This window comes from Aegilops tauschii, chromosome 7 (genome assembly GCF_002575655.3).
Source record: "Aegilops tauschii subsp. strangulata cultivar AL8/78 chromosome 7, Aet v6.0, whole genome shotgun sequence".
In the NCBI taxonomy this organism is placed as follows: Eukaryota; Viridiplantae; Streptophyta; class Magnoliopsida; order Poales; family Poaceae; genus Aegilops; species Aegilops tauschii.
In genome coordinates, this window is record NC_053041.3 from 144,056,975 (window position 1) to 144,128,735 (window position 71,761).

General features: G+C 46.5%; 3 protein-coding genes and 1 pseudogene across 6 annotated transcripts; 3 read left to right on the forward strand and 1 right to left on the reverse strand.

The window, feature by feature from the left end:
- Positions 1 to 951: 951 nt before the first annotated feature.
- LOC109745792 (oxidation resistance protein 1) lies at positions 952 to 5,371 on the reverse strand. Of its 4 annotated transcripts, none has more exons than XR_002228640.4 (8): positions 4,944 to 5,366; positions 3,542 to 4,038; positions 3,381 to 3,453; positions 2,251 to 2,331; positions 2,097 to 2,160; positions 1,678 to 1,755; positions 1,389 to 1,473; positions 952 to 1,295 (listed from the first exon to the last, which is right to left on the reverse strand). XR_002228640.4 is itself a non-coding variant. In XM_020304912.4 (8 exons), exons 1-8 carry the CDS (start codon positions 5,055 to 5,057, stop codon positions 1,212 to 1,214), a joined length of 1,086 nt encoding a protein of 361 aa, XP_020160501.1. In that variant the 5' UTR covers positions 5,058 to 5,371; the 3' UTR covers positions 952 to 1,211. The 4 variants fall into 4 exon arrangements, 2 of the variants coding, with proteins under 2 accessions (XP_020160501.1, XP_020160494.1); XM_020304912.4 differs by having other exon boundaries at positions 1,668 to 1,755; positions 4,944 to 5,371; XR_002228639.4 differs by having other exon boundaries at positions 2,097 to 2,331.
- LOC109745737 (protein FAR1-RELATED SEQUENCE 5-like) lies at positions 5,126 to 23,091 on the forward strand. The gene is made up of 6 exons (XM_073503823.1): positions 5,126 to 5,236; positions 20,014 to 20,671; positions 21,006 to 22,583; positions 22,653 to 22,666; positions 22,766 to 22,888; positions 23,050 to 23,091. The coding sequence occupies exons 1-6, from the start codon at positions 5,126 to 5,128 to the stop codon at positions 23,089 to 23,091; spliced, it is 2,526 nt and encodes an 841-aa protein (XP_073359924.1).
- A 10,107-nt stretch (positions 23,092 to 33,198) lies between these two features.
- On the forward strand, positions 33,199 to 36,184 carry LOC109745812 (annexin Gh1). The gene is made up of 5 exons (XM_020304922.3): positions 33,199 to 33,377; positions 33,479 to 33,624; positions 33,741 to 33,959; positions 34,471 to 34,683; positions 35,663 to 36,184. Exons 1-5 carry the CDS (start codon positions 33,302 to 33,304, stop codon positions 35,951 to 35,953), a joined length of 945 nt encoding a protein of 314 aa, XP_020160511.1. The 5' UTR covers positions 33,199 to 33,301; the 3' UTR covers positions 35,954 to 36,184.
- A 1,093-nt stretch (positions 36,185 to 37,277) lies between these two features.
- Positions 37,278 to 39,682, forward strand: LOC109745745 (uncharacterized; annotated as a pseudogene).
- Positions 39,683 to 71,761: the final 32,079 nt, after the last annotated feature.

The window sequence follows — 71,761 nt, forward strand, 5'->3', positions numbered from 1 at the left end:
GAGGCTTGAGAAAGTTGGGCCAGTTAGATGGGCTCCGTGTTTTGAGCCCAGTATCAAAACTACCCTGAAAGGCTGAAAAAGATGTGTCCCCTAAAGAAAATGATGTGTGGAAAATCATCTGTTCTGCAACTCGCCTGTCAAAATATAGTGAGGCTATAAACATAGCATTTCCCGTTCACAATATTAAAACATACAAGAATGGATGTCATATTATGGATTTGTACTAGATCAAAAAAGTGTAGAATTTTGACGAGTGTTGCTTTTGAATGTTTTGTGAGAAAATAACACAAAAATCATGGAGGAACTCGGGAGAAAACACTAGATATATTGCACTGGACTTCTCAAAAACAAAATAAACTTTTGAGACCATATTGAACTTTCTATGAAACTAGGGAACACTTCTTAGGAATTCGGGAACTCTAATCCTTTGACCAAATGGTTCATGGAGGAACTTCCTAAATTGAATCACCCAAAGTTATTATAAAAAACCTAATTACCAAGCAACTCTATTCTTCCCATGGTCTTTTTCCTTCTAAAAAACAAACAGAACATGGGTGCTAGACACTGTTTTGAACAGGGCCAATATCAGCTTGCCATGTGCTCTCATGGAGGTCACTTCCCCTGAGGACACATTGAGTTTCTCGTTGTCGTCTTCCTCCTTCTTCCCTCCCGTGAGGCCACATCAAGCAAACAAAGTGTCGATTTTCTAGATGTCATCTTCTTCCTCCTCCTTTTTCCCAAGCACAGGTGGAAGTTCTTTTCCCCAAGCACAGGTGGAAGTGTTCAGAGCAACATAACTTAAACTGCAAAAACATCTTACATTTGTTTACAGAGGGAGTACTATAAGTATTTCTTATTATTGTTCTCAGAAGGATTGCACCAGGTGTGCACTCTCATATGATATCAGCGCTTCGAGTGTATCATTGGTAAGATAAGCGGAACATGGGGATGTATACTGGTACATATCTAAATGCTTAGAATTCGAGTACACTACAATTTACAAGCACGATCAGGAAGTTGCTCCAGTCAAGTTCCAAGTTGCGCTCTTGTTTCACCTCCTTAGATCGACAAGCGAACTAGTTTTCCTACATACCTTTTACTTTACCACTTCCAGTCAGACTCTAACGAGGCCTATATACTTACTAAACTGTACAAGCCATCAGAACAACACCTAGCATCAAGTCTCAACGGTTCCGAAAAGTTGTGAACATTCACAAATTCCAAATTCCAGGTTTCTCGGTGCGGCAGACGGTGAGCATCTCATCATACTTGGAAGCATTGACGAAGCCCCACAACTGCGTCGGAAAACGTTGTTACTCTCAAGTTTCATCATGAGGAAACAGGGATGCTGAGAATTGACCCATATGCATAGTAATCTGATCATGTACCTCAACATGTTTGACTTCAAAGTCCTGGGAAAGTGACAGGCATGGGTTGTTAAACGTTTCTGAGGTAGAACTTGAACCATTCAGGCTGCACAGATCAAACAGCAAAAGTGAGCATGTGACTCACTTGATCAACAAGATGTTAAGCTGATGTCACTTGCAAAGAAGGGTGTAAAAACACATGCTTGTGGCTAAAGTTGGCACACGGACAAATTAACATGAAAACGAAATAAAATTTATGTGTGACAATGTGGAAAGATGGGTCAGAGATTAGTAGATTACAGGTCTTCACCAAGATAAAGTGCAAAGTGACCACCACCTCCCATTGCCAAATACTCGGGGGAACAAAACGTGAAATAGTTATTAGCACCTGCAATTGGAAAATTTTAACCGTAATCCTAAGGAAGCAAGAAAATTAGGAGCACAAAACTGATATTTACTTCTAGAAATACGAGGGGTCCCCACAATAAGGCAATAAAGTTATCACAACATTTTCTCTGAAGAAACATCAATTACTATAGGATCTACAACAACATATAAAAATGTATTAATCTTCTGATCTTCTGTAAAGGCACATCTCATGGTTTGTACCAGGGAGTCACCTTATTAGTGCTAATAGCACATCAGGTTGTTATAAAGGTGGAAACTAATGCAGAAAAGAGTGTATTTCTCTTATGCAATGCAGATCCTGTAAAAGTAAAAGAGAAGTACCTGTTTGACGATATACAACAGGGCGGCCAGCTACATTGGTGAACACGAAGCAATTCTTGGTCCCCTGAAAGATGGCGTAAACACAATCAGTGTAACCCTGTAAGGTAGAATACACATCGAAGAAACACCATAAGAATATGTGTGGAAGTGAAACCTGATATTTCCTTTGCATGATCGGCCGCAAAGGGGCCTCTACCAAACCACCAAAAACTGCTCCCTTTTTATCCCCAATTATCTGTCAAAGCACAAATTAGGAGATGGAAGTGAGCAACTAAATTATACAAAAATCAAGAGAAGCATTGTATACAGTAATTTCTATAGCTGTGTTAAAAAAAAGTAATTTCTATAGCTGAAACCCCCAGGATTGCAGTGTCTAAGGACGAAATCAAACGAAACAAAAGAGTTGAATTGTTTGCTTAAAGTCAGAAGCTAAAATTTATATGTAAACATATCATCTTTTCTTCTGGTGATGCATGCAGCAACTTAACTTACTGACCTCAATAGTGTTCACAAACAAATTGGAACTAGCCGTCAGAAGCTAAAAATATATATGTAAACATATCATCTTTTCTTCTGGTGATCCATGCAGCAACTTAACCTACTGACCTCAATACTGCTCATAAATAAATTGGAACTAGACAATGAGCTTCCCTTGTGTTCACGGCTGCATGATGTTTAGTTTCCAAACAACCTGTTCCTTCACTCCAGGGAATTACGTAGACAGAAATTTGGAAATTGTATAACAACAATGTAATATCACCAAAGTCAGCGAAATTTTAAGATGCATGTATGCTGTGGCGGAGCCAAAAAAATGGGTCAAGGGGGCCGAGAGCTGTTAAAATATGTTGGAGAGGGCCAAACAGGAGGAAAATCTGCTTTTAACAGCAAATAATGACTGATTTTACACTGTTTATCATCAAAGTAGCAAATCCCTGCTGGTACCCCCATGTTTATGCCACTGCATGTATGACCCAGGTTCGTATAGAAGATGGTGGAAGGTGCTGGACGCAACCAAAGCAAGTTTGGTGCTCAGAGCCTAGGACCAAAGACATATTGTCGGGAAAATTTCATATGCACCAGTAAAATGAGGTCATTAGCACGTCCTCAAACTTCTAATAGAATAGCTTAGGAATGCGAAATTAATTGGGTGAATGAAGAAGGTTATATAAACTTGCCAGTGCTACTTGACAAGCATGTATCTTTCGATACTATATTCAGATGACATTATATTGCACATGAGGGCATGAAAATGGAAGATATACAAAAGCACGGTATGCAGCATACCAGAAGTGAATCACCAGAGCAAAGCATGCTCCTTCTGTACAGAGTAGATAGAGATACCCCGTGCCTCCAGGTACTGCACAATTTATGAACATAGACATCAGATAATCAATTGCATTGGCAAAATGATAATAATCACTACATATTTGGATTCAAAAGATAACCTGTAAACCAGCATCCAGTTCTTTCCTTGAACAAGAACAGGAAGAGATGGATAAAGAACATTTCGCATCATTTCTGATAAAAGCATCGATGGTTCAGACATAGGCGGCAACTTATGATTTGAAGCAGACCCCTTTGATACCTTGAGAGCGAAACCGGACGACATTGACTCTATTTGATTTGCTATTTCGTTATCAACGATGTGGCCGGATTTTTGTCTGAAACCACCAAGTCTACCTGCCTTGTTAATAATCTTTCCAATGGAATGCTTGCCTCTACTAAGCAACCCCTTCCTTTCCTTGATTCCCCTCCCAACAGGTGTTAAAGTTGGGTATTCCATATCCAGATCCTGCTCAGGTATGATCTCCATCGAATCATTGCTAGAGCTTGACGCAGACATAAATGACATCAGAAATGCTCGAAACGAAGATGTGTCGGGGCCATTAGGAATTTCAGATTCTTCATCACCATAAAGATTTTCCTGCCCTTCAGTGGCCTCCTACAAGATAGATATGAACTTTAAGCTTCTAGCCCAAGCATGATCAATAAAATGATCAGTACATGCCGTTGTAGTTGCCAATTGCTCCTAAACAAGTTATCGTGAATGTCAGGTTCAGTTTCTTTTCTTTTACAAACTACCATACAAACAGGAACTCAATGAATTATGGCTAGTGAATGTGCACTAGCGTGAGGTCCTGACCGGGTCTCCACCCAGGCACTCACGCGGTAGGTGAAACCATCGACTCTCCAATCACAAAAAATAAAGGTTTGCAGCAGCAGCGATGGGCAACAATGATATTTTCCATCTGAAACTTTGCCTTTGGCACTTGACAAATTGCCATTAGCGAGTCATGCATCTCAACAGAAAGGGGAAATAATTGTAAACCCCGCAAACCAAACATCATATCACCCCAAATTAGATATTAAACTAAGTAACCTTTCTTGTCAGGGTTCTCCAAAGCCCAAACACACACATGAGAGACTGGAATAGGCACCAATTCATTAGTCGAAACTACCTATTGGTTGGTCAATCGCACAATACCCCTCTAGTTTGCTTGTACAGCTCTACTCCAAAGTCCAAACTGATCTCCATGCTCCCGCTCCCACAGTTTATATTTGACCGATGGCCGCCTTAAAACATTCAGATATCAACAATCATCATCCTAGTACAGGGCCAGCCATCTCAATTAGCAGCACAACAGCAAAAGGATGCCATAAACCGCTAGGATTGCGCACCGCGTAGTCCGGAGACATACAGACATGATCTCCAGCCGCAAGCCATGCATCCTAGGAGTTGGCCGATCGAGCGGATTGCGAAGTACAGGCGCTGAAATGGAGACGAGCACTCGGGCCGGGTGTACGCCAAGGCGAAACGTAGAGAGGGAAAGGGAGGGGGGTGCTCACGGGGAGGTGGGAGGAGCGCTCCCGCTCGTGGCCGGAGACGGGGTTGAGGATGACGGTGGCGAGGTCGGAGACGAGGTGCGCCGCCTTGCCGCCCAGCGACGGCAGGTACCCCATCCCTCCGCGACACGCGCGCGTCCTTGTGGCGCTGTCTAAGAGCCTAGGGGCCGAGCGAGGAGGTCAGCATGGGCGGGCTCGTCCTCGCCCTCTTCCGGGCGCTGGTCGCTGGGATCGAGAGCGAGTGGTTCTGCGGAGGTCGAGGCGGCGTCGGAGGCGGGGGCGAGACCGCGAGGGGAGTGAGGCAGGCAGGAGGAGGGGGGAGCGGCGCGTGGCGGAGAGCGGAGTGGATTTGGGGGCGAGGAGGACACGTGAGGCGAGGTGCCCCGTCTCGTTTGCTCTCTCGGCTCGGCTGCGCTGCCGCGGTTGCCAGTGCCACGCGGCATGGCGGGCGGGGACGGGGAGGCCACTGCGCGGTTGCGGGCTTGCGGCGCCGTGCGGGGCCGGGAAGTGGAAGAAGACTCGGTCGGCTCGGCCTTGCTTGCGGCGACGGCCCAGAACTCCAGAAGGCGAGCCCACGACGTTCACGGGTTGCTGGTCTTGCCACTTTGTTTTGAACGCACCGTGCTCGGTACCAGCGACCCTTTCCGGAGCTCCATACGGCGAGAGCAACTTTTTTTTTTATTACAACTTACGGCGAGAGCACCTAGTGCTCCTTTGGAAGCCCCGCAAGAATCATTTGGTGTGGATTGGGAGTGCATCACTTGGTGCGCTCTCAGCCGCCGTCACGTGTCGAGTTTTGGGTGCTTCCTCCGATATTTATTATTTTATTTTTCTGTACATGTTTTCGGCTTTTAGATGACTTATTTTTGGCTTTTCGGTCTTTGCTCGGTTTTGGATACAAAAATATGTTCTTTTTCCTTTCACGAGAGACACAGATTTACTTTTCGTGGAGGCACAAATTTGTTTCCGCGAGAAGCACGGTTGTGCCTCTCGGAAAGAAAAAAAACGTGTTTTCATTTTTTATTCTGTGAGAGGCATAGATTTAATTTCCGTGTAGGCACGGCTTTATTTTCGCGAGAGGAACGGAATAAGTAAAAAACGCGTACCATTTCAAAAAGGGGGAAAAACATGCTTCCCGTTCAGTTTTTTTGTTTGGTTTTTCGTGAAAAAGAAAGTTCGCCGAAACCTATCACACAAGGGATCTACTTTGAAGATCTCGGCGCGAGGAATCCAACAGTGAAAACTGTTTGACATTTGAACACCTAGTCTAAGAGACGAAATATTTGAATAAACGAATCTATGAAAAAAAGAAAACTCTCGGATTGCAACAAATGACCCACACACCACTTGTTACAACCTAACAAGATAGAACTAATTTTTGCAAAGAGTACTCCTTAATTACTGATTTTGACGCTTCAAGCGCCAGTTGAGCGTCTTGGCGCCCACACTCACCGCTTGTGGACCGTCCCAAGAAAAAGGCCAACACTTGCCAGGTTTCCTGGTCGCTTGATGGCGTTCATCAGTCACGGTTGACCTGTTGACCAATGGCCAACCATTGACTTAAAAAAAATAAAAAATAGGGAAAATTCATGAGAAATTCAAAAATACTGACGGATTTAAAAAAGTTCATGAATTTTACAAAAAAGTTATAAGCTTAGAAAAAAGTTCATCATTTAAAAAAAACATCGAATTTGAAAAAAGTTCATCCATTTTTAAGAAAAGTTCGCCAAAATTGAAAAAAATCTCATTGATTTTAAAAAAAAAATTGATTTGAAAAAAGTTCACACATTTGTAAGAAAATAAAAAAAGAAACAGGAAAAGAGAAAAGGGAAAAAAGAAAACATTGAGGCATTCCCTGTGCGTGTAATGAAAGAAAGGAAGATAATACGCACCGGTTACAAGAGTTTTTTTTTAGAAACACTTCTAACTTTATTCACACTCATAAAAATTACAGGTACATCGATTTGGACCTAAAATTTAAGAAAATACAAAGTAACTCCTATGACTAAGAATTACAATGAAATCTCTTGAAAAGATCTTCTTCGCGGTATCAATCTCTGCTCGAAGAAATACTCTAAAGACTTTAGTAAAAAGGCTGCAATAGCATTGAAGTAACGATGTTGTCACCCTTTCACCCGCACGAACATTACCAATAATGATTTTTAAAAGCGCGTTGAGTCGCCCATCCAAAAAGATGGGAAGCCTTGATCGACGAATGTACTTGGGCCGAGGATGATCCCCTAAAAGTGCAAACCGTCGAATCACTATATCTTCACCAATGACAAGTTAGCCTAGTGGTTGGTGCAGTTCCCTTTGCAACAATGAGATCTCAAGTTTGAGCCCTTCGCACACGTAAGCCTTCAAAAAGGGACCTAAAAAGCCCATTTTCATGAGACAATACTAAAATCCTTCAAAACTGGATTTTCTTCAAAACAACATATAAAAATGCCATCACGTAAACAAAATGCCATCATGATCAAAATTGATCATATACAGTACTTTACTAAAATGCCGTCATATAAACTCGTATATGGTAAAGTTTTGAGAAAATGTATAAATGGAAAATGGCATGATCAAGATAATAGAAATGCCATGACATTGAAAAATAAAAATTCCACAATACAAAAATTAAAATTGCCATGTCCTATATTTTCTTTATTGGAAACAAAGAAATCACACAAAAAAGAAACATTACATGATTTAGAAAAACTAAAAATACCATGCCATTTTTTACCATGCTATAGATTAAAAGGATCGTGCTCTTAATAAAGAAAAGGCCATGCTCTTAATGATAAGAATGCCATATTCTTACTAAAAAAATGCCATGCTCTTCAAAAATAAAAACAACCATGCTCTATAGAAAACATGTCATTCTCTTTATAATAAAAGTGTCATGCTCTTTATAATGAAAATGCCATGCTCTTAGTAAAATAAAAGGCCATGCTCTTATAAAAAAAATGACATGCTCTTTATAATGAAAATGCCATGCTCTTTAAAATAAAAGTGTCATGCTTGTACACAAAAAATGTCATGGTCTTTATAATAAAAGAAAAGGCCATGCTCTTAACGATATAAAAAAGTGACATGCTCTTTAAAATAAAAATGACATGCTTGTACAAAAAACATGACATGCTCTTTATAATAAAAAATGCTATGCTCTTTATAATAAAAGTACCATGCTTGGAAAAAACAAAACACTACAGGAATCAGCTACTTTGCCGTCTGCCACGGCAGACGGCAAAGGCAAGGATGGCGGACGGCAAAGGCCTTTGCCGTCTGCCGTGGACGGCAAAAGGCTCCGGCAAAGTAGGCTACGGCAAAGAGCTTTTTTGCCGTCTGCTTTCTGAAGCGGACGGCAAAGGGGCCTTTGCCATCAGCGGCGGACGGCAAAGAAAGCCGATGGCAATAAATGTGATGTTAGTCCGTTAGGCGGCTAACGGCAGCCTTTGCCGTCCGCCGCTGACGGCAAAGAGCATCCGGCCTTTGCCGTCCGCCGAATGACGTCAGCTGGACGTCACTGCGGGACAAGTCTTTGCCGTCTGCCACTGTAGGCAAAGCCTTTGCCGTCCGCCGCTGTAGGCAAACTGACCAAATGGGTCAGCTCTCAGGGAGCACAGGTGGCCGCCGCGTGGCTTCTTTGCCGTCCGCGGCGGATGGCAAAGGCGCCTTTGCCATCAGCGGCTGACGGCAAAGGTGCCTCTTTTTTCTGTTTTTTTAATCCAGCAATTTTCACAGCAAATATATGACATATACATACATATATATTTCATAGGGCTATTTAACAGCAAACATATGACATATCCAGCACATAAGTTTCATCGTGCATACATATATAGTTCCATCCATTCATACATAGCAAATTGCACATATACATTGTTCCATCCATACATATTACAATGCAAAGTTTCATCAAGATAGCAAGTTTCATAATAGCAAGCTAGAAGAATACTAGAGGAGAATGAAAGAAAAAACAAGCACTCCATCATAGCAAGCTAGCTTCCGTGAAGTGAATAAAAAGGCAAATAAGAAAGTTAGAAAAAGGTGACTAGAAGAAGAAGTATATGCCATTTATGAGCTAACTTAGGTGAAATGGATCATTTGTGAGCTAACTTAGTTGAAATGGATCGTTTATGAGCTAACCTAGGTGAAATAGATCGTTTATGAGCTAACTTAGGTATAATGCATCATTTTAGAGCTAACCTAGGTAAGATGGGTCATTTTGGAGCTAACCTAGGTGAAATGGATCGTTTTTGAGCTAAGTTAGGTGAAATGGATCGTTTATGAGCTAACCTAGGTGAAATAGATCGTTTATGAGCTAACTTTGGTAAAATGCATCATTTTAGAGCTAACCTAGGTGTGATGGGTCATTTTGGAGCTAAACTAGGTAAAATGTATCGTTTGTGAGCTAACCTAGGTGAAATGGATCGTTTATGAGCTAATCTAGATAAAATGGGTCATTTTAGAGCTAACTTGGATAAAATGCATCATTTTGGAGCTAACCTAGGTAAGATGGGTCATTTTGGAGCTAACCTAGGTAAAATGGGTCATTTTAGAGCTAAAACTGGTAAAATGGATCATTTTGGAGTTAGTCTAGGTAAAATGGGTCATTTTAGAGCTAACTTGGGTAAAATGGATCATTTATGAGCTAACTAAGGTATAATGGGTCATTTTAGAGCTAACTTAGGTAAAATGGATTGTTTATGAGCTAACTAAGCTAATTATGCCATTTTTGACATAAGTAAGCTAAGTACATGTCATTATTGAGCAAACCTAGTTAACTAAGCATACTAGAGCTAACTTAGGTCATTTTGGAGGAAACAAAGCTAAGTATAGATCGTTTTAGAGCTAACTTAGGTAAAATGGATGGTTTTGGAGGTCAGTAAGCTTATTAAGTCATTTTGGAGGAAAAGAAGCTAACTCTAGGTCATTGTGGTAAGCATATGGGAGGAAATAAGGCTAAGTCTAGGTCTTTATGCATTTGTTAAGCAAAACACTAGAAAAAACTTACTAGCGCCCACCATCTTTCAACACCTGCCATGACAAAGAGTAAACGAAATTAGTACAACATAAAAAAATACCGACATGAATAATAATATGTATATCACTTAAGTGTATCATCATCAAGTACAACATAAAAAATTTATATACCTGACACTACTAATAATCTCAATCACTATCATCAATAAATGCATAATCATCATCATCACTATAATCAATGACAGGCTCATAGGGTTCAGTGGCATCAACATGTGGAAGGCCACCTTGACGTAATCGGTCAAGCATTGACAGGTCATCCGCAACAGTAACCTCTTCTTGTTCCGGCTCTTCTTGTTCCTCCTCTGGGTTGATGTCGGATTCACTGTCGCTATCTACTTCAATATTTTGGGGTGAAGTATAGCGGTTCTTGAAACACTTTTTGGAAAGACGTGTCTCTTGCAAGAATTCTCCTTCAGATGTGTCTGGGTTAATGTGAGGTTCATAATCCTCTTCCTTTGGGGGAGATAGTCTAGCACGTGGCGGCACTTCATAAACGACATCCCAACCTTTCAGATTTGGATTAGTTTGGCAGGCCCACGATAGATAGAATACTTGGGTCGCCTGTTGAGCCATAATATAGACATCAGGAACATCTAAATGGGTGCTTTGTTTGATTTCAACTAGCCCTATATGTTCATGAGTCCTTCTAGTCTCTTTCGGCTGAAACCAATAACATTTGAAGAGTACGACATTCGGTGGGTTGTCACCATAGAATATAAGTTCATAAATTGCTTCAACTCTCCCATAATACTCGGTACCTCCTTCGCCGATAGCAGATACACAACAATTTGTAGACTTTCGGTCGGCCATAGATAGCTCTTTGCCATAGGTACGAAAGCGATACCCGTTGATGTCGTATTTGTCAAATGAACGGACCTTATAGTCAAAACCATTAGCGACTTGTCTCAATTCAGCGTCCATAGACTCTGAATTAGCCTACAAGTTTAATATGAAAGGATTGTTGCATTAGGCAGAAATTAGCGAATGTAATGAAATGGTCTAATAGAAATTATCGTTTGTTTGAACCAAGAGATGAAACCGGGATAGCCGCCTCCTTGCTTTGCGAGAAGCTCATACTCTTCGACGGAATCCTTTTGGATTACCGCTCCATACGAGAATATGGCGACGTATCGACTGTATGAAATATCTAGGAATAAGAGCAGTTCAAAGGAAATAGAAGTTGCGAAACAATGTACCGAGAACTTACTCGATGTACGGCCGCACTTCTGTCAGGTTGTTGAAGATATACAACGTAATGGTCCGCCATTTTTCGTTATCCAAAGATACTGGTTTTGAACCACTGGCTGGTGCGAGATTCCCTTTGAGTAGGCTGAGGTTGGATCCACCCTTTTGAGGTTCGTCAGCATTGTACCGAGGCTTTGGATTATGCAAATGACGATTTTTGGCTTTGTAGTGTGCTGTCACGAAGTTTGCCGCCTCCTCAGTGATGAATGCCTCAGCCATCGATGCTTCAATTCTACGTTTATTTTTACATTTTTGTCGAAGTGTCTTCTGCATCCTCTCAGTTGGGTAGCACCAACGATTTTGCACGCCGCCCCCAATCTTGCCTCGGTCGGGAGATGCAAAATCAAATGCTGCATTGGATTAAAGAAGCCCGGTGGAAAGATCTTCTCTAACTTGCAGATCAACTCCGGCGCCAACTCTTCCATTTCTTCTAGCATGCCAGGCGATAGTTCTTTCGCATAAAGAACACGGAAGAAATAGCTGAGTTCTGCCAATACTAGCCATTCATCCTCAGGGATGAAGCCACGCAACATCACCGGCATTACCCGCTCAATCCATATGTGCCAATCATGACTCTTGAGACCAAATATCTTCAATTTATCAAGACTCGCTCCCCTCTTTAGATTCGCTGCATACCCATCGGGGAACATCAACTACATTTTCACCCACAAGATAATTTCCCTCATAGCTGGCCTTCCAAGATTGAACCATGCCTTTGGCTTCGTCCAGTTCTGCTTTCCTTTCGGTTCTTTCATGTTTTGTAATGGCCTATCACATAGCGCCTCCAGATCGACTCTAGCCTTAGTATTATCCTTTGACTTCCCATCTATGCCGAACAATGTACCAAAAAGTGCCTCAGCGATATTCTTCTCAGTGTGCATCACGTCGATGTTGTGTGGGCAAAGGAGGTCTTTGAAGTAAGACAGATCCCATAAGCATGTCTTGTGAGTCCAGGCGTGCTTAGAATTATACCCCTTGAAGTACCCTAGACGCTCTGGATCTGGCTCGAGAGCGTTTAACTGATCCAGGGTCTGTTGGTCTGTCAACGCAGGTGGTGCAGAGTTTTTGACAACTCTACCTCTGATGAAGTTCTTCTTGTCTTTCCTGAACTTATGGCGAGGATCCAGGAACTGTCTATGCATGTCGAAGCAAGAAAACTTGCGACCGGCCTGAAGCCAACGAAACTCAAGAGCTCCCTTGCATGTGGGGCACGGGAACCTTCCATGCACACACCAGCCAACGAATAGCGCATACGCCGGCAAGTCATGCGTCGAGTACATGTACCAGACACGCATTATGAAGTTCCGTTTGCTATAGGCGTCGTATGTCTTGAACCCATTATCCCAGGCTTCTTGCAATTCGTCCTTAAGCGGCTGCATGTACACATTCATATTTTTCCCCGGATAGTTGGGCCCTGGAATTATCAACGCCAGGAAAATGTTCTTTCTTTGCATAATCTGTCCGGGGGGGAGATTGAGTGGAAAGACAAATACGGGCCAACAACTGTATTGGCCTGCCGTCATACCAAACACACTGAACCCATCCGTGCTGATGCCGACTCGAGGATGCCTCGGATCTGCCGCTTTGTCAGCATGTAATTCATCAAACTTTTTCCACAAAACACCATCCGATGTGTGTACCATCATCAGATTCCCATATGCATCTAGTTCAGTTCTTTTGCCTGTTTTGTGCCATGTCATCTGTCTGGCCGTCTCTTCGACCATGAAAAGACGTTGAATTCTTGGTACGATTGGCATATACCGAAGAACACTAACAGGGATTTTGGTCTGTGTCTTCTCACCCATACCGTTGCCTACCACAACATACCTGGAAGACTTGCAAATGGGACAATAGTTCAAGTCCGCATAGTTAAGCCTAAATAAGGCACATCCTTTCTCACAGGCATGTATCTTCTCATAGGGCATCTTCAGTGCACGGAGGATTTTGTCCGACTGGTACAGGTTTGCAGGCATTACATGGCCTTTGGGTAGAAAGCGTCCAAATACTGTCATTATTGCGTCGTAGCATTCTCTGCCCAAGTTGAACTGAGCCTTCAGAGTCATTACTTGTGAGATGGCATCCAACTGACAAAGCTCAGTGTGCTCGTGGAGCGGACGTTTTGAAGACTCCAACATTTCATTCAAGGCCTTTGCAGATTCCTCCATCTCCTCGTCTGAATCCCGAGCATCATCATAGTCTTGCACCATGTTTTCCATCCCGGTACCATGCTCGTCGGTGCGACGACGATCCACCTCAGCTCTGTCACGTTGGGCAGACTCACCATGATATGTCTACACCGTATAATCGGGCGTAAAACCACTCTTCTGCAGGTGTTTGCCCATTTCATCCTCTGTCCTCTTTTCCCAATTGCCGCACCGGAAACAGGGGCACCAGGTTTTCCTCTGGCCATTTGCAAATGCGGCTTGCACAAACCCCTTGGTTTTTGTGAACCTTCAACGCTCCATTTGTTCTGACCAGTGTGACCGGTATACATCCACGCACAATCACTCATCTTGACTTTCAGAGCTACTGGACACACAACAAATATATATATATATATATATAATTCACCATGTATATATTCATCAGTTGATCTACTTTGTCAATTTTATTACGTCCATGCAACCTACACTCTAATAGGTAATGATAGGTCCTAATCCCACCCGAGTATGTGTAGATTGGGTTCATTTTCCCATGCTATGCTCCAGATCCGACGCAAAATTTTGGCAGCACCTCCCCGCTGTTCTCCTGATACACGTCTCTGCAATAAACAGAGAGGATGTGTACCCGGAGAACAACAGGGGAGGCACTGACGAAATTTATGCGTCGGATCCGGAGCAAAGCATATGGGAAAACGAACCAAATCTACACATACTCGGGCTGTCCATGGATAGCGTTGGACAATTCGAAAGAATCAAGGTTATAAATATGCAAATGCATGCATATTTATAACTATAACGCTTTCGAACGGGAGACACATATTGGTTACGCATACTGATGATTCAAGACACATATATAGCTAGCTATCAAGTTTCATCGGCACGAACACCGGAACAGAGCAAATGATTAATGGGGGAGGAGGACATGTCATTTGTGCTCACCCACAAACGAAGGGGCAGAGCTCGTCAAACGCACGGCAAGGTCGTCGAACACCAAACCTCGCAGCGATGAAACAACTGCACATTTAAATCTACCTGATCAACACAATTATATATGATGTTTTTCATAACAAAATCGAAAAATATATGGCCTAACTCATAATTCACAAATATATGACCCCGTCGGCCTCTGGACGGCCAAAGAGCACCTTTTCGGGAGGTGTCGGGGGTCGGGGTGTCCTGTCGGTGTCGGGGTGCCGTGTCGGGGTTGGGGTGCTGTTTCGGGGTCGGGGTGTCGTGTCGGGGTCGGGGTCTGGTGTCGGGGTCGGGGTGTCGGGGTCAGGGGGTCGGGGTGTCGTGTCGGGGTCGGGGTGTCGGGGTGTGGTGTCGGTGTCGGGGTGTCGGGGTCAGGGGGTCGGGGTGTCGTGTCGGGGTGTCGGGGTGTCGTGTCGGGGTCGGGGTGTCGGGGTTAGGGGGTCAGGGGGTCGGGGTGTCGGGGTCAGGGGGCTCAGGGGGTCGGGGTGTTTCCTTCTATCCTTCTTCTTCTTTCTTTCTCTTCTTCTTCTTCTTTCCTTTCTTCTTCTTCTTCTTTCATCTTTTTTCTACTTCTTTTACTTCTTTTCGTTTCTTCTTTTCTTCTTCTTCTACTTCTTCTACTTCTTTTCTTCTACTTCTTTTTTCATCTTTTTTCTACTTCTTTTCTTTTCTTCCTTTCTTCTTCTTCTACTTCTTTTCTTCTTCTTCTTTTTTCATCTTTTTTCTACTTCTTTTCTTTTCTTCTTTTCTTCTTCTTCTACTTCTTCTACTTCTTTTCTTCTTCTTCTTCTTCTTCTTCTTCTTCTTCTTCTTCTTTTCTTCTACATATTCTTTTTTCTTCTACTTCTTTTCTTCTAACACTAACACTATATAACACATATCTAGCACTAAATCTATCACTAACAATTAAACAACAAAAAATGAAAAAAGAGAAAAAAATAACTCACTGGAGCAATGGGACGGTCGGGGCAGTGGGGCGGGTGGACCGGCGACGTGGTGGCGCGCCGGGGCAATGGGACGGTCGGGGCAGTGGGGTGGGTGGGCCGGCGACGTGGTGGCGCGCCGGGGCGCCGGGATGGTGGAGCGACGGGGCGTTGGCGGGTGGGGTGGGGGCGGCGGGGTGGTGGGGCGACGGGGCAAGCGGGGGCGGTGGCGGGGGCGGCGGTGGGTGGATCTGGTGGCGTGGCGTCGGGGAGGAGAGAGGGAGAGAAACAGAGAGGAGTAACGGCCGGGGGGGGCTCGATCGGCCGTTAGTTAGGTTAGGTTAGTTAGCCTTTGCCGTCGGCCAAGCCTTTGCCGTCCGCTTTTTTTTATCTTTGTCGTCTGCTAGCAGACGGCAAAGAGGGGGCGGTTAAGTTTTTTCTAATCGGCTCGTTAGTGGGGGCCACCTCTCTCTTTGCCGTCAGCCAGCAGACGGCAAAGAATTGACAGATGGCAAAGACCTTTTTGCCGTCTGCCAGTTGTTTGTCGTCTACTTTTTGGTAGCTGATGGCAAAGACCTTCTTTGCCGTCTGCTAGCGGACGGTAAAGAACTGGCAGATGGCAAAATCCCTGATTCCAGTAGTGAAATGCCATGCTCTTTACAAATAAAAATGGCATGCTCGTTATAACAAACATGACATGCTCTTGATAACAGAAAATTCCATGCTCATTAAAATAAAAATGCCATGCTCTTGAAAGAATGTCATGGTATACACACTGCAAATGCCATGACACTCGCACGAAAATGCCATGCGATCAATACAAAATGCTATAAAGAAAGCCATGTTTGACTAAACAAAAACTGCCATGTGTTGAGTTTTCCATATGAGTTTTCAAATATTTGCCATGCCACGTTGCACAAAAATGCCATCTATTTTAGAATCATATTAATAGGGCCAATGGATTTATATCATTTTTGCCATTGTTTGGTAGCACTGGAAGTACTCCCTCCGTTTTTATTTACACTGCATATTAGCTTTGACTAAAGTCAAACTTTATAAAGTTTGACCAAGTTTGTAGAAAATAATATGAAATTTACAGCATCAAATTTATATGATGTGAAAATATATGCAATGATGAATCCAATGATATATATTTGGTGGTATATATGTCAATATATTTGTCTACAAACTTGTTGAAGGTACTTTAGACAAAAAAAACTTCAGACAAGTATCAAAATGAACATGCATGTCAAAAAATCATGACTGAACTACAACAGTATGACAACTACATGAAAACGCACACAAGGCAAACTCAGATCGTGGCACTTTTAACATTGAATTGCCCATGGCAATTTATATCCGTTGTTTTAATTCTACACGACAATTTCTTCATTGTTCCCTGCATTTTATATGCAAAATCATGGAAATTCCCCCCTCCTCGGGCTTACTTCATAGCACTACACGGATAATGGAAAAAAAATGAACAACAGAAAAATTAGGGAGAACGGTGTAGGTGCGGGGAGAAGAAGAGGAGGGTCAACCTTCGTGAGCTCCAATGGCTTCGGCCCGGTCGCCGGTCTCCCCCTCAACTCGACAGCATTGCAAAAAATGAAACATCCGCAAACCCCAATGCCCTCACCCCCGCCACTGCCTGCTCCAGGCCAGCACCAGCCTCCTCCTCTGTAGAGGCCAGCCGCAACGCGAGTCGTAAGCAAATCGGGGAGCACCAGCCTCCGACACTTGGTGAGATGCATCTCGCAGGGAGGCGTGCGTCGTCGGTTATGACCTTCACCCGAGAGTGGAGAAGGTGCCTCGACCCCCACCATCGTCGGCTCGTCGTCCGCTGCCGCCACCATCCACAGGCACCATTGTCGCCACCTCACGAGATCGAGATGCATCGGTGATTAGCGCCTAGCTAGCGCGTTATCCAGCGGATCCTGCAGCGGTCCCCGTCAAGGACATCGTCGAGAGGTCACTGTCGAGGACGTCAGGCGAGATCGTCGTCGAGGCTGCTAGACCCCCCCCTCTATCTCTCTGCTCTGGTCTGCACCCTGGTCTACTCTCTCTCTCTCTGCGCTCTGGTCTACTCTCTCTCTCTCTCTCTCTCTCTCACTCTATGCGTGAAATGGGGGGGAGTGGATGCGAAGAGGGGCATGGTGTTGACCAGGGCGTGGACGCGTTCGCTGCGGTCAGCTTCCCAGCGAACGGGCTGGTCCTTCCGACATGGCAACTTGAGATGCTTTAAGATCTGCGTTTTTCATCCAACAGTTAAAAGGGCGTTCACTGGGAAATCCCTCCCAGCAAACGCTCGTCAAATAACATTTCCCTTGTTTTCTAAATCAGTTTATCTAATTCACATCAAGATATTTTTTAAGGATGTCGCATCTAAGCTCCCACAAATATATAATGCAGCAAAAAAACTAGAAAAAAATAAACCACAAACAAAGTGGACATCAACTTAGATGTGACATAACTATGTCACATCTAGATATGTCCTAAATAGACCATTTCTAAATCACTGCCACTTGCCACTCGGAGTAGCCTTTAGGGCCTGTTTGCTTCCAATAAGTCACCTGACTTATAAGTCAGGTGACTTAAAACCAGTGACTTATAAGTCACGCCTGTTTGGTTGTCACCTGACTTATAAGTCACCTGACCACACCTTCCCATCTTGTTTTCTTATGTAAAGGTGGTGGGACCCATGCAAAAGGGGGTGACTTATAAATTTTAGGACGCGTCTAGTGGGCGGCCGACTGCCCACTAGTGCGATGGAGCGGCCGGCCTGAAAAGGTAAGTACCTGTCCCCCCCGCGGTCCCGCGCTCCAGAAAAGGAAACCGAGCACCAACCCGCGCGATCGAGCGGCTACTCGCGATACGCGCAAATAGAACGAGAAGAAAAGTCCTCCCCCACGTGGCCAGCTGTACCTACCCAGCCCTCCCACGCCCGCTCGCCCCCACGCCACCACGGTTCCTTCTTCCTCTCCACGAAAGAAGGGATCCAAGGCCCTTCTTCCTCCTCCTACATAGCAGCCATTGCAGCCCGAAAGTAGAAGAAGAACTTGCTTCAGAAAAGATCTAAGGGCAGGGTGGTCAGATCCATACCAGGCAGCAACATCAGGGCAGGTAATTTCCCTCCCTCTGCCCCTCTTCATTTCCCCCCTTCTTCTACTGCATATGTCAACCCCTGGAGAAGCTGCTTCCCCCCTTCCTCCATGGATCTAGCAGAAATCCATGGAGAAGCTGAGGTGGACCTGACAAATAACCCCTCCAATAACACCACCCTCCCCCCCATGAGTGTCATATCTGCAACTGAAAAGAAGTACCACGAATTGCTGTGCAACTAATCATGGATAGAGGCCTACGGTTTCCTGGTTTGTGCAACTAAACACAAGTCATTAGGTTTAGTTGCACACCAAACATGGTTTGAGACCAACTTTACTGAACATTTTTCTAACATGCATGCCAGCCAAGTTTCCCCCACCTAGATGTGTTAAAGAAGCCAACTAAAGCAAGTTCAGTGGCCAACTGAAACATGGTTCTGGCCAAAAACCTAAACATGCATTGTAGCCAACGGAAAATGCATAAGTGTGCAACTGAACATGCATCCCAACCAACTGAACCTGTATTCTGTCAACTCAGCATGCATGCTAGGCAAAACTGAACATGTATCCTGAACATGTATTTTGAGTGAACACTATAGAAAACCTGGAGTATATGTGCAATAAAAACATATATCCTGGCCTACTAAACATGCATGCTGGCCAACTGAATATGCATCCTCGCCAAATAGAAAATCTATTATAGCCAACTGAACATGCATGCTGGCCAACTGAAAAATGCATCCTGGCCAACTGAGACATCTATTCTAGCCAAAACCAAAAATTTGTAGTACGACAGCAAAAACACAAGAAACTTTTGTGCATAGCAAATGAAACCACAAACCAAATATTAAAGTAGTCACGCATATAATCTTGTCCCACACATATATTCTGGTGCCAAACCTACTGCAAAGCAATAGTGTAAAAATATGTTCAATATACTAGAAGTAGAAACAGAAACAGCGATGAAAAACATATATCTATAATCTGTCATCCAATTCTTCTTTCTTCTTTCACCTGAATTTCACCGTCTCAATTATGGCATCAAATTATGTCCAAATTATGTGCAGAAAAATCTAGATCAGCTGCTTGCCAACAGAAAACCTGCAGATCATTGGAACAAACAGAGGGAAAAGTCAGAGAAACTCTGTACTAAAAAAAGTCATGTTCTTGCCAACTATTTACTGCAAACTGTGCAACTAACATAACAAGGCTGTGCAAACAAAAAATGCATACCTGTTATAAATAAAAGATTCTGCTATAGAGATGTTGCTTTTTGAACTAAGATTGTCATAAAATGGTGTGCAACTACCTATTTACCAAGTTTTTAGGTTGTTTCAAACACTCTTTGATGATTAAAACTTGACATCACTTCCTTGTTTTGTATATGCAGTGCATGTGTGGCAGCAGCCTGAAAAAGGAAAAAAATGCTTGATCTCAATGAGTTGCCTCCTGATCTCAATGAGCTTCCTCGTGATATGGATCAGTAACAACCCAGCATACCGCAAGGGAATTTGACAGAAAATGGGCGCTCTGTTTACTACACGCAGACAAGTCGTGGGCCTAACCCTATGGGCCATGACAATGTGGCAGGGCAGTCACAACCCGTGGTGTCCCTGTAGTGGTGTGTTTGCAGTCAGAGAGTCATACTCTTGATGACACGGGCACCGCGGCAAATGTTCCTGGTCCAACCAGGACTGAGCTCGGTGCTGGCGCTGTTGACGGTGCTGTGCAAGGAGAAGAAGGAGAAGATGAGGCTGGTTCTCAGCCAATGGAACCCTATGTTGGCATGAGGTTTGACACCCTTCAAATTGCTAAGGATCACTACAACAGCTACGCCTTACGGATGGGTTTCTCTATCAAAATGAACACCTCTAGGCGGACAGGCAATGTATTGGTAAAACAGCAGTTTTGCCGCAAAAAGTATAAGAAGCCAAAAGCTGATGATGGTGGAGCTGAGGCTCCTCCTATCCTGGACCCTATACCAGATCCAAGACCTGTTGACACTGATGAGGAAATGGAAGATGAACCTCCAATCTTTGCTGAAGAGGAGGCTGGTGCTAGTAAGAAAAAGAAGAAACGAAAATGCGAGACAATAAAGCAGACTCAATGCAAAGCGAAAATGTTGTTGAAGCTAATGGATGGGCGATGGGAGGTGACGTATTTTGTTCGTGACCACAATCATCCGCTGGTGAACAAACCTTCATTGTCCAAATACTTGAGATCCCACCAAGGCATCTCTCCTGATGAAAAGGAATTTTTGCGCATCTTGTATAACTGCAACTTGACTACAGGTGTGTTTCTATATCCCTTACAGAATTAAGTTTCCCTCTAGGTAGTCCAGTGTGCAACTGTTATGTTACTGGTGTGCAACTAAAATGCCTTAAGTGTGAAACTAGATTACCTTCACCGTGCAACTATATAATGTTCCTGTGCAGCTAGATCACCTTCACGGTGCGCCTACATAATGTCCTGTGTGCAAAATGAAAGTGTTTTTTAAAAGGGGCAGCTGGTTGTCAATTTCCTGCAACTATCTTCTGTGCCAACTCATATCGTATTATTGTGCAGCTGGATATGTGCATTCATACGACTAATAAAATGTATATTGTTTCTTTTTGTATTATGCAGTACGTATGATGCATGTAATGGCAGAGTTCTATGGATCTGAGATGATGGTGCCATTCGGACCAAAGGCAATAACAAATTTGTGTACAAGTTTCCATAGAGATGATACAAAGGAGGGTGATCTGATTGAGACAATTGCGCACTTCAAGGATATACAAAAAACCGATCCAGACTTCTTCTATAAGGTGAAATATGATGAAGAGGACAGAGTTGTCAACATATTTTGGGTGGATGGCTTAGCTCGAAAAGCTTATGCGGAGGCGTACCACGATTGCATATCGTTTGACACCACCTACATGACCAACATGTACAATATGCCGTTCGCGCCCTTCATAGGAATAAACCGACATGGCCAATCTTTCATGCTGGGTTGCGCGTTTGTGAGGCAGGAGTTGGAATCGAGCTTTGACTGGGTCTTTGGAGCATTCCTAGATGCTATGGATGGCAAACCTCCTGACAACTTCATCACCGATCAGGATGGTGCAATGAGGCAGTCAATACAGAGCATCTTTCCAACCACCGTGCACCGCTGTTGTCGATGGCACATCATGAAAAAGGCTCAGGAAAAAGTTGGTTGGCTGCTGTGCCGGAATCCAGGAGTCTCTGATGATTTCAACAAGTGTGTCGACTTCAACATCACTATAGACGAGTTTGAGCACAATTGGGCTGGGTTAATGATGAAGTACGAGGCTATGACACACACACACTTTGAGAAGTTGTACGAATACAGGTCAACTTGGGTGCCGTGCTACTTCAAACACAGGTTCTTCCCCTTCCTACAGTCTACACAGCGTAGTGAGGGGTTCAACGCCGTCCTAAAAAGATATGTGAACCCACACAACTCAATGCTGAACTTCGTCAAGCAATATGAAAAAATCCAGAACCACATCCTTGCCAAGGAAGGCTGCAATGATTACATGACAGAACACCTTGAGATTGAGCTGTGGTCCAACTTCCCAATAGAGAAGCAAGCTTACAAAACCTATACTAGGGACCTTTACCGCAAGTTCAGAGAAGAGTTTGAGCTGATTGGACGTTATAATGCATTCCAAGTTGGTGCTGATATATTTGAGCTCAGACCGAACCAGGAATTTGTTGCCAAATATGGTTCTCGAAACTACTTGGTGCAGGCAAGGGTGGAGGAGGGTTCCTATTTGTGTGAGTGCTATAAAATGGACAAGGACGGCATCCTCTGTTGCCACATCCTCAAGGTGTTCACCCATATTGGAGTTGATGTCATACCGGAAAGGTACCTCCTAAGACGGTGGACACCTACTGCTGTACCTAGTGCGCCAGGGACTGGTTATGAGCAACCGGATGAAATGCCTCCTCAATCAAAGAAGCAGATAAGGGAGAGGAACGTGATATACGATTTTTGGAAACTAGCAAAGTTTGCGAGTGGTTCTTATCCAGCACAAGCTATTATATACAAGCATATGCGCGCAGCATGTACCGAGATCGGCCACCTGAACAAGTCCAAGAAAAAGAAAAAACCGACTCCTGCCACGGGGCCATCAGATGATGGCAACCCTCGAGGACCTCCTCCACCTCCAGGCAGCAATCAGGGGGCTCATCATCCAGGTAATTACCTGCCCCAACTCCTGATCTAACTAGGTGTGTAACTTCAGTTGCACACATCATTTTGCCCAGTTGCACACATCATGGTGCCCAGTTGCACAGAATAGGCTGCCTAGTTGCGCACGCTGTGTTAGTTCGAGCATCAAGATAACACAACTAACTTGTTTTTCCTGTTCTGGATATAGGTAATGTCAACCCTCAAGGACCTCCTCCACATCCTGGCTGTACACGGCATCCTCCGCCACCTCCTCCCCCACGTGCTCCTCCCAGTGGCCCTACAGGCAGCACTTAGGGGGCTCATCGTCCAGGTAATTACCTGCCCCAACTCCCCATCAAACTAGGTCTGTAACTCCAGTTGCACACATCATGGTGCCCAGTTGCACAGAACAGGCTACCTAGTTGCGCACGATGTGTTAGTTCGAGCATCAAAGATAACACAACTAACTTGTTTGTCCTGTTCTGGCTATAGGTGATGCCAACCCTCAAAGACCTCCTCGCCTGGCCCAACTAGCAGTGCCCTGCGTGCTACTCCCAATGGACCTACAGGCAGGACTCAGGGGGCTCATCACCTAGGTAAATACCTTCCCCAACTCCCAACAAAACTAGGGTGTGTGACTTTAGTTGCACATATCATAGTGCCCAGTTGCACAGAACATGCTGCCTAGTTGCGTGCCTGTGTTAGTTTGAGGATCAAGCTAAAAATCTTAACTTGTTTTTCCTGTTCTGCCCATAGGCGATTACAATCCAAGTACCATGACGGGCCGTGCTACTACAGGTGTTTTTTTCAACTTAACTTGCACACAGCAACCAGTTAGTTGCACAGCATGGGCTGTGTGGTTGCAGAGAACATCAGTGTTGGTTGCACAACAAAAAAATACTAAACTTTTTATATGATTATTACACAGGTGATTGTGATGGTCCTACTGCCCCGTTGGAGGCTGCATCCCCTGCACAAGCTTCTGATGATTTTGTGCCCATGGATCCTCCAAGGTCTACTACAAAGGGTAGGGCAAAGAGTTGACGGTACAAATCGGCGCTGGAGCTACACCCAAAGAAGAAAAACAAATGCAGCCAGTGCCAATCTATAGAGCACACTGCTGGTGTGTGTCCACTCAGGCTACTGTGATTCTGTTTCATCATTTGTAACTTTGGGACAAAAAAAGGAAAAGAATGATGTTTTTGAGCAATGTTGGGACCAAGTGGACACATTCAGCATCTATGATTTCTCTTTATCTAATTTTATGCTCATTGAATTAGTTCATGCACTGTGTAAAAAAGGTTGCTATTTGTGCCTTTATTGGCAACTGGTTAAATATTTAGTTGTTGAACAATTGTATGTCCAGTGCTCCTAATGTATCAACAAAAGTGATGATATTAAGTTGCAAACGGAATTACTACTAGTGTGCAACTACAAAATCTGCTTAAAAATTGTGCAAACCAGCAACTTCCTCCATGGAGCAGAGAAAGAAAAAGAGTACTGACCTAGTCCTTGTCGTATCTCAGCAACTTCCTCCATGGGGCGGTGTTGTGCACGCTGGTGACCCAATCATATGCCAGCTTCTTCCTGATGTTGAGTACTTCCTTGGGTTCGTAGTTGGGCAGTTGGCTATCGTTCCACTCGGTGGCGTTAAGCAGTGCGAACAGCCCACACTCATTACTGCGATGGGCAAAAAAGAAAATTTATCACATAAAATTAAAACCAATAAAGATAATGCACTCTGTGCAACTGCTTATGTTCTACTGTGCAACTGCTTATGTGCTACTGTGCAACTGCTTATGTGCCACTGTGCAACTGCTTATGTGCCAGTGTGCAACTACTTATGTGCCACTCTGCAACTGGCTAGATAATCCATTAGAAACTCATAAAAATGATAAACAGATTGCAGACTAGTTCTGTGTCTTGAAAAACTAAAGATTGCACAAGTAGAAAAATTGTAAAAACTACAAATTGATGGTGAGAAATTGAGAAGAATGCCATTCTTAATGTCTTACTTGCCGAGCTGCTTTGGTACGTCAATGTCAATAATCTGGAAGTGCTCGATGCTGAACTTTGGGTCATGCTTCCTCCATAGCTGGCGTACTGCCCCCGCGATGGTAGAGGCAGTGTTCATCAGCTCAATGTTGTCCAACTTCCTGTTTGAATCAAGAACTTCGAAGCGTCTGTCCCTCAAGTTGACATTGAAGACCCAATAATGCCTCCCTCCCTCCTTATTGGTTACATCAGCGCACTCGAGCACTGGCAGCATGACCTGCAAGCGTGAACGATTTCAGACACAGATACAGGCTGTAGCTAAGAAAAACAGTAAAAGACTTGGTCAAGTTAAAAACAGGTTGCAACAAGTATTTGCCAACTAACAGATGTGTCATGTGCAACTGAACATGTTGTGGGTGCCAACTAAAAGAGATGGATCATGTGGGCACAGCACTCACCAAGTCTTTCTTGTCGAGACGGTTCTTGTAATCAAACTTCTTGTTTATCTCATTCACGTTGTGGATCCCTTGCTGTAAATTCATCTGCAGAGATTATAAAGCATGCCTTAAACTCCTTAGTAAATGAAAGGCCTCCCTCAATTGGTCAACAAAAAAGTGCTACAGAACAAAGATGAGGGTAAAGAAGGTTTTGAAAAAACTTACAGAAAACCTCAGTGGCATAATGACCTTCTTTGACCCTTCTGGTAAGTTATCCATGATGTGTAAGATTCCAGTCTCAATAACAATTTTTGACAGCCATTGAACCGGCTTCATCGAATCAACTAACTCCTTGAAATGTAGAAAGCACCAAACCTGATTATCTCAGGGCTGAATTTTTTTTGAAAGAAATAAAAAGACAAGTTAGCTCGAAGGGTCACAGCAGCAAAAAAAAAAGTGCATGAAATTGAAACAGAACAGTGTGCAACTAAAAGCCCTGCTCTGTGCAACATGCTATGCTTTCTGTGCAACTAAGTGGCTGGTCCTGTGCAACTGAAAAAGATATGTACGTAGGCTGTGGGGAGTTAGTTTACCTGGTAGCTTCATCATTTGCTCCTGGGTGATGCCTGACCCAATACAAGAGGGCAGCGTAAAGCTTGTTCACTGCCTCATTGGAGCTGAACGTCTTCTTCTTGTTGTAGTCAATGAATGGAGACCTTTGAGATGCTGCGGGCCTTATTATCCTCCTCTGTCTTCGTGCAAGAGGTGGTCCCGAAGAACTGCTCGTGCCAACTTCTGGTTCCGCGCATATCGGGGTGTGGCAATTCTCTGGTGATCCAACATCTATAGCTCTTGAGCTATTGCCTTGCCAGCATCAGCATCAGCGCATCCTTCATTCACAGCTGCTGGGTCCAACTCACACTCATCAATGCAAATCACACTGGCTTCCGCTGTTTCTGCTGCTGGAGCAGGTGCTAGAGCATCACCATCTATGCCAAGGTCAAAAGATGGTGCATCGCAGAACCCGTCACCATGATAAGACTTTGATCTTCGTATGGGTTCAAGGACCAGGGCATCTCCTTGCGGCACAAACACGGGTGCATCGTTCACTGACTTGGTTCGCAATAGTGTTGTAGTTGGCGGCCTTGGAGGCTTGCACCTACTTATAATGTTGAACACCTCCTCTTGTGTTAATGGTTGCTGAAAGTCAGCTCTTGGTGATGCAGGCTTGCTTGGCTGCTGTGTGCTAGCTCTTGGGGACGGCACTTTGGTAGTTGGATCACCTCCTTTTGTATTTGGCATTGAAGCATCTCTATGAGTAGGCACCTTGGGGCTTGCAGTTGCAGTGGTGCCTTCCTGAGCAGCTGTGGTGGTTTTGACTGTGACCACGCTGCTAACTGACACATCAGTTGGCACACTGGTATCTGTAGTTGGCATCTTTCCAGTCTGAGTTGGCAGCAACCTAGCAGAACTTGGCACCCCTGCATCAATGGCTGCGGCACGCAGTTCTCTCTCGTCTCTGAACCCCAAACCTTTTGTGGCCTGTTCCCCCTTTGTGCCCCTGGCAAACTTGACAATCTTTTGCTGCTTAGGTGGTTTTGGTGGGACTGTTGAAAGGGGAGTCTTCCCCTTAATCTGTTGAACTCCTGTGATGGTGGTTGGCTCTCTGCTCACTACAGTTGGCATATCAGTTTGAAGCACAACTTCCTTGACCATATTTATTTCAGCATCTGCACTCACCATCTTCTCCTTGGTTTGAGGCAACTGCAGATTCTTCTTCATTGAAACTGCTTTACGCTTCTGGACCACATGAGGGTTTGCCATGGATGCTGCCTTGCTCTTGCTGGAGCTTAGGTCTGGAAGCTGCTTCAAATATTCCTTGTATTTTTTCCTTTGAATGAACCCAGTCAAGACCCTTTCCTGCTTCCTCCATGTCAATTTGATTCTTTTCAGCATCACTTGATAAGAACATGCTCTTGTCAATGGAAAAGTTGATCTTCTCACACATATCTTGGTCGCTAAAATCTGGCACGGGAAAGGTGGTTGGCAAAGCTGGCTTCAAGTTGCAGAGCTTGAACATATCAATGCTGCCCTGAGACTCTGCTTCGTCATTTTTCTTTGACTTCGGCAAATCCTTGTCTTTTCAGCAAGTTTTGTCAATCAACATCTGTAGTGTGCTCCTGCTACTCAATGAATTGCTGCTGCTGGCAGGGGTGGCAGAAGTGCTAGTCCTCTTGGATGTGTTGCCGCCTGTACCACCAGAACCAGGGGCGTTGTCATCATCATCATCGCTGCTGTCGGTGCCTCCATTGGATCCCCCTTTATCATCATCATCATAACCATCCCCGTCTTCTTCATTGTCGTCTTCTTCCCTCTCACTGCCATCAACTGCTGCGCCTTTGTCTTCTCCCCTCTCACTGCCATCAACTGCTGCACCTTTGTCCCCGTCCCCCTCTTTGGCCTCATCTTCTTCTTCCTCCTCCTCTGCCTCACTATCTTCTTCCTTGTCCTCCTCCTCTCATTTGTCCTCTTCTTATTTGTCCTCCTCCTCCTCCTCCTCCTCCTCTTCCTCTGCATCTTCTTCTTTGTCATCCTCCTCCTTGTCCTCCTCCTCTGATTCATCCACATCTGTGTCCTCGTCATCGTCAACATCTATCGCTGCTTCCATTTCCTCATATTCTTCTGACTCCTCAACAAACTCTTCTTCTTCTTGTATAGTTGACCCCCGTCTCTTTCTTTTTGGAGCACGGCGTGACGGCCCGGTTCCCATTGATGGTTGCTGTACGTAAGGATCAATATCCGCTTCCTCGTCATCGATCTTGGCAACTACTTCAATGAAGGTGCCAACCTGTTCAGTTACAGCCTTGCACAGGTCATTGACCACTTTCGCAATCTTTGCCTTTTTCTGCATCAACACAAAAAAAGATTTAGTACTGATTCAGTTAGAAAAAAAAAAGTAAAATGTCTGTAACTGACCATGATGTGGTGAGCAAAAACCGACTAAGACACACTTTCTGGCCAACTAAAAACATGATTCTAGCCAACTACACATGCACTGTGGCACAAACTAAAAACATGCATTCTGCCAACTTGATGTCAATGGTTGCAAATGAACACTTTGACTGTCCAAAGAACATGTGCAACTACAGAAGCTTATATGTGCAACTGAACATACATCCCAGCCAACTGAATCATGTATTCTCGCAACTACAAAAGTTATACATGTGCAACTGAACATACATCCCTGCCAAAAGAAAATGTTGGTAAGTGGTACAAATTTCTGTATGCAAAACACTAACCTGCGGATTGTAGGTTATTGGTAACTTGGATGCCACGAATGCTTCAGCTTGCAAAATTCCACCAAACAGTGGTGTCTGCTCCGTACCTCTATACTCCTCTTTAAGCTGATGTAAAAAAAGAGAAAAGAAAAGAACAAGGTTATCAAAACAGATTTGTGTGTTGAACGAAACCAAACATTATAACCTGTGCAACTACAACAAGATACTGGGGTAGACAATTCGACTATACATATATGCAACTGAACAAAGACACAAAAACAATGCAACCCACATGGCACCTAAAAAAAGTTTCTACCAACTGATGCCACACATTTGTGCAACAAGATTAGTAAAACTGTGCAACTTAAAAAAGATGGTGTGCCAATTTAAAATAAACATGTGTGCAGATGCCAAACTTAAAGCTACAAGTTGTGCAACTACATGCATTGTTGTGCCAACTGATGACAGTTTTTATGCAATTTCCAAAAAATTGACCAGACATCAAAAGAACATAAAAAGAAGACCTTGTTGGAAAAAAACAAAGAGAACTCACTTGTAATTTGCCGAACACACCAGGAGAGATAGTATCCTTCTTGATCACCTTGGCAATTAGAGTACTATCCCATGCATTCGATTGTATCACGCAGTTGCTTACTGGGATGTCATGTACGAGCGCATCAAGGTATAGTATCTGCACCAGAACCAACAAAAGAAAAGCCAAGTTCAGTTATTATTATGAGTATTTCAGCAAACTATAACTGCACAAAAGAACAAGAACAGATGGAAGTGGTCGTTTTCACTAACCATCAAGTGATACAAGTAGCAGCAGACAGTTTGCTTCTCCTGATCCATGTTTCGGAAAGCTTCATTAATGTGTTCTGCTACAAAGAGGCAGATGTTTGTATTCTTGAGCATTTGATGATCTAGCACAAGTCCGTAACACTTTGGGCTGAGCTTCAAGGCCGTGGTTGGTGCTAGAAAAGTGCTGAAGGCAACCGCAAGCCAGGCCATAAAGAATGTGTCATCCGTTCTTCTAGCCATATCCTGAATCATCTTGAGCCATGTAGTGATCTGGAGATGAGAATTTTCAGTTATGTTGAAAGCCTGTCTGAATCTCCTAGTGGCATCCTTGTCAACTAAATATCTGACTTTTTGACCCCTGTTTGGGAGATCAAATACCCTCTAAACACTGTCAGCATCGACACGGATCCTTCCCCTTCCTGGGAAAACCATTTCAGAGGTCTGTGGCTGGTAGGACTGCATCAGGAACTTAGTGAGGTCCGCTGGAAGTGTGTCTGATAAGTTCAATAGCCCCCCGAACAACCTCGAAACTAGCTCTGACTTCTATAGTGGGGTTAGAGAGGCGTTGAAATTTGCAAACCGCGCTGGTGATGCCCTTATCCTGCCCGCTTGTGATGGCGCTCCACATCTTCCCCTGCAGCCACCTCAACTCCTTCACCGCTGGCCTGTTGATGAGAAGATAAAAACATTAAGGAAACATTAAACACAAGAGAAAAAACAAGAATGAAAAAAAACTAGCAATCATCATTTGGATCAGTATTGGAATAAGCTATATATTCATAAAATGGATCATGCCAACTAATATGATGTATTTGTGCAACTAATAAAGCTCATGAGGACAACTGAAGACTGCCAGTGTGCAACCTTAAAAAAAACTAAGAAAATATACGAGACCTGGCAACTACAAAAAGTTCTAGCGGATGTGCAACAATAAGAAATGATATTGCAACAAGATAACAACAACTAAAAAAAGGTTTGCAAGGAACTGTTCAATAGCTCATAAACACACAAAAAACCCACATACCTCAGCATCTGCTGCGGAAGATGCGACAGCTCCTCCAGCAACTGCTGCCTGCACAAAAAATTGACCAGTGATGTCAACTATAAAAGATGCCAACTTGTCAACTACAAGATGCCAACTAATGCCAACTGTATTTAGATCAACATGACTAGAGATGTCAACTACAAGGTTGTTATTGACAAACTAAAAACAAAAATAGTGGTGCGAACTGCTGCATAATTTCATCAGCGTCTAAAAAGCGAGAAACACTTATATTCGAGAATTTACTTACCCTAGAAGATGACTCAGCTCCCTTTCCAAGTGCTGCATGTCTAGTCCGCTTTACAACACGGAACTGATCAGCATCCTAAGAAAAAATAAAAAACATGAGCATGGGAAAAACAAAAAAATGTTATATGACCCAAACAAAACCAAAAAATGGGCTTGTGTCATCAGCATGCCACTTACCTCAACATCCTCTCCCTGCTCAACACTCCGTGCAGGTCGTGGCTGGCGATTAGCAGGACGCTTCGAGTTCCGGCGAAGCGACTGACTTCCAGAACGCTGATTAAGCAACCAAAAGAAAACATGAAAAAAAGGACATTAGCATACATGCATAAGTTGAAAACAATTCAAAAACACAGAAAAAGTGAAAAAATACATCTTCTTCATTGCCATCCGCATCTCCTCCTATTATAACCATTTTTGCCCTGCAGGAGGAAATACAACAAAAGAAAACATAGTTAGAAGATGCGGAAACAAACTAGAGAAATCATAGAAGGTTGCTTTGATATGCAGACATCTACACATAAGCAGGAAACATATTGCAAAAAACCAAAAAACATGTGGACAACCAACTACTACAATGATGCAGCCAACTGGGCAGTAAACCTTGTGCAAACTGGACAGCATATAAGCCAACTAACTATTTTCTGCCTAGTTATTACTTGCCAACTGTGGCAAGTAATAACTAGGCAGAAAATAGTTAACTAAAGGCAACAAGCTCAGTATGATAACTTGTGCAAACTGGAACAAGCAAAAAATGCAAAGCAAAAAATCCAGCAAAACAATTGGGTATACTATATTGAAAAATTAGCAACCATTAGTGCTAATTTGCAAAAATAAGCGTCCCTAGTTGCACACATGAGGGGAAACACATGAAAACAACCACATCCACAACAAAGACTTGCAGATTGAGAATATTAAATTGGAAAATTGGCAAGCATTGGTACTAATTTGCACAATCAAGGGGCCCTAGTTGCACAAAGCAGGAGAAAACACATGAACCACCACAGCCACCACAAGGCTGGTAGATTGGGTAGACTAGATTGAAAAACTGGCAAGCATTGGTGCTAAATTACACAAACAAGAGTCCCTGGTTGCACACAGCAGAGGGGGAAACAGCAAAGCCAACTAAGTAGAGCAACTAGCGCAAGTGTATAACATATGAACAACCAACTAGTAAAAGTGATGCAGCCAACTGAGCAGGCAACTTGTGCAACTGAACACCGTATAGACAACCAACTAGTATAAACAGCGAGCCAACTGACCAAGACAACTGCTGCAACTGCAGAGCATATGGACAGCCAAGTACTATATGGACGCATCCAACTGAGGAGAATTTTGTGCAACTAACCACTTAAATCTTTGAACACCAACTACAAAATCAGCCGATGCATTGCACACAACATTGCGCACATCTAATACAACTTGCAGAATGACTAAGAATCATGAACAGATCTCAAACCCCTAAAATCGCCTAAAATCGCGCAACGGGCGCCGTGGACATGCATCCCTTCTACCTAACGACTACCGCGTACCCTGGCCAACTACACGTTGACCCTGGCCAGCCACCCCGTGCCGTGAACTACGCCTCCTTGTATATCCCGACCACCGTTGGGCGCGTGCTACCAGAGAGGAGAAGGGAACTCAACGTGACCAAAATCGAGGATAAGCAGGGGTAGTTCGCGCCGTTCCCGAACCCTAGAGAGCATTCCCCTCACATTTCGGCACCATCCGCGCTCCGCGAGATAGAGAGAGGGAGGAGAAGCATGTAGAAGTGGAGGGCGAGCATACCTCCGACGGCGAGGAGCACCAGTGATTCCCCCGCGAGGAGAACCACCCGCAGGCCGCCGCCGATCAGAGCACTCCGCCGCGACGCCCCGTTCGGTGGAGAGGATGGCGAGGAGGAAGACGAAGACGGAATGGGGGAGAAAGCACGCTGCGGCGAGGGATTTCAGGCACGGATTTCGAAAACCGCCGCCCACGACCCCCACTACTCCCCTCCTCTACCGCTTACAGGTGGGCCTGCCCACGTCCGGATACGGACAACCGCCCACGACCGCGACGCGCGGCCAATCCAAACAAGGTGGCACCTGGCGGATCTGGGCGCGATCGCTGGCGCGATCGAACGGCCAGGAATCAGCCGCCCGTTTTGTTAGATAGTGGCCGGCCGCTTTTTAGATTTTAGGTAAGTTTTAAGTTGGGGTGGAGCAACTTATGACTTATAAGTTGGGGTGACTTATAAGTTGGGTCTGTTTGATAAAATAAGTCACCTTTTTCATTTTTCAACTTATAAGTTGGTGACTTATTTAGAACCAAACATGCCCTTAGCCGAGAGCAGCACCACGATGGCTACCACTTCACCAGGAGCGACAAAATGGTCGCGGCCGTTCACACATGGTGCACCTGCACCGGCGACCCACCAACCTCCAATCCAAGCGAGTGCAGTCCAAAAGTCCAAAAGAGGATGAACCACGCAAGCACACATGGCTCCCCCTCAGACCATCGACGACACACCATCAAAATGAGCTGTCGTCTTAATTTACATCATCATTTTCTTATTCACCATGAGCTGTTGCCCGTGCCAATTCACGCTAAACTAATCACACATTTCCATTTTCAGCTCATCTCTGCAGACTTAGCGCTTAAGACTCCGAGATGTTTCCAGGACACAGGCCGGCCCCGTGCATCACGCGCCCATACTACACTAATCATACTACTGTAATCCAGGTCAGATAATCAGTGCTACCCCACTAATTACATGGCACCCACCCACCCACCATCGCTTTCCTTAAACCCCTCTTCTCCCCACCCATTTTAATAGCCCCCCTCCACCCCCCCCCCCCCCCCCCCCCTGCAGAAACGCGCAATCCATTCGTTCACTCCCCGCCCGGTCTCGAGATCCCACATCGCACGCACCGCGTCCGATCCCCGGCAGGCGCCCGTTCCCGATGGCGACGCTCAAGGTCCCCTCCAACGACCCGGCCCTCGCCGACGACTGCGACAACCTCCGCAAGGCCTTCCAAGGTACGCTCACTCGCCGCTTTCACCCCCGCGCGCTTCCGCCGTGTGGCGTGGTGCGGCACGATCGTCTGATCTGTCGGGTTTTTTTTCCGTCTGTCTCTCAGGGTGGGGCACGAACGAGGCGCTCATCATCTCCATCCTGGGCCACCGCGACGCCGCGCAGCGCCGCGCCATCCGCAAGCACTACGCCGACACCTACGGCGAGGAGCTGCTCCGGAGCATCACCGACGAGATCTCCGGCGACTTCGAGGTAATCAGTTCACCGGCTCATCAGCACAACCTCCCCTCACGCGAACCCCCGTCCCCTTCCAGATCTCTGGCTGATCGGGCGTTTTGGTCTGCTGCGATGTGATGTGATGTGATCAGAGGGCCGTGATCCTGTGGACGCTGGACCCGGCGGAGCGGGACGCGGTGCTCGCCAACGAGACCGCCAAGAAGTGGCACCCCGGGAACCCCGTGCTGGTCGAGATCGCCTGCGCGCGCGGCTCCAAGCAGCTCTTCGCTGCCAGGCAGGCCTACCATGACCGCTTCAAGCGCTCGCTCGAGGAGGACGTCGCTGCACACGTCACCGGCGACTTCCGCAAGGTACTGTCTTGTCCCGTTCCTATCTTCCTGCACATTCAGTCTTACTAGGTGGCATACTCTGCTATATATACCGGCGCGTCCCTAAATTGACTCGACGTAATTACCCGGTGATAAACAAATTCGTTCGAAGCTGTGCTGTCATTTACAATGGATTTGATCTGCGTGCACTGTGCTAAAATGACAGTAAGGTTTATGGGTCCAAATATTCACTGCTATGAAAGGAAATTACTGTGCTTCCTTTTGTTCATGACACTGATCTTCTCTTCTAGAAAACGATATGAAAGTGCTTCTTCTATTTTGCATGCTGTTGGTGTTAACTCATGAACCATGAAATTTGAAATTTCAAAATGCAGTATCTTATCCCTTTGGGCTACATTCAGATCAAATTCAGTTGCGATGGTGGCTTTTGTTACCTTGTTCCTGGCCATTTTCTGATTTTGGAGGTGGAAATTTGAGCAGATCTAGATAATTTTGGCAAAGCGGGGCCTGAATTTTCTTTATTCTTTTTCAGCTGTTGGTGCCACTTGTAAGCTCACACCGCTATGAGGGACCAGAGGTCAACACAAGGTTGGCTCATTCAGAGGCCAAATTACTGCATGAGAAGATTGAGCATAAGGCTTATGGTGATGATGAGGTCATCAGAATTCTCACCACTAGGAGCAAAGCTCAGCTGCTTGCAACATTCAATAATTACAATGATACATTTGGTCACCCAATCACTAAGGTGCAGAAATATCTTATGCTCTGTTTTTTTCCCTTCTGCTGTTGAAAATCTGACAGGATGTAACCAGCTCATTCTGTTGTAATTGTTGTGCCTTTGCTCTGTTTTGCATTACCAAATGTTCAATAAGTAAGATGCATCTCTGTTTCAGAAAATATGTAATATGCAACATAGCATATTTTACCTCAGTTTCACATGACTAATGATCTTTGGTAATGCTACTCCACTATTTAAATTCTAAAGGGAAGTAATCAACAAGTAGTCTTTACCTGCTCTGCCTGGTAGGGGCCTATGTATTCAAATTGAAGCTTAACTTTATTCTGCCTTTTGTACCCAGCTGGATTTTAGATAAATTTCCATATGCATATTATCTGGATCTGTTGCCTTGGTGTTTTTTTCTTTCAAAAAGATGCATATTGTTAAATTTGAATACATTCCTAGTTATTTTAAGAGTTCATATTACTAAGAATTATTCTGCTATTCTGTATAGTTGAGATTTTTTTGTCGCTGAGATGTATGCGTGGCTCTGAACGCTCCATTTTTCTTGTAAAACCTTTTTAACTGGTTACTTGCAACTTAGAAGGAAGAACTTAATAGTACTCACCTACCTGATTTGTTTTTAGGACATACCAGAATTGTTTATTATTATGAATCTTAAGTTCTTAACTACTCTGCAAACTCAAAATTTTCCTTCTAAAGTCGGTTCGAATCAATTTTTATACATATTTTGTGTTCTCTGCTTTCATCAGTTTTGTTCTCACAGTTCATGATATTTAGCAAAATTCTACATATGAGTTTCGGGACAATCTTGCTTGACAATTCAATTCGTTCTAGATTTGTTAGTTTTGTTCTCACAGTTCATGATATTTAGCAAAATTCTACATACGAGTTTCGGGACAATCTTGCTTGACCAATTCAATTCGTTCTAGATTTGTTTGTATCCATTTAAGGCATTCTTTCTCACAATCCCTGCTTTTTACAGGATCTGAAGGCTGACCCCAAGGATGAGTTCCTCAAGACCCTGCGGGCTGTTATCCGGTGCTTCACCTGCCCTGATAGGTACTTTGAGAAGGTGGCCAGGCTGGCCATTGCAGGGAATGGAACAGATGAGAACTCCCTCACTAGGGTCATCACCACCCGTGCCGAGGTGGACCTGAAGCTGATCAAAGAGGCGTACCAGAAGAGGAACAGTGTTCCCCTGGAGAAGGCCGTCGCAGGCGACACTTCCGGCGACTATGAGAGCATGCTCCTTGCCCTCCTGGGGAAGGAGTAGGCCTTGCCCCTGTATCCACCCCCTGTTGTCCTTCTATATCTCGATCGGAGAATAAAAACCCTGGTATGCAAGGCCGTTGTCACGCTGGTTAGATCTGTTGCACCTTGCATAACAGTGAGAATAAAATAGAGATGTGATTTGCGATGAGTTATGGTGGTACGTTTTGTACTTAGATGTTGTGTGAAATGCAGAGGAGATATTGAAAAGTTGAGTTTTCTGTAAGCCTGAAAATCTAGCTTGTAGTATCTGTAGTGCCTCTGTTATGTGTCTGTTAGAAGGAGGGCGCGAGAGAGCCAGCCAGGGGCCTTTTGCCTACGGCCGGGCAAGAGGGAAGGGATTTTCTTTTTAATTCTTGCTTAATTAGATTGATACGTCTCCTCTCTTTATATAGAGAGGTTTACTTGACTTTCAAGTAAGGCTTACTTGACCCCTAAGCAAGCGACCATTATCTCTAATTAACCCTAAGACTAACTGGTTATACCGCCAGCCCAGGCCCATTAGGCACATTACGTACTCTAACACTACACCCCACCTGGACATGCAGCTTGTCCTCGAGCTGCACCCTAATCAACTTATAACCATAACTCGACGCAACACAAACCTAACACCTAAAAACAAGCCTTTTACATCTCGGCTTGTTTTATTACTCACAACCTAAAATGGACTGGGGCGCTTTATTTTGGACCCCTTAACAAAAAGTGGACACCATCCGCACGTCGGACGTGCACGTGTACAGCCACCTAGATCTCATGGACACCATCTGGACAAAAGAAGTGCATGTGTATGGCCACCTGGAAGTGGTCGCAAGAGCGACCAGCAGAGGCGCCCTCGCGGCGGAATGCAGTGGTGCTACACGGTGCCTTCTCCCCGCCGACGACTGTTGGTCTGCACCGCACAGGGAAGAGTGGAGGGCTTGCGATGGAGAATGACGAGGAGGGGTGCCCCCCAACCGCCGATGTTGCAGACTTTGAGGTCGCTGCCCGCGGGGAAAACAGCATGCCCGCCGCCTGTGGGGGAAACCGCATGCCCAATATCCCCGACGCAACGGACGAGATCGAGGTCCTTTGCGCAGCGAAGGGCAACTTGGAGGAGCGGCAGCTGCAGACCACACATCTCCTGCACACGCCGACGCGCTAGGAGGCCGCGCGCAGCAGCTTGCAGCCTCACCGCCGCCGACACGTGGCGGGTAGCGATCCAAGACGGAAACGGTGACGGCGACGGCGGGAACTTGATCTGCTGGATGGGGACGCCGTGGGACGGCGGCGGCGCTGATGGGAACGAGGTCGTCACAGTCCCGTCGTAGGGCATCCCATACTGGTACGAGATGACCGGCGCCGTGGTCGCGGTCGAGGGCGGTGGCGGCGGGGGTAGCTGCTGTTGGTGTAGCGGCGGAGGAGGCGTGGCTGCTGGGGATGCGGCTGGGGCGCATAGGGCCTGACGAGGAAGGCCCTGATACCCGCCACGGCCTGCCGTAATTCCAGGATTGCGGCTGTCATCTGCTCCGGGGTGAGGACGAGGGCGGACGGCGCCGGGGCAGAGGGTGCAATCGCCCCTGAGGACACCGGCACGCCCAATGCCGGCGCGCCTGCTGTGTGGGGCAGCAGCGCCGATGAAGACGCTGGTGGCGGCGGGTTGGTGTGCGGCGGCGGTGGGTGGGAAGAACTCGGTGGAGGGCTGGACATGATCGAACCCGGGAAATCTGATACCAGATCGTTATGTGTCTGCTAGAAGAAGGGCGCAAAAGGGTCGGCTGGGGGACATTTTGCCCACGGGCGGGGGAAGGGATTTTCTTCTTAATTCTTACTTGGTTAAATTGATATATCTCCTCTCTTTATATAGAAAGATTTCATTGACTCGCAAGCAATGCTTACTTGACCACTAAATAAGCGATCCTTATTTTTAATTAACCCTAAAATTAACGGGCTATACCGGCAGCCTAGGTCTATTAGGCACGTTACGTACTCTAACAGCCTCCGTTACCGATTGCCCCTGCAGTAGGATTGAATTGAATCGGGTAATAGCCGCTGCGAGTCTTCCGATTCCGTCGCGTCTTGGTTGCCGGGTGCCGATGCCGACTCGAAATCGATCACGACTTGGATTCTTCACCCCGCAGCTCCCTCACCTCTACTATAAAAGTCAATCTCCCACCAGCAGAGAGATCACCTATTCTACACCGCTTCATAATCAACTGAGCCATCGACCACAGATTAGATTTTTGTAGCTGCTCGCGATGGCCGGCTGGTTGGACGAGGGGTCCTCCTCCTCCTCCTCCTCCATCTCCTCCTCGTCGTCGTCTAAGCGGCGGCGGCGGGATTGTGACTGCGACTGCGCTGAGAGTAGGAGGCCGCGGCGGAAGCAGCACCTCTATCTGGCGCTGGACGACTGGGACGGCGGGTACAGCATCCACAAGCTCGACGCCGACGACATCTTGGACGACGATTTTGGAGGAGTGCGCAAGCTTCCCGAGCCCGCCGCCATCCGGATCAGGTGGCCGGTGCGCGGTCCCATGCACTTCGCCGCTCTGGGCACCGACATCTTCTTCGCCGCCGGCCCGCGTTTCCACGGTGACGACGCCCCACCCGCAACCTTCGTCTACGAAACGCAGGCCGCCGCCCTCGCCGTGGGCCCGCCCCTTCCGACCGGGCTCTATAGCCTGGGGGCCGCCATGGCCGCCGGTCGGAAGCTCTACGCCCTAACAAGCCCCTACCATCCCGAGGCGCCCTGCCTGCAGGCCCTGTCGTGGGACCTCGCCGCCAGAGGAGACCGGGCGGACTGGTTCTGGAACGCCGCACCGTCGTCATCGCCGCCGCCGCCGTGCTGCGGGATGGACGTCGTCGCCCACGCGCTGCACCCGGACGGGCGGACCCTCTTCGTGTCCACCGACTCCGCCACCCACTCCCTCGACACCAGCGACGGCGCGTGGAGGGAGCTCGGGGACTGGGTGCTGCCCTTCAAGGGCCAGGCCTACTTCGACGCCGGCCTGGACGCGTGGGTCGGGATCCACCGCAAGGGGGACGGGCACGTCTGCTGCTGCCCCGTCGCCTCCCGCAGCGCCGCCGCCGGACGGCCGCCGGAGTGCAGGGTGTTGAAGGGGAAGCTGTTCCTCCGTAACGGCGAGAAGACGTACCAGAACGGCGGCCGGCACCTCAAGGCCACCCTCACCTGCATGGGCCGCGGCAGGTTCTGCCTCGTCGAGAACGTCCTGCGCGTCGCAAGGATGGTTGGGGACAGCGTGCTCCGTGTCACCTTGTTTAGCCGCAAGTATGATCACATGGGAGAGCTCCGGACCAAGGTTCGCCCCCGCATTAGGTCCTATGCAGTGTCCAAGAATAACCACATGTTTTCTCATGCAGCATTTTGAATGTAACTAGCATAAATGCCCGTGTGTTGCAACGGGAGAAATTTTAACTTCCCTAGCATAGACTAATATATAGACCATTATTTAATTTATGATCTACGATAATTATTTCCAATATGAAAAAGAATTATGCTTTCAATCATACCATCTTTGCAAAATGATCATAGTTCAGTTTGCGGCTTCATAGTTTCATTCTCGCCTCCATGCCACAACCAAATGAGAAGAAAGAAAAAAAATGTTTCGGAATAGGCCCATCTTGGCCGACGTAGGGGAGAAATAGAAACGTATTATTTTTCACTGCTCCACAATTGAATCGAAGAAAGAAAAAAAGTGTGAAGCAGCCTAGCTCGGCCCACGCGTCGGAGAAACATAAGAGGTGTGTCGTACATTGGTAGATAGATTATAGCCGAAACTATAATTGGACGGAAGAATCCTTTCTTCCTTTAATATTAATATATAATAATTAGTATATATAAAAAAGAGATTAGGGCAACAAAGTGACACAAATTTTACATCGGAGCAAAATTTCGATGACCTCATCGAGGCGATGACGGAGTTTGCAACATCAGGTTCATGACCATGGATTGCACGGATCATATTGCGTGCAGCCAACAACAATAATTAAACCATCAACAAAATCTAGAAGGTTGACGGCATCTCGATGAATATTGTTGTGAGTTGGAAAATTTCTTACAATGCAAGATGATTATTTTTTGAATGGATGAACAGTTTATATAACTTTTGAACATTTTTTCAGTAGGCACATATTTTTGGAATGGGTGAACATTTTTTGAAATTAATGAACATTTTTTGTTTGACAAACATTATTTTTTAATGCATGAAGATTTTGAATCAACAAACATTTTTTGAATCGATGAACTTTTTATGAAATTAACAATCATTTTTTTATTGTTGTGAACATTGTTTTAAAAATTAATGAACATTTTTTGAATTCAATTTTTTTGTTAAATTCATAAACATTTTACTACTACTGAAACATTTTTCAAAATTCACTTTCCTTTTGAAATTTGGAACTTTGGAACTTTCTGAAATCCCAAATTATTTTAAATAATAAAAACAGAAAAACAAGATAGGGAAAAGGGAAGTTCCTCACCACTGATGGACCGGCCCAATAGGGCGCTCTTGAGAGGAGCATATATATAAGGCAAAATTCCTCTATTTTTTCAAGAAACACTATGTATAGATGAGCTGGTTGTTCCATTGCGGCTGCACATTAGAGCATCTCCAGCCGTTGGCCCCCCAGGAGGAGCTAAAAATCGCCCCCTGGGGGCGCATCGGCGAAAACCACGTGCAGGGGGCGTGATGCCCCCAGTCGTGGCGCCCACACATTTTTTTTGAAAACCACAAACTAGGCACAAATTCAACCAAACTTCGCAAACTAGGCGCAAATTCAACCAAACTTCGGCGAGTTCATACATATTTAAAATATTTTACAAAAAAGAAAAAAAAGCTACTAGGCCCGCCCTCGCCCTCGCCCTCGCCGCCCGCCGCCCATGAAGCTCTACATGCTGAGGAGCCTGTAGAACTTCGTGTAGTCGCCATCGTCGTCGTCGTCGCCTCCTCCGCGGCCGCCGTCCCTGCTGCACCCCTCCCCAGGTTGGCGCGACGGGTTGGACGGTTCGGGGGCGTCCCCTGAAGGAAATATGCCCTAGAGGCAATAATAAAGTTATTATTTATTTCCTTATATCATGATAAATGTTTATTATTCATGCTACAATTGTATTAACCGAAAACATAATACATGTGTGAATACATAGACAAACAGAGTGTCACTAGTATGCCTCTACTTGACTAGCTCGTTAATTAAAGATGGTCATTATGTTTCCTAACCATAGACATGAGTTGTGATTTGATTAACGGGATCACATCATTAGGAGAATGATGTGATTGACTTGACCCATTATGTTAGCTTAGCACTTGATCGTTTAGTATGTTGCTATTGCTTTCTTCATGACTTATACATGTTCCTATGACTATGAGATTATGCAACTCCCATTTACCGGAGGAACACTTTGTGTGCTACCAAACGTCACAACGTAACTGGGTGATTATAAAGGTGCTCTATAGGTGTCTCCGAAGGTACTTGTTGGATTGGCGTATTTCGAGATTAGGATTTGTCACTCTGATTGTCGGAGAGGTATCTCTGGGCCCACTCAGTAATGCACATCACTATAAGCCTTGCAAGCATTGTAACTAATGAGTTAGTTGCGGGATGATGTATTACGGAACGAGTAAAGAGACTTGCCGGTAACGAGATTGAACTAGGTATTGAGATACCGACGATCGAATCTCGGGCAAGTAACATACCGATGACAAAGGGAACAACGTATGTTGTTATGCGGTTTGACCGATAAAGATCTTCGTAGAATATGTGGGAGCCACTATGAGCATCCAGGTTCCGCTATTGGTTATTGACCGGAGACGTGTCTCGGTTATGTCTACATTGTTCTCGAACCCGTAGGGTCCGCACGCTTAAAGTTTGATGACGATTATATTATGAGTTTATGTGTTTTGATGTACCGAAGGTAGTTCAGAGTCCCGGATGAGATTGGGGACATGACGAGGAGTCTCAAAATGGTCGAGACGTAAAGATCGATATATTGGACGACTATATTCGGACATCGGAAAGGTTCCGAGTGATTCGGGTATTTTTCGGAGTACCGGAGAGTTACGGGAATTCGCCGAGGAGTATATGGGCCTTATTGGGCTTTAGGGGAAAGAGAGAGGAGAGGCTGCGCGCCCCCCAAGGCCTAGTCCGAATTGGACTAGGGGGAGGGGCTGCGCCCCCTCCTTCCTTCTCTTCTCTCTCCCCTTTTCTTGACTCCTACTCCTACTACTTGGAAGGGGGGGAATGCTACTCCCGGTGGGAGTAGGACTCCTCCTAGGGCGCGACATAGAGAGGGCCGGCCCTCCCCCTCCTCCACTCCTTTATATATGGGGAGGGGGGCACCCCTTGGAGACACAACAATTGATCATTGATCTCTTACACGTGTGCGGTGCCCCCCTCCACCAGAATCCACCTCGATAATATCATAGCGGTGCTTAGGCGAAGCCCTGCGTCGGTAGAACATCATCATCGTCACCACGCCATCGTGCTGACGAAACTCTCCCTCAAAGCTCGGCTGGATCGGAGTTCGAGGGACGTCATCGAGTTGAACGTGTGCTGAACTCGGAGGTGTCGTGCGTTCGGTACTTGATCGGTCGGATCGTGAAGACGTACGACTACATCAACCGCGTTGTGCTAACGCTTCCGCTTTCGGTCTACGAGGGTACGTGGACAACACTCTCCCCTCTCGTTGCTATGCATCACCATGATCCTGTGTGTGCGCAGGATTTTTTTTTTGAAATTACTACGTTCCCCAACAGTGGCATCCGAGCCAGGTTTTATGCGTAGATGTTATATGCATGAGTAGAACACAAGTGAGTTGTGGGCGATACAAGTCATACTGCTTACCAGCATGTCACACTTTGGTTCGGCGGTATTGTTGGATGAAGCGGCCCGGACCGACATTACGCGTACGCTTACGCGAGACTGGTTTTACCGCCGTGCTTTGCACACAGGTGACTAGCGGGTGTCAGTTTCTCCAACTTTAGTTGAACTGAGTGTGGCTACGCCCGGTCCTTGAGAAGGTTAAAACAGCACTAACTTGACGAACTATCATTGTGGTTTTGATGCGTAGGTAAGAACGGTTCTTGCTCAGCCCGTAGCAGCCACGTAAAACCTGCAACAACAAAGTAGAGGACGTCTAATTTGTTTTTGTAGGGCATGTTGTGATGTGATATGGTCAAGACGTGATGAGATATAAGTTGTTGTATGAGATGATCATGTTTTGTTGAAGTTATCGACAACTCGCAAAAGTTTTATGGTTGTCTCTTTATTGCATAAGATGCAAGCGCCAAATAATTGCTTTACTTTATCGCTATGCAATAGCAATAGTTGCAAGAGCAATAGTTGGCGAGACGACCATGTGACGACACATTGATATAGATCAAGATGATGGAGATCATGGTGTCATGCCGGTGACGATGGAGATCATGACGATGCTTTGGAGATGGAGATCAAAGGCACAAGATGATGATGGCCATATCATGTCACATATTATGATTGCATGTGATGTTTATCTTTTATACATCTTATTTTGCTTAGTTCGGCGGTACCTTTATAAGATGATCTCTCACTAAATTTCAAGGTATAAGTGTTCTCCCCGAGTATGCACCGTTGCGAAAGTTCTTCGTGCTGAGACACCACGTGATGATCGGGTGTGATAGGCTCTACGTTCAAATACAACGCGTGCAAAACAGTTGCACACGCGGAATACTCAGGTTAAACTTCACGAGCCTAGCATATAACAGATATGGCCTCGGAACACTGAGACCGAAAGGTCGAGCGTGAATCATATAGTAGATATGATCAACATAAATGATGTTCACCATTGAAACTACTCCATCTCACGTGATGATCGGACATGGTTTAGTTGATATGGATCACGTGATCACTTAGATGATTAGAGGGATGTCTATCTAAGTGGGATTTCTTAAGTAATATGATTAATTGAACTTTAATTTATCATGAACTTAGTCGTGGTAGTATTAGCATATCTATGTTGTAGATCAATAGCTCGCGATGTTGCTCCCCGTTTAATCTTTATATGTTCCTAGAGAAAACTAAGTTGAAAGATGTTAGTAGCAATGATGCGGATTGGATCCGTGATCTGAGGTTTATCCTCATTGCTGCACGGAAGAATTATGTCCTTGATGCACCGCTAGGTGACAGACCTATTGCAGGAGCAGATGCAGACGTTATGAACGTTTGGCTAGCTCAATATGATGACTACTTGATAGTTTAGTGCACCATGCTTAACGGCTTAGAATCGGGACTTCAAAGATGTTTTGAACATCATGGACCATATGAGATGTTCCAGGAGTTGAAGTTAATATTTCAAGCAAATACCCGAGTTGAGAGATATGAAGTCTCCAACAAGTTTATAGCTAAAAGATGGAGGAGAATAGCTCAAGCAGTGAGCATGTGCTCAGATTGTCTGGGTACTACAATCGCTTGAATCAAGTGAGAGTTAATCTTCCAGATAAGATAGTGATTGACAGAATTCTCTAGTCACCATCACCAAGTTAGTAGAACTTCGTGATGAACTATAGTATGCAAGGGATAACGTAAACGATTCCCGAGCTTTTCATGATGATGAAATCAGAAATCAAGAAAGAGCATCAAGTGTTGATGATTAACAAGACCACTAGTTTCAAGAAAAGGTCAAAGGGAAAGAAAGGGAACTTCATGTAGAACGGCAAGCAAGTTGCTGCTCAAGTGAAGAAGCCCAAGTTTGAACCTAAGCCTGAGACTGAGTGCTTCTACTGCAGAAGGACTAGTCACTGGAAGCAGAACTACCCCAAATAATTGGCGGATAAGAATGATGGCAAAGTGAACAAAAGTATATTTGATATATATGTTATTGATGTGTACTTTACTAGTGTTTATAGCAACCCCTCAGTATTTGATACTGGTTTAGTTGCTAAGAGTAGTAACTTAAAACAGGAGTTGCAAAATGAACAGAGACTAGTTAAGGATGAAGTGACGATGTGTGTTGGAAGTAGTTCCAAGATTGATGTGATCATCATCGCACAATCCATATAACTTTCGGGATTAGTGTTGAACCTAAATAAATGTTATTTGGTGTTTGCGTTAAGCATGAATATGATTTGATCATGTTTATTGCAAAACAGTTATTCATTTAAGTCAGAGAATAATTGTTATTCTGTTTACATGAATAAAACCTTATATGGTTACACACCCAATGAAAATGGTTCGTTGGATCTCGATCTTAGTGATGCACATATTCATAACATTGAAGTCAAAATATGCAAAGTTAATAATGATAGTGCAACTTATTTGTGGCACTGCCGTTTAGGTCATATTGGTGTAAAGCGCATGAAGAAACTCCATGCTGATGGGCTTTTGGAATCACTTGATTATGAATCACTTGATGCTTGCGAACCATGCCTCTTGGGCAAGATGACTAAAACGCCGTTCTCCGGAACAATGGAGCGAGCAACAGACTTGTTGGAAATAATACATACTGATGTATGCAGTCCGATGAGTGTTGAGGCTCACGGCAGGTATCGTTATTTTCTGACCTTCACAGATGATTTGAGCAGGTATGGGTATATCTACTTGATGAAACATAAGTCTGAAACATTTGAAAAAGTTCAAAGAATTTCAGAGTGAAGTGGAAAATCATCGTAACAAGAAAAATAATGTTTCCATGATCTGATGGCAAAGACGAATATTTGAGTTACGAGTTTGATTTTCAATTAAAACAATGTGAAATAGTTACACAAACTCATGCCACCTGGAACACCACACCGTAATGGTGTGTCCGAACATCGTAACCGTACTTTATTTGATATGGTGCGATTTATGATGTCTCTTACCGATTTAACACTATCATTTTGGGGTTATGCATTAGAGACAGCTGCATTCACGTTAAATTGGGCACCATCTAAATCCGTTGAGATGACACCGGATGAACTGTGGTTTAGCAAGAAACCAAAGTTGTCATTTCTTAAAGTTTGGGGTTGTGATGCTTATATGAAAAAGTTTCATCCTGATAAGCTCAAACCCAAATCGGAGAATTGTGTCTTCATAGGATACCCAAAAGAGACTGTTGGGTACACCTTCTATCACAGATCCGAAGGCAAGACTTTTGTTGCTAAATTTGGAATCTTTCTAGAGAAGGAGTTTCTCTCGAAAGAAGTGAGTGGGAGGAAAGTAGAACTTGATGAGGTAACTGTACCTGCTCCCTTATTGGAAAGTAGTTCATCACAGAAAACGGTTCCTGTGACACCTACACCAATTAGTGAGGAAGTTAATGATTATGATCATGGAAATTCAGATCAAGTTGTTACTGAACCTCATAGGTCAACCAGAGTAAGATCCGCACCAGAGTGGTATGGTAATCCTGTTCTGGAGGTTATGTTACTAGACCATGACGAACCTACGAACTATGAAGAAGCCATGGTGAGCCCAGATTCCGCAAAATGGCTTTAGGCCATGAAATCTGAGATGGGATCCATGTATGAGAACAAAGTGTGGACTTTGGTTGACTTGCCCGATGATCGACAAGCCATTGAGAATAAATGGATCTTCAAGAGGAAGACGGATGCTGATAATAGTGTTACTATCTACAAAGCTAGAATTGTCGCAAAAGGTTTTCGACAAGTTCAAGGTGTTGACTACGATGAAAGTTTCTCACTCGTATCTATGCTTAAGTCTGTCCGAATCATGTTAGCAATTGCCGCATTTTATGAAACCTGGCAAATGGATAAACAAAACTGCATTCCTTAATGGATTTATTAAAGAAGAGTTGTATATGATGCAACCAGAAGGTTTTGTCAATCCTAAAGGTGCTAACAAAATATGCAAGCTCCAGCGATCCATCTATGGACTGATGCAAGCATCTCGGAGTCGGAATATACGCTTTGATAAGTTGATCAAAGGATATAGTTTTATACAGACTTGCGGTGAAGCCTGTATTTACAAGAAAGTGAGTGGGAGCACTACAGCATTTCTGATAAGTATATGTGAATGACATATTGTTGATCGGAAATAATGTAGAATTATTCTGCAAAGCATAAAGGAGTGTTTGAAAGGAGTTTTTCAAAGAAAGACCTCGGTGAAGCTGCTTACATATTGAGCATCAAGATCTATAGAGATAGATCAAGACGCTTGATAAGTTTTAAAATGAGTACATACCTTGACAAGATTTTGAAGTAGTTCAAAATGGAACAGTCAAAGAAAGAGTTCTTGCCTGTGTTACAAGGTGTGAAATTGAGTAAGACTCAAAGCCCGACCACGGCAGAAGATAGAAAGAGAATGAAAGTCATTCCCTATGCCTTGGCCATAGGTTTTATAAAGTATGTCATGCTGTGTACCAGATCTATTGTATACCCTAGACTGATTTTAGCAAGGGAGTACAATAGTGATCTAGGAGTAGATCACTGGACAGCGGTCAAAGTTATCCTTAGTGGAATAAGGATATGTTTCTCGATTATGGAGGTGACAAAAAGGTTCGTCGTAAAAGGTTACGTCGATGCAAATTTTGACACTGATCTAGATGACTCTAAGTCTCAATCTGGATACATATTGAAAGTGGGAGCAATTAGCTGGAGTAGCTCCGTGCAGAGCATTGTTGACATAGAAATTTGCAAAATACATACGGATCTAAATGTGGCAGACCCGCTGACTAAACTTCTCTCACAAGCAAAACATGATCACACCTTAGTACTCTTTGGGTGTTAATCACATAGAGATGTGAACTAGATTATTGACTCTAGCAAACCCTTTGGGTGTTGGTCACATGACGATGTGAACTATGGGTGTTAATCACATGGTGATGTGAACTATTGCTATTAAATCACATGGTGGTGTGAACTAGATTATTGACTCTAGTGGAAGTGGGAGACTGAAGAAAATATGCCCTAGAGGCAATAAAAAAGTTATTATTTATTTCCTTATATCATGATAAATGTTTATTATTCATGCTAGAATTGTATTAACCGGAAACATAATACATCTGTGAATACATAGACAAACAAAGTGTCACTAGTATGCCTCTACTTGACTAGCTCGTTAATTAAAGATGGCCATTATGTTTCCTAACCATAGACATGAGTTGTCATTTGATTAACGGGATCACATCATTAGGAGAATGATGTGATTGACTTGACCCATTCCGTTAGCTTAGCACTTGATCGTTTAGTATGTTGCTATTGCTTTCTTCATGACTTATACATGTTCCTATGACTATGAGATTATGCAACTCCCGTTTACCGGAGGAACACTTTTATATGATACCAAACATCACAACGTAACTGGGTGATTATAAAGGTGCTCTACAGGTGTCTCCGAAGGTCCTTGTTGGGTTGGCGTATTTCGAGATTAGGATTTGTCACTCCGATTGTCGGAGAGGTATCTCTGGGCCCACTCCGTAATGCACATCAGTATAAGCCTTGCAAGCATTATAACTAATGAGTTAGTTGCGGGATGATGTATTATGGAACGAGTAAAGAAACTTGCCGGTAACGAGATTGAACTAGGTATTGAGATACCGACGATCGAATCTCGGGCAAGTAACATACCGATGACAAAGGGAACAACGTATGTTGTTATGCGGTTTGACCGATAAAGATAAATATGTGGGAGCCAATATGAGCATCCAGGTTCCGCTATTGCTTATTGACCGGAGACGTGTCTCGGTCATGTCTACATTGTTCTCGAACCCGTAGGGTCCGCACGCTTAAAGTTTGATGACGGTTATATTATGAGTTTATGTGTTTTGACGTACCGAAGGTAGTTCGGAGTCCCGGATGAGATCGGGGACATGACGAGGAGTCTCAAAATGGTCGAGACGTAAAGATCGATATATTGGACGACTATATTCGGACATCGGAAAGGTTCCGAGTGATTCGGGTATTTTTCGGAGTACCGAAGAGTTACGGGAATTCGCCGAGGAGTATATGGGCCTTATTGGGCTTTAGGGGAAAGAGAGAGGAGAGGCTGCGCGCCCCCAAGGCCTAGTCCGAATTGGACTAGGGGGAGGGGTTGCGCCCCCTCCTTCCTTCTCTTCTCTCTCCCCTTTCCTTGACTCCTACTCCTACTACTTGGAAGGGGGGGAATCCTAATCCCGGTGGGAGTAGGACTCCTCCTAGGGCGCGCCATAGAGAGGGCCGGCCCTCCCCCTCCTCCACTCCTTTATATATGGGGAGGGGGGCACCCCTTGGAGACACAGCAATTGATCATTGATCTCTTAGACGTGTGCGGTGCCCCCCTCCACCAGAATCCACCTCGATAATATCGTAGCGGTGCTTAGGCGAAGCCCTGCGTCGGTAGGACATCATCATCGTCACCACACCGTCGTGCTGACAAAGCTCTCCCTCAAAGCTCGGCTGGATCGGAGTTCGAGGGACGTCATCGAGCTGAACGTGTGCTGAACTCGGAGGTGCCGTGCGTTCGGTACTTGATCGGTCGGATCGTGAAGAAGTACGACTACATCAACCGCGTTATGCTAACGCTTCCGCTTTCGGTCTACGAGGGTACGTGGACAACACTCTCCCCTCTCGTTGCTATGTATCACCATGATCCTGTGTGTGCGTAGGAATTGTTTTTAAATTACTACGTTCCCCAACATCCTCGTCCTCGTCGCTGTCGAGGATCACCACGCCGTGCTCGTCCTCGCGCCCACGCTTGCGGGCGGCTATCTCCTCTAGGGCCCGGCGCTGCCGGATCATCTCGTAGCGGAGGTAGTCGTCCCGCGCCCACTGTAGGGCCTCCTCGTCGGAGAAGCCGCGCCGGGCTATCTCTCATCCTCCGCGGGGAGGCCGGGCTCCGGCTTTGGCCTGACAAGGACGAGGCGACCAGAGGCGGGGGAGGAGTCGGCGATGCGGACGCCGGAGCTGCGGGTGCGGTGGCTGACCGGCGTGTCCTGGGGCTCCGGCTTGACGGGGCGGAGGCAGGGAGAGCCGGACGAGGAGGAGGACGCCCCCGGGTCCATGTGCCTCGGCGCCCATGAGCTCCCACGCCGGCGGGAGAAGGACGGGGGAGTGGGGTACTCCAGCCTAGGCGTGTTGCCGCCCTCGATGTACCCGAGAACGGCCTCGAGCGTGCGGCCGGGCACGCCCCACCATCAGCGGCGGCCTTCGGAGTTGAGCTTCCCGGAGGGCACGATGTCGTTGGTGGCCTCGAGCTCGTCGGTGTGGCGGCGACGAAAGTAGGGCTTCCAAAGCGGGCTGTCGGGGACGTACCGCGGGCCTTCCCTCGCCGCCTGCGGCAGAGAGGCGCGGATACGCGCGATCTCCGCGCGCCCCGCCGCCCCGGTGGGTGGTGGTGGCACGGGGTCCCCGCCGACGCTGATCCTCCACGCCCCGGGCACCCGCATGTCCGGCGGGACCGGGTACTCGGCCTCATAGAGGAGTCGAGCTTCGTCCTCGTGGAGGTGGCGTCGGCCGAAGCCGTTCGCCGCCGCGCCGTCGCCTGGGAAGCGCTCGGCCATGGTGTAACTGGAACGGCGAGAGGAGAGGGAGGGACGGGGGAGGAATGGGGCGTCGGCGGTGGAGAGTTTGTGCGTCACCGGTGCGCTGGGGGGCGGCTTATATAGGCGGAGGCGCCACGGGTACGCGTGGCCGCCGTGTTACGTGTGGCGGGCGAGGGACGCGCGTCGTCCGGTCTTCACAGCGCCGCCCGTGAGGCATCTATGGAGGAGGCTGACCGGCGCGGCAGCACGCGGCATCTTTGGCATTGATTCGCTGCGGGAACCGAGGCGATGAGGACGACGAAGCGGCGAGAAGAGCCGAGTCGTTGCCAAGGAGGGCCCGCCGACTTTCGCGCCAAAAACGATTCGGCCGGCGCCCCCGAGCGCCCCCAGCGCGCCGGGTTCGGCCTGGGTCCGCCGGCGCCAATTTCGGCCCGAGCCGGCGGAAATTGGGCCTTTGGGGGCGCGACTGGGCCGATTTTTCGGCGCCGGCAGCCGAAAAATCGCCTGGGGGCCTTGTTGGGGGCGCGGCTGGAGATGCTCTAAGAGGGCAGGGGTTTGAGTCTGAGTGAGAGCAATTTTTTTTATTTTTTCACGTAAAACAGCGACGGACGAAAAATAAAAATGTACTAAAAACATTGATGGACCAAAAATAGTGGAGAAACAATTCGACATTTAATATTAGGTATAGATTAGGACTTGCTCCCTTTGATCTCCAATAAAGGACCGCGATGTCTTGAGTTCGCAGCGAACGCCTAACTTGCCATGTTAAACCAATCAAGCCATTAATCATCCACTCATCTTAACTTGTACTCCTTCCATTTTTATTTACTCCGCATATTAACTTTGAACAAAGTCAAACTTTCTAAACTTTGATAAAATTTATAAACAAAACTATTAGCATATACAATAAAAAATCAATACTATTATATTCATTATTAAATATACTTTCACATCATATAGATTTGCTGTTGTAAATGTTCATATATTTTTTATAAACTTGGTCAAATTTTATAAAGTTTGACTTAAGTCAAATTTATAATACAGAGTAAATAAAAATGAAGGGAGTAATTGATCCAAATTACCATATGCCTTATTTTTGGAGAAAAGAGGGAAAGTTATATATACTCTGCTTTGGGAGATGGAGCGAGTACACAACATTTTATCGCGGCTTCTACCCAAGATCGTCGGATTAGTTATAGCTGGATTTGATGAAATTAATTATTTTTTCTTGACATAATACAAACATCAATGGTTATACAGATGCACATGCAGTCACTCCTATGAACGTACACATGCACACACTACCCTTTCTGATGAGCACATCCGGAAGTCTGTGCTGGCGCATCATCTTGGGATTGATAAAGCTGCTACAAACGTCTTTGTATTCAACGAAAATGTCTCCTCCCACTAAACGCACATCGCCGAAAGGATTGAAATAAATTTAGAAAAATGTGAGCACTAATATCAAGTTAGGAGTTAAACTCTGGTGGCTAGAACTAGTTTAACTTATACCTTTTTCTAGAAATGTGTAGGCTCAAGACAGTGTAGTTTTGAATTAGCAAAGCCAACCAGAATTACAGAATTACGACGAAACACCGAGGCAAACAAAGACACACGGTTACAAAAATTTAGTTTAGCTGGGAGCATATGTTTCTGCATGAGAAAAATGTTAGAATAAAGTTCGAGGCCATACCGTCGATCATTCGAGGACCAAGCAATAACACGAGCACGACACCGAGATTTGTTAACAAGGTTCATCGATATGGCTACATCCCGGAGCCTGACTACGGGCGCTCCTCCCCATGACACCGTCACAATATCGCACACCGGCCACCCGGGCGCCGGCACATGCCGCCGGTTCCACCTTGCGCGCCTGTGCTATTATGTTGGCATAGGTTACATCGTGTGTCTACCCCTGCTATATAAGATAGGCCTAGGATACAAGTGTCCTACTTGGACGCGACACCATATCCTATCTAAACATAATATAACTACAAGTCCAACTGTAACCTACCTTGTACACAATAATCGACACAACTCTAACAAGCTCCACCTTGGCGAATATTCTCCACCACCTTGAATTCGTCCATGCGTCAAACTTCCATGTACATTGGACTTGAGCTTACACATGAGCACCGCTGCTACTCCAAAGACTCCATATGAGTCCACCTGCAACTTGTAGTCTCTTCTTTTCTTGACCACAGTCAACGCTCGAGCAAAATTAAGTTCCTCTTTACTCTAGTCTGTGCTCCCAACTTCCAGAGTATCCGTCCACGCCATCACACATTGATCACTGACCTGCGTGAAAGTGAACAACTCACATATTGGGTGTCACACATAAGAGTTACCTGAACTCAACATCAACGCTCCTTTCTTGACCGTCTGTCTGAAACTTGAAGGAATTTCACCATTGCTTGTAGTCACCCCGAGTCAAATTCGCAGTTGTCTCACCACATATATGACCACCAGAGCCCTGGTCCGTCTCCATGCCTCGTGCTAACCACACGCCTCGCCGCTATTACCGCGTCGAGCCTCTGTTGTCCCGGTCGAGTCTCAAAGGTCGTGAACCCACACCCCTCAACCACCAGTGCAGAGTACCACCGATCATCACCGACCGATGACGAGTTTCACGCTTCAGACCTCTGGGCTCCAGTCCGAATTACGTATCCCTCGCTTTTCCTGTTGAATAGGCTTCGACTCTCTGTGCACTTACGCCGTAGCCCCTCAATCAGCACCGAGTGAAGTCCTCCAGACTCCAGCTCCACCTTCAACATGACTCCATGGTAGATGATCAGTCCACCCCCGCGCCTCATCGACTTCAAGCTCCGTGTATACACCACATTGAACCAATCCCGCGCCATAGTCTTGTCGAAGCCACACAAGCCCTCGGACCTGCGTCACGTGTTTCCACGCCCAGAAGTCGGTCACCATCAGCATCACGCCCATATGTCGTTGTCGCCGATCCCACCACCGTCTTTTGTACCAACCGACTTGCGTCGATCTGTCAGACTGTCCAGTCCGACCCAGCCAAACGTCTCCGACTGCAGACACATTCCAGACTTCTCAAGTCATCACCGTGACCACCGTCATCCATACACACATGTGTACCAACAAAGAAAACCAAAGAAAAAAATTCCCTCATAGCTTTCCCGTGTGAACCACACGTATGTAGCTTCTGGATCCCTTCTTTTATTTCTTTCCTGATGATAGTATCACGATCAAACTCTAGGTCCTTGTGCCAAAATCTTTTCCTCAAACAAATCTCATGTCTCAGCACTTCAGCAGCATATCCGTACGCTCCGCAGCCTCCTGTGAACAACACGCCTTGACCACCAGCTATCACATGCTCCCTCACGGCCCAATCTATCCACCGAGCCATGACCCAGCACGGCCTGCTTGCTCCTGGCGCCACGTGGGCTCCGCGCTGCACCCAGTCCAGACACATGCGCTGTATTGCACCCAATCGATCGTGTCGCTGCCAGGTCCTCAGCCGCCACGCGCACTTGGATCCAACCTCCTGCACTCCGAGCATCCGAGCGGACCGCGTTATGTACGTGCCGCACCTGACGCAGCTTCCTGGACCGCCACGCGTGCCTCGCTGCTGCGCTTCCGCACCGAACCAACCAACCGCTGCCTGTCCAAGTAAATTGCATAAAACCACCACTTTAAGGGCTAGGTTTGCGAAAAACACTAGTACACAGATTCACTGCAGAAAGCATCACGTCTAGCGTAATTGTTTTGCAAAAACCACTGATCGGCGGATTTGGCTCGGTTAAACGCGTTTATGACAGATGGGGGCCGCTTTTCGCTGACGTGGCGTAACTGTTGGAAATATGCCCTAGAGGCAATAATAAATGGTTATTATTATATTTCTTTGTTCATGGTAATTGTCTATTATTCATGCTATAATTGTATTGTCCGGAAATCGTGATACATGTGTGAATACATAGACCACAACCTGTCCCTAGTAAGCCTCTAGTTGACTAGCTCGTTGATCAACAGATAGTCATGGTTTCCTGACTATGGACATTGGATGTCATTGATAACGGGATCACATCATTAGGAGAATGATGTGATGGACAAGACCCAATCCTAAGCATAGCATAAAAGATCGTGTAGTTTCGTTTGCTAGAGCTTTTCCAATGTCAAGTATCTTTTCCTTAGACCATGAGATCGTGCAACTCCCGGATACCGTAGGAGTGCTTTGGGTGTGCCAAACGTCACAACGTAACTGGGTGACTATAAAGGTGCATTACGGGTATCTCCGAAAGTGTCTGTTGGGTTGGCACGGATCGAGACTGGGATTTGTCACTCCGTGTGACGGAGAGGTATCTCTGGGCCCACTCGGTAATGCATCATCATAATGAGCTCAATGTGACTAAGGCGTTAGTCACGGGATCATGCATTGCGGTACGAGTAAAGAGACTTGCCGGTAACGAGATTGAACAAGGTATTGGGATACCGACGATCGAATCTCGGGCAAGTAGCATACCGATTGACAAAAGGGAATTGCATACGGATTGATTGAATCCTCGACACCGTGGTTCATCCGATGATATCATCGTGGAACATGTGGGAGCCAACATGGGTATCCAGATCCCGCTGTTGGTTATTGACCGGAGAGGCGTCTCGGTCATGTCTGCATGTCTCCCGAACCCGTAGGGTCTACACACTTAAGGTCCGGTGACGCTAGGGTTGTAGAGATATATGTATGCGGAAACCCGAAAGTTGTTCGGAGTCCCGGATGAGATCCCGGACGTCACGAGAGGTTCCGGAATGGTCCGGAGGTAAAGATTTATATATGAGAAGTCTTATTTTGGTCGCCGGAAAAGTTTCGCGCTTTATCGGTATTGTACCGGGAGTGCCGAAAGGGGTCCGGGGGTCCACCAAGGGGGTCCACCAGCCCCGGGGGGCCACATGGGCTGTAAGGGGTGCGCCTTGGCCTATATGGGCCAAGGGCACCAGCCCCAAGAGGCCCATGCGCAAGAGATAAGAAAGAAGGGAGAGTCCTAAAGGGGGAAGGCACCTCCGAGGTGCCTTGGGGGGGAAGGACTCCCCCCTGGCCGCACCCTTCCTTGAAGGAAGGGGCAAGGCTGCGCCCCCCCCCTCTCCCTTGGCCCTATATATAGTGGGGGGAAGGGAGGGCAGCAACATCTAAGCCTTGGGCGCCTCCCTCCTCCCCTGCAACACCTCTCTCTCTCTCGCAGAAGCTCGGCGAAGCCCTGCCGGAGACCCGCTACATCCACCACCACGCCGTCGTGCTGTTGGATCTCCATCAACCTCTCCTTCCCCCTTGCTGGATCAAGAAGGAGGAGACGTCGCTGCACCGTACGTGTGTTGAACGCGGAGGTGCCGTCCGTTCGGCACTCGGTCATCGGTGATTTGGATCACGGCGAGTACGACTCCGTCATCCACGTTCATTGGAACGCTTCCGCTCGCGATCTACAAGGGTATGTAGATCCACTCCTTTCCCCTCGTTGCTAGTAGACTCCATAGATGCATCTTGGTGAGCGTAGGAAAATTTTAAATTATGCTACGATTCCCAACAGTGGTATCAGAGCCAGGCCTATGCGTAGTTACTATGCACGAGTAGAACACAAAGAAGTTGTGGGCGTTGATGTTGCCAATTCTTCTTGCCGCTACTAGTCGTTTCTTGTTTCGGCGGCATTGTAGGATGAAGCGGCCCGGACCGACCTTACACGTACGCTTACGTGAGACAGGTTCCACCGATTGACATGCACTAGTTGCATAAGGTGGCTAGCGGGTGTCTGTCTCTCCTACTTTAGTCGGAACGGATTCGATGAAAAGGGTCCTTATGAAGGGTAAATAGAAATTGGCAAATCACGTTGTGGTCATACGTAGGTAAGAAAACGTTCTTGTTAGAAACCTACAAACCACGTAAAACTTGCAACAACAATTAGAGGACGTCTAACTTGTTTTTGCAGCAAGTGATATATGTGATATGATATGGCCAGAAGATGTGATGAATGATATATGTGATGTATGAGATTGATCATATTCTTGTAATAGGAATCACGACTTGCATGTCGATGAGTATGACAACCGGCAGGAGCCATAGGAGTTGTCTTTATTATTTTGCATGACCTGCGTGTCATTGAATAACGCCATGTAATTTACTTTACTTTGTTGCTAAACGCGTTAGCCATACAAGTAGAAGTAATCATTGGCGTGACGACTTCATGAAGACACAGTGATGGAGATCATGATGATGGAGATCATGGTGTCATGCCGGTGAAGAAGATGATCATGGTGCCCCGAAGATGGAGATCAAAGGAGCATGATGATATTGGCCATATCATGTCACTATATGATTGCATGTGATGTTTATCATGTTTTTGCATCTTATTTGCTTAGAACGACGGTAGTAAGTAAGATGATCCCTTATAATAATTTCAAGAAAAGTGTTCACCCTAACTGTGCACCGTTGCGAAGGTTCGTTGTTTCGAAGCACCACGTGATGATCGGGTGTGATAGATCCTAACGTTCGAATACAACGGGTGTTGACGAGCCTAGCATGTACAGACATGGCCTCGGAACACACGCAATACACTTAGGTTGACTTGACGAGCCTAGCATGTACAGACATGGCCTCGGAACACGGAGGACCGAAAGGTCGAGCATGAGTCGTATAGAAGATACGATCAACATGGAGATGTTCACCGATCTTGACTAGTCCGTCTCACGTGATGATCGGACACGGCCTAGTTGAACTTGGATCATGTTTCACTTAGATGACGAGAGGGATGTCTATCTGAGTGGGAGTTCATTAAATAATTTGATTATATGAACTTAATTATCATGAACTTAGTCTAAAATCTTTACACTATGTATTGTAGATCAAATGGCCCACGTTGTCCTCAATTTCAACGCGTTCCTAGAGAAAACCAAGCTGAAAGATGATGGCAGCAACTATACGGACTGGGTCCGGAACCTGAGGATCATCCTCATAGCAGCCAAGAAAGATTATGTCTTAGAAGCACCGCTAGGTGAAGCACCAATCCCTGAGAACCAAGACATTATGAACGCTTGGCAGCAGCGTGCTGATGATTACTCCCTCGTTCAGTGCGGCATGCTTTACAGCTTAGAACCGGGTCTCCAAAAGCGTTTTGAGAAACATGGAGCATATGAGATGTTCGAGGAGCTGAAACTGGTTTTTCAAGCTCATGCCCGGGTCGAGAGATATGATGTCTCCGACAAGTTCTTCAGCTGTAAAATGGAGGAGAACAGTTCTGTTAGTGAGCACATACTCAGAATGTCTGGGTTGCACAACCGCTTGTCTCAGCTGGGAGTTAATCTCCCGGATGACGCGGTCATTGACAGAATCCTCCAGTCGCTTCCACCAAGCTACAAGAGCTTTGTGATGAACTACAATATGCAGGGGATGGAAAAGACCATTCCCGAGGTATATTCAATGCTGAAATCAGCTGAGGTAGAGATCAGAAAAGAACATCAAGTGTTGATGGTGAATAAAACCACTAAGTTCAAGAAGGGCAAGGGTAAGAAGAACTTCAAGAAGGACGGCAAGGGAGTTGCCGCGCCCGGTAAGCCAGTTACCGGGAAGAAGTCAAAGAATGGACCCAAGCCCGAGACTGAGTGCTTTTACTGCAAGGGAAGTGGTCACTGGAAGCGGAACTGCCCCAAATATTTAGCGGACAAGAAGAAGGCCGGCAACACCCAAGGTATATGTGATATACAAGTAATTGATGTGTACCTTACCAGTACTCGTAGTAGCTCCTGGGTATTTGATACCGGTGCGGTTGCTCATATTTGTAACTCAAAACAGGAACTACGGAATAAACGGAGACTGGCAAAGGACGAGGTGACGATGCGCGTCGGGAATGGTTCCAAGGTCGATGTGATCGCCGTCGGCACGCTACCTCTGCATCTACCCACGGGATTAGTTTTAAACCTCAATAATTGTTATTTAGTGCCAGCTTTGAGCATGAACATTGTATCTGGATCTCGTTTAATTCGAGATGGCTACTCATTTAAATCTGAGAATAATGGTTGTTCTATTTATTTGAGAGATATGTTTTATGGTCATGCCCCGCTGGTCAATGGTTTATTTTTGATAAATCTCGAACGTGATGTTACACATGTTCATAGTGTGAATACCAAAAGATGTAAAGTTGATAACGATAGTCCCACATACTTGTGGCACTGCCGCCTTGGTCACATTGGTGTCAAGCGCATGAAGAAGCTCCATGCAGATGGACTTTTGGAGTCTCTTGATTACGAATCATTTGACACGTGCGAACCATGCCTCATGGGTAAGATGACCAAGACTCCGTTCTCCGGAACAATGGAGCGAGCAACCAACTTATTGGAAATCATACATACCGATGTGTGTGGTCCAATGAGTGTTGAGGCTCGCGGAGGATATCGTTATGTTCTCACTCTCACTGATGATTTAAGTAGATATGGGTATGTCTACCTAATAAAACACAAGTCTGAAACCTTTGAAAAGTTCAAGGAATTTCAGAGTGAGGTTGAGAATCAACGTGACAGGAAAATAAAATTCTTACGATCAGATCGTGGTGGAGAATATTTAAGTCACGAATTTGGTACACACTTAAGGAAATGTGGAATAGTTTCACAACTCACGCCGCCTGGAACACCTCAGAGAAATGGTGTGTCCGAACGTCGTAATCGCACTCTATTGGATATGGTGCGATCTATGATGTCTCTTACCGATTTACCGCTCTCATTTTGGGGTTATGCTTTAGAGACTGCCGCATTCACTTTAAATAGGGCACCGTCTAAATCCGTTGAGACGACACCGTATGAATTATGGTTTGGGAAGAAACCTAAGCTGTCGTTTCTAAAAGTTTGGGGATGCGATGCTTATGTCAAGAAACTTCAACCTGAAAAGCTCGAACCCAAATCGGAAAAATGCGTCTTCATAGGATACCCTAAGGAAACTATTGGGTACACCTTCTACCTCAGATCCGAAGGCAAGATCTTCGTTGCCAAGAACGGGTCCTTTCTAGAGAAGGAGTTTCTCTCGAAAGAATTGAGTGGGAGGAAAGTGGAACTTGATGAGGTGATAGTCACCCCTTCCGAGTCGGAAAATAGCGCAGCGCGGGAAAATGTTCCTGTGGTGCCTACACCGACGGGGGAGGAAGTTAATGATGATGATCATGAAGCTTCGGATCAAGTTGCCACTGAACTTCGTAGGTCCACAAGGACACGTTCCGCACCAGAGTGGTACGGCAACCTTGTCCTTGAAATCATGTTGTTAGACAACGGTGAACCTTCGAACTATGAAGAAGCGATGGCGGGCCCGGATTCCGACAAATGGCTAGAAGCCATGAAATCCGAGATAGAATCCATGTATGAAAACAAAGTATGGACTTTGACTGACTTGCCCGATGAGCGGCGAGCCATAGAAAACAAATGGATCTTTAAGAAGAAGACGGACGCAGATGGTAATGTGACCATCTACAAAGCTCGACTTGTCGCTAAGGGTTATCGACAAGTTCAAGGGGTTGACTACGATGAGACTTTCTCACCCGTAGCGAAGCTGAAGTCCGTCCGAATCATGTTAGCAATTGCCGCATACTATGATTATGAGATATGGCAGATGGACGTCAAAACGGCATTCCTTAACGGCTTCCTTAAGGAAGAGTTGTATATGATGCAGCCGGAAGGTTTTGTCGATCCTAAGAATGCTAACAAAGTATGCAAGCTCCAACGCTCAATCTATGGGTTGGTGCAAGCATCTCGGAGTTGGAACATTCGCTTTGATGAGATGATCAAAGCGTTTGGGTTTACACAGACTTATGGAGAAGCCTGTGTTTACAAGAAAGTGAGTGGGAGCTCTGTAGCATTTCTCATATTATATGTGGATGACATATTATTGATGGGAAATGATGTAGAATTATTGGAAAGTATAAAGGCCTATTTGAATAAGTGTTTTTCAATGAAGGACCTTGGAGAAGCTGCTTATATATTAGGCATCAAAATCTATAGAGATAGATCAAGACGCCTCATTGGTCTTTCACAGAGTACATACCTTGACAAGATATTGAAGAAGTTCAGTATGGATCAGTCCAAGAAGGGGTTCTTGCTTGTGTTGCAAGGTGTGCAATTGAGCACGGCTCAATGCCCGACCACGGCAGAAGATATAGAACAGATGAGTGTCATCCCCTATGCCTCGGCCATAGGGTCTATTATGTATGCCATGCTGTGTACCAGACCTGATGTAAACCTTGCCGTAAGTTTGGTAGGAAGGTACCAAAGTAATCCCGGCAAGGAACACTGGACAGCGGTCAAGAATATCCTGAAGTACCTGAAGAGGACTAAGGATATGTTTCTCGTTTATGGAGGTGACGAAGAGCTCGTCGTAAAGGGTTACGTCGACGCTAGCTTCGACACAGATCTGGATGACTCGAAGTCACAGACCGGATACGTGTATATATTGAATAGAGGAGCAGTAAGCTGGTGCAGTTGCAAGCAAAGCGTCGTGGCGGGATCTACATGTGAAGCGGAGTACATGGCAGCCTCGGAGGCAGCACAGGAAGCAGTCTGGATGAAGGAGTTCATTACCGACCTAGGGGTGATTCCCAATGCGTCGGGCCCAATGACTCTCTTTTGTGACAACACTGGAGCTATTGCCCTTGCGAAGGAGCCCAGGTTTCACAGGAAGACCAGACATATCAAGCGTCGCTTCAACTCCATTCGTGAAAGTGTTCAAAATGGAGACATAGATATTTGTAAAGTGCACACGGACCTGGATGTAGCAGATCCGTTGACTAAACCTCTCCCTAGGGCAAAACATGATCAACACCAGGACGCAATGGGTGTTCGATTCATCACAATGTAACTAGATTATTGACTCTAGTGCAAGTGGGAGACTGTTGGAAATATGCCCTAGAGGCAATAATAAATGGTGGTTATTATATTTCTTTGTTCATGGTAATTGTCTATTATTCATGCTATAATTGTATTGTCCAGAAATCGTGATACATGTGTGAATACATAGACCACAACCTGTCCCTAGTAAGCCTCTAGTTGACTAGCTCGTTGATCAACAGATAGTCATGGTTTCCTGACTATGGACATTGGATGTCATTGATAACGGGATCACATCATTAGGAGAATGATGTGATGGACAAGACCCAATCCTAAGCATAGCATAAAAGATCGTGTAGTTTCGTTTGCTAGAGCTTTTCCAATGTCAAGTATCTTTTCCTTAGACCATGAGATCGTGCAACTCCCGGATACCGTAGGAGTGCTTTGGGTGTGCCAAACGTCACAACGTAACTGGGTGACTATAAAGGTGCATTACGGGTATCTCCGAAAGTGTCTGTTGGGTTGGCACGGATCGAGACTGGGATTTGTCACTCCGTGTGACGGAGAGGTATCTCTGGGCCCACTCGGTAATGCATCATCATAATGAGCTCAATGTGACTAAGGCGTTAGTCACGGGATCATGCATTGCGGTACGAGTAAAGAGACTTGCCGGTAACGAGATTGAACAAGGTATTGGGATACCGACGATCGAATCTCGGGCAAGTAACATACCGATTGACAAAAGGGAATTGCATACGGATTGATTGAATCCTCGACACCGTGGTTCATCCGATGATATCATCGTGGAACATGTGGGAGCCAACATGGGTATCCAGATCCCGCTGTTGGTTATTGACCGGAGAGGCGTCTCGGTCATGTCTGCATGTCTCCCGAACCCGTAGGGTCTACACACTTAAGGTCCGGTGACGCTAGGGTTGTAGAGATATATGTATGCGGAAACCCGAAAGTTGTTCGGAGTCCCGGATGAGATCCCGGACGTCACGAGAGGTTCCGGAATGGTCCGGAGGTAAAGATTTATATATGAGAAGTCTTATTTTGGTCGCCGGAAAAGTTTCGCGCTTTATCGGTATTGTACCGGGAGTGCCGAAAGGGGTCCGGGGGTCCACCAAGGGGGTCCACCAGCCCCGGGGGGCCACATGGGCTGTAAGGGGTGCGCCTTGGCCTATATGGGCCAAGGGCACCAGCCCCAAGAGGCCCATGCGCAAGAGATAAGAAAGAAGGGAGAGTCCTAAAGGGGGAAGGCACCTCCGAGGTGCCTTGGGGGGGAAGGACTCCCCCCTGGCCGCACCCTTCCTTGAAGGAAGGGGCAAGGCTGCGCCCCCCCTCTCCCTTGGCCCTATATATAGTGGGGGGAAGGGAGGGCAGCAACATCTAAGCCTTGGGCGCCTCCCTCCTCCCCTGCAACACCTCTCTCTCTCTCGCAGAAGCTCGGCGAAGCCCTGCCGGAGACCCGCTACATCCACCACCACGCCGTCGTGCTGTTGGATCTCCATCAACCTCTCCTTCCCCCTTGCTGGATCAAGAAGGAGGAGACGTCGCTGCACCGTACGTGTGTTGAACGCGGAGGTGCCGTCCGTTCGGCACTCGGTCATCGGTGATTTGGATCACGGCGAGTACGACTCCGTCATCCACGTTCATTGGAACGCTTCCGCTCGCGATCTACAAGGGTATGTAGATCCACTCCTTTCCCCTCGTTGCTAGTAGACTCCATAGATGCATCTTGGTGAGCGTAGGAAAATTTTAAATTATGCTACGATTCCCAACAGTAACGTTTTCTCAAAAAGAGCGCTAGATGGGTCAAAAGGCAAGAACACCCCCAACATCCTTTCCCCATACCGCCCAGGCCCTTCCCCCGTCTCCTCGCTCCTGCAGCCGTCCGAGGAGAGGATCCCGCATGCTGCCGCAAGTGGTAGCTCGTCGGAGCAGATGAAGCCGGCGAACTGCTGAGGAGGGCGCACCACGGTCCATTTCTTGGACTTGAAGTCGAACACCCTCAACGCGTGCCCGCCGCAGCGTTCCTCGAATTCGATGGCGCCGGTCGCCACCACGCGCCTGCCACAGCCGCTGCTCGACTCCGCACGCTGTGCCGGCCTCGAGACCAGGCGGGTAAGGGCCCACCTCGAGCCAGCCCCGGCGCTCCCCGCTCCACTCCACCACGGTGGTGGTAGGCACCACACGCGGTCGCCACCTCGTCCGGATCCGGCGAGGGATGCCGCCTCGCGGCCCCGATTGGGGCTCCCGCGCGAGGAGACGCCCAGTGCGAGCTGCCGGACCCGGCGAGGGATGCTGCGCCGCGACCCCGATTTGCCCTCCAGCGCGAGGAGCCGCCCAACGTCAGCTGCCGGATCCGGCGAGGGGTGCCGCCCCCTCCCCTCAATTTGGTTTGCTGCGCGAGGAGGCGCCCGACGCTGGCTGCGTTGACCGCCCCAACCAGTTGCGAGGATGAACATGGGCTGATTGCTTTTCCCTTTTTGATTTAGGGGTGTCTCTGTAAAATCTATGGACTAGTTTGTAAAATTATATTAAAATTGACCTGGCACGAAATGTTACGCCACGTAGGCAAAAGCGGGCCCCATCTGTCATAAACGCCCTTAACCGAGCCAAATCCGCCGATCAGTGGTTTTTGCAAAATAATTACGCTAGACGTGGTGCTTTCTGCAGCGAATCTGTATCCTAGTGTTTTTCGCAAACCTAGCCCTTAAAGTGGTGGTTTTATGCAATTTACTCCTGCCTGTCCGGATCGAATCTGCTGCTGTACGAACTCGCCGAAAACTCTGATTGCTCTCGACCACCGCTTTGGTCGAAACATGCCGCTACTTTTCACCGTTTAGACTGCTTTTGATCTTTCCGTTGACCTCCACGAACAACTTCGATCTCACCGCAATCACCTGGCAACCCTCGCAGCCGCTCCATCGATCAAACTGACATCCTCTGGATCAACAACCGACCTCCACCGACCTAGCTCATGATACCACTTGTTAGAATAAAGTCCGAGACCATACCTTCGATCATCCGAGGACCAAGCAATCACATGAGCACGACACCAAGATTTGTTAACGAGGTTCACCGATATGGCTACATCCCCGGGGCCTGACTACGGGCGCTCCTCCCCGTGACACCGTCACAATACCGCACACCGGCCACCCGGGCGCCGGCACATGCCGCCGGCTCCCCCTTGCGCGTCTGTGCTATTATGTTGGCATAGGTTATATCGTGTGTCTACCCCGCTATATAAGAGAGGCTTAGGATACAAGTGTCCTACTTGGACACGACACCATATCCTATCTAAATACAATACAACTACAAGTCCAACTGTAACCTATCTTATATACAATAATCGACAAAACTCTAACAAAAAATAGTTTTGCAAATGTCAATTTTTTGAGAAAACAGATGTGTTCATTGTCAGACCTAAATGATACCTGTAAATTTTAGTGAAAAAGCTTAAGCTATTTGACATGTGCGAAAGAAAAACTAATGCCAAATGTTACACACCGTTGAAGCAGTGCTATTCCATTTCACATGAAAATTGGCAAGCACGCTTGTTAGACTAACATGACATCCACACAAAAATCAGAAGCTTTGAATCTTTTTACTATTTATTTTGAATATACTGTTCGTCCGGAAGCACATGCACCTTTTTCTCGAGTTCCCACTTGCAAAATTATTATGACGCTTAATTCATATAGTTTTTAACGTTCATCCCCCAACGAGCATAAACATGTTATTTGGGACGTGGCTCAATGGAGTAGACTTACATACAACGAAACATATTGGATAGGGATATGTGAATACTATGGGCGATATGAAATACTAGAAATGATTGATTTTTAATGGGACAAACTTCATGAATTTTTTGCATGTAATCTACAGAGCAACAACGTCGATCCGTATGTGGTCATTACTCACTCGTGTGGACTCCAGAAAGCTTTTGGTTATTGGATGCAACCGTTGGGAGACGGTAGAATGGGCTATCTTCAGCTGATTTAGATGGCATGCTGATAATAGACTAGGTGTATAGGCATCGTAGCCTGGTCTGTTTCGCCGGATGTGGCATCTTTCATTGTTTTATTTCGTTTTGCACTTTAATTATGGGCCCCTAATGACCCTAAAACTTCGGTACTTCATCGTTAATAAGATGGCTGCATGCATCGATTGATGGAGAGGCAGGGGGTTTTACCTCCTTTTCAAAAAAAAATTGCTCCCGGAGCCAAAACGACCCTTCCCACTTCTAAGATTGATTTTTGTACTAGTACAGTTGTTGCACCTATAGTCATAAGATGACGAGGGATCGTGTTTTCACCATTATCATTAGGATTGCTTGAGAATCGTGGTATGGAGCCGACATAAACAAATGTTTTAGGAGTGAGGATAGGAGCCATCGTGGGAGCATTGGATTGTCCACTAAGAGCATCCACAGCTGGGAACCCCAAACCCTCCATATACACCCGGGCGGACCGCCCGGTCACTACCAATTAAAGAAAGATCTTGACGAAGGCCTCATGCATGCTGGCCCTAAACGTCCGGGCTGACTGGCGCCCCTTATATCCAGCCCAAAATCTAGGGCAGATATGAGGAGGCCCGGTCGTGCCCGGGCACGTCTGCCACGTCGGCCTTACCGACGGGGTCCCACACGGAAACAATAGTTAACCCATCGGTCCGATGGGCTCTTCTCCTCCGGGACAGGTGTGGACGCATTCATGCCACCATATGGCGCCCCTCCGATTCGCCACTCGAGGGCCAAAGTCCGCCTATTTAAACCGGACGATGATCCCAACCCTAGCCTTATCCATTTCTCTCCCTCTCCCTCCTCTCCTCGCCACCAACCCTCATATCCGCTCGACGTCGCCTATTCATGTCCCGACAGAAGGTGACGACATATGCCATGCTCACATCGGAACAGCGCCTTGAACTGCTCGAGGAGATCCAGAGGCGACGCGAAGCCCGGATCACAGTCGGCCCGCCTCTTGACTCGGGGGAGCCGGAGGAGGAGGAGGAGGGGGAGAAGGAGGAGGAGCGGGACGCAGAGCTGGAGGAAGAGGACGACGACGTGGGCGAAGCGGATCCGGCGTTTCTGGCTCCGGGCCCGACGCCATGGCGGAGTTGGAGGCCGGTGTCCCAAGCGGAGGGGACGGTGGAGTAGTAGGCCATCCTCGACTCCATTTAGTTGGAGGTCAAGGTGGAGGCCAACCACCGCTTCCTCCGCTGGCGGAAGGCGGAGATCGAAGATATCTTCGCCGATCTGGACGAGGGGGAGTCGGAGTTGTGGTAGGTGGCCATCTACCCGGAGCCGGGAATGGAGAACGTTGACATCTCGGACGACGAGTCGATGTTGGCTAGCTTAGGTTATCTATGTAGTACGTAAATTTTATTTTGCATGCTTTGTATGGATTTGAGTTATCAAATACGCAGTTGGATGTGGTGAAGGAAATATGAGGGGTGACCGGTTACTGCATGCTCTGGGCCCGTCCGCAGACGTATAGGGGTCGGATTTGTCTAAGTCCGGCTGTAGATGTATAATTTTCACTTGTGATTATATTCACAAAAATTATATAATTTATATATTAGCCATGAATGAATATTCATATGAAATTTTAAATTTTAAATTATGAATATTTATTTGTACAAGCATTGAACTATAAAAATGTGTGTATAATTACGGAAATGTTTGTATAATTAAATATTTTGGAATTTTAATGTTAAAACTTTTTGAATTGTTATTAATTATCCAAAAAAATTGTAATTCATATTTGAATATATGAATATTTTTAAAATAATACATGAACGATTATGAAAGGTAAGTTATTTAATTTGTATGTATAAAATTTTATACCACATGAATAATTAAACGTTATTTTTTATTACCCGCAAAATAAACGTTATTTTTATTACTGAGATTAGAATTTACGTACCTTTTACAAATTTCTAAAAAAGAACATGTGCAACAGCTCCACGAGCGTGTTTGTTCTGCTACGTAAATTGTAGTTATCCATTTTGCGACGTCAATACTGCAAGGTGAAGTGACTACGTCCTACCGTGTGCAAGGCTTGGTCAAGGTTAGAGACACGGGTGCTTCATTTTTTGTTTAATTTTCACACTTCACTGACAGACGAGACCCATCTCTCATAGAGGCGAAAAAAATAAAATGCCAATTCAAGGGGGTTTTGCAAAAAAAAAAAAACAAGTCACACGCCCTCTCTCAGCCATTCAGTCACTGACAACGGGTCTCATGCCATGCTGGCATGCCAAGTCATCATCGTTCGTATCCAAACGTGATTTTGCACCGTATTTGCACGCCCGAGTCAAGTTTTTACACCAGTTCAATGTATGCCACAAGTTCTAACAGCAAAGTGACCATTTGTGCCAAGTTCAAGCATCACCAATGTAATTGACTCAAGGTAGAAGTACATATGCGTGTCTTTAGTTGTGCCATGAACAACAAGGTCAGCTAAAAAAACCTGAAAGAAACAGCAAGGGTTTTGATGGCGGATGCAAGTGCCCGATAATGAGATTCTAGCACTTGGTGACCCTAAGGATTCCATCTTTGAACTAGAAGCAAGCAAGAGGAGGGACAAGGTTTTTGCTACCGAATCCCAAAATTTTACTGAGGGTGGGCAAGAAATGCGGTTATTACCATGGTTGCTGAAAAATAACGCTCGAAATTTTCAAAAAAAAATTGAATTCAATTTTTTTGACATGGTATACATAATGTTTGGCTGTAGCAATCATCAGAATTCTACCGCTGACAAAGTGTTTGCCTGCTCCACCGGCTGTATTTAGGTTGCGGGTTTGACAGACCCACAGTCCCCTTTTTCAGTCTATTTTATTTTTCAAACGAATTTGAATTCAATTTTTGGGTATTTTTTGCTTGGTATGGATGTTTACAGTGCGGCGAGTGATATGCGCCGGCGCACCGGCCCAAATTTGGGCCGGTCACAGCGCTACCACACGATACGCCACTTCTTAACCTAGGATCCTTTCTTCAATTCACAAGAAAATAAAAGAGGATAGAGTCTAGCGCAACCGCTCGTCCTCATCGGTGCTCGCCGGCCTCCTGCACAGCCGCGCAACAAGCGCTCGTCGGCCGCCCCATGACCCGTGCTTGCCGTCGGTTGCTCGTGCCAGCACACCGCAACAAGTCGCCGTCGTCGTGCCCGAGCGCCCCGTGGTTGCAGAGAGGACACACCATTGCATCTCCGCCACCGGTCGCCGTTGCAGCTCCGCCACCACCGTCGTCCTCCATCCCAGCAAAATCGACTCCATGGTCACGACTTTCCATCTCGCCATCACTGCTTGTAGCTCCCACCGTTGACGGTTGTAGCATCCGTCGATGAAGGTTGTAGCATCGCCGTTGGTCGCTTCCAGCAAAAGGACGCTTGGGGTTGTAGTTTCACACCCAGATGGTTGTAGCATCCCCATCTGCCCACTCGTAGCTCCTCGCACTATCGGTTCCAACTCCGCCGATAGCCGGTTGTAGCAAAAATCATCGCCGGTCGTAGCAAAATCCGGCAATGGATGCAGCAAAACTTCGTCACCGCCGTTGTGGTTGCAGCTTCGCCGTGAAATCCTTGTAGCAAAAATTGTCGTCGGTCGTAGCAAAATCCGGCAATGGATGTAGCAGAACTTCGTCACCGCCGCCGTGCTTACAGCTTCGCCATGAAATCCTTGTAGCAAAATTTTGTGTCAGTAGTAGCAAAATCTGACGAAGGTTGTAGCAAAAAATCATAACGACACGCACCCCACTCTCCGCCAGCCCCGCCGGTTGAAACATCCCCGGCTGGCTGCTCCCCAGTCGCGGGCCCTCATCGCCTTCCTTGCACTAACGCGCCTCCCCCTTGCGGCGTGGGCAGGGAAGGGGGTAACCAGCTACAGAGCTCCCACGCCCGGCCTAGGCTCGCAGGCTCGCGGCGTCTCCCGGCCGGAGCAGCAGCAGATGGCCGCACCTTCAGCGGAGACATGGAAGAGCTCGTCCCGCGGTGTTGAGGAATTTAATGGAGGAGAAGAGAAAAAAGATAGACTGCAATGAGAATGGTTGTGCGGTGTGAAGAGATAAGGGATGGGCGTGTCCTTCAGGCCCACCTAGGCACGTGGCCAGTTTTTTACGTGTGATGTGCGAGCGCGTGCCAGCGCGACCGGCGCAAAGTTAAGCCGGCGCACTGGTGTTCAATGTTTCCCTTACAGTGCAGGGCCGAGAAACTCGATGACCGGGCGGTAACCAAATTTACCTCCATAACTCTGAGGTGGAATACCAGAAAGAGAAAGTGTACCCCATAAAGCCATAGTTCTTGTAACTGAAAAATGTATTTTCTTAAACCGCCCATAGGAAACATATTCTGACTTTTTATCTGTTGAATGTCCAACAAGAGGTACCTTGTTAACTTTTGCAATTTGCATTGGGGCGTGTGTTTTGGTGAGAGAGCTCCAGTTCAGTTTAACACACCCTATATGAGAGGAAAAAATCCAGACGAATGAAATCCTCCGGGATTCCAAGGAAGCCAATAGCATGCACGTGACCATGCTAAGTTGTTTTGGGTTTCAGCATTGGAGTTCTTTGAAATCAAACTACCAAAGATGCACCCAGCAACTTGGGCAAGGGACTTGTTGGATCCTCAGTTTATTGGAAGAAAATAGAGTGTTGTCATTATCTCAATTTTTTTAGAAAAGGAGAAGGACCCCCGGCCCTGCATCTGGACGATGCATGCAATCACTTTATTAATTATTCACACAAGATCTTACAAAGTCATACAAGAGTAAGACTAAAGCCACCTTCTAGGCAACATTTGTCGCTATTCCTATCCATTTGATGAAGAGATGCTGATAGTCTGGGCCGAATAACAAACAGACCTCGCAGCCAACCTAACATCTAAGACCTGAGGTCCCAACTAGGACGCCTGCCAGGTATGGGCACACACCAGTCCGGCACACTCCTCAACCAGGACGCCTGCCGGGTATGAGGCCGCCGCAGCCACCTACCATCAATCCATCTTTAGTGCTGTACTGCTGCATCAACCTTGCCAGGCCTACCGTCGACGCCACCACGACGCCAGACAACGCCACCATCCTGCGCGTGTCCATCCACACGCGCCCATCGCCGAAACTCCGCAGCGCCATGCCGCCATGATCCGCCGTCGGCCTTGCGGTAGATGTAACACCGCTCCTCCTCTTGCCACCTCCATCCATCACTTGCTCCAAAACGATGCCCCCAGGAGGGAAAGCGATACAGAGAAAACCATCATCGTCCGATCCGGGAGACCCAGATCTAGGGTTTCCCCCGGAGCATCCCGAGCTTGATGACGCAAATTGCAACGACGATGCCTCGACAAGGAACGACATCCAAGACGCCGCCATCGTCCGCCATGACTGTAGTCGGCGCGATTTTCATCGGCACTTGCGCCACCGGGCGTGCGCCGTCGGCGTCTCTGGTCCCTTCAACCGGAGCAAACACCCAAACGATGCCCTGAAGAGGGACTACGACGCAAAAGCACCGCCATCGCTCGATCCCAAGGAGATCTAGGGTTTCCCCCGAAGTTGCCCGCGCCGTCAAGGACCAAAACAAAGATGGAATCCGCAGATCCGCCCAGCTGCCGACGTGTCGCACCCGCCACCGCGTCGACCGCGACCCGGAGACCAAGCCCACGCCTGGGCCCTGATCCGGCCGCGCTGCCGCCGTTCCTAACGACCGCGATGCCCCAGACCTTGAAGCCGCCTGCCGTGGAGGTATGGAATCGCCGGTGCGCCGCCACCCCCCGCCGTGACGTCCGGCCGAACACCACGCTCCGGCCCGGGTGCGCCGGCCCACGCTAGACCTTCACGAGCCGGAGGGCCTCGAGTCCCTGCCGCCGGCGGAGACGGCAAGGCTTCGCCCTGCCGCGCCCTTGGGCGGCGGGCGAGGGAGGAGGAGGAGGAGAAGGGGAGGCCGGGCGACGGGATCTGGGAGCCTCCCGGCCGCCACACGGGGGCGACTCGGGAGGAGGCAGGAGCGTGGTGGATTATTTCTCAATAATGTGGGCTATATGGAAGTACCGCTTACAAGGCGTAATTTCTTGGTTTGACATTATCATCCATGGACTTCATGGTTTGAAATGTGTGGGCGCCCCCGAAAGTCAAATTCTTTGCTTGGTTGGCCATACAAGATAGGATTTGAACCGCCGACCGGCTTGAGCGGCGTGGTTGGGCAAACTGTGACATTTGCCCTCTTTGCAAGCGGGAGCAAGAGACGGGCATCCATCTCTTCGTCAAATGCCGCTTCACGACTAGACTGTGGCGGTTGATGATTGATAAATATGGTTTAGTGCACATGGACACCAATGACTGGTACCTTGCGGGATCCCTTTTGGAGCGGTGGGATAAACGAACCAACTCAAGCAACCTCAATAGACTTGGTATGGCCCCTCTTATCATGCTAGTGTCGTGGACAATATGGAACGAGAGAAACTCCAAGGTTTTCCGCCACAAGAATGCGCCGCCGCCTATCCTCCTAAAGCTTATCGTGGAGGAGGCAAATCTTTGGATTACTGCGGGGGTCAAGAAATTAGGGAATCTTGTATTACG

Excerpts from the sequence above, each read along its gene's own strand:
- LOC109745737 (XM_073503823.1), top strand. The coding sequence starts at position 5,126 with ATGGGCGGGCTCGTCCTCGCCCTCTTCCGGGCGCTGGTCGCTGGGATC. Across the intron at positions 5,237-20,013 it reads GGGGCGAGACCGCGAGGGGA|TCAGAGAGTCATACTCTTGA; the intron begins GTGAGGCAGGCA and ends GTGTGTTTGCAG. Across the intron at positions 20,672-21,005 it reads TAACTGCAACTTGACTACAG|TACGTATGATGCATGTAATG; the intron begins GTGTGTTTCTAT and ends TGTATTATGCAG.
- LOC109745812 (XM_020304922.3), top strand. The coding sequence starts at position 33,302 with ATGGCGACGCTCAAGGTCCCCTCCAACGACCCGGCCCTCGCCGACGAC. Across the intron at positions 33,378-33,478 it reads CCTCCGCAAGGCCTTCCAAG|GGTGGGGCACGAACGAGGCG; the intron begins GTACGCTCACTC and ends TCTGTCTCTCAG. Across the intron at positions 33,960-34,470 it reads TCACCGGCGACTTCCGCAAG|CTGTTGGTGCCACTTGTAAG; the intron begins GTACTGTCTTGT and ends ATTCTTTTTCAG.
- LOC109745792 (XM_020304905.4), bottom strand. The coding sequence starts at position 5,057 with ATGGGGTACCTGCCGTCGCTGGGCGGCAAGGCGGCGCACCTCGTCTCC. Across the intron at positions 2,332-3,380 it reads GCTCTGGTGATTCACTTCTG|ATAATTGGGGATAAAAAGGG; the intron begins GTATGCTGCATA and ends GTGCTTTGACAG. Across the intron at positions 1,474-1,667 it reads CTTTATCTTGGTGAAGACCT|CCTGAATGGTTCAAGTTCTA; the intron begins GTAATCTACTAA and ends TGATCTGTGCAG.